Source organism: Pantherophis guttatus, chromosome 3 (genome assembly GCF_059756535.1).
Source record: "Pantherophis guttatus breed Tessera chromosome 3, ASM5975653v1, whole genome shotgun sequence".
NCBI lineage: Eukaryota > Metazoa > Chordata > Lepidosauria > Squamata > Colubridae > Pantherophis > Pantherophis guttatus.
Window position 1 is genome coordinate 4,457,752 of NC_142065.1, and position 72,089 is coordinate 4,529,840.

Below are 72,089 nucleotides of genomic sequence, written 5' to 3' on the forward strand. Positions count from 1 at the left end.
TGCCCCCCCCACACCATTGTACCCCCCCCACACATTATTGGTGCCCCCCACACCAAGCCATGCCCACAGAACCAGTAGTAACAAATTTTACATTTCACTGTATATGTTACTGTATATACCGCTTCACAGTGCTTTCCAGCCCACTCTAAGGAGTTTTACAGAGTCAGCCTATTGCCCCCCCCCCCCCAACAATCTGGGTCCTCATTTTACGGACCTCGGAAAGATGGAAGGCTGAGTCAACCTTGAGCCTGATGAGATTCGATCTGCCAAACTGCTGGCAGCTGGTGATCAGCAGAAATAGCCTGCAGTACTGCACTCTAACCACTGTGCCACCAAGGCTCATGCGACAGGACATTATTATGAAGAGAAAATGCAACAGAAAACACAAATATTCCTGGGAAGGGGCTGCGTATATGACAAGCCTTTCGTTCTGAAGCTCCCCTATTTCAAAACCTTAAGTATATTAAAGAAAGACTATTTAAATCATGATATATTAAGGAGTAATACAATCAAATCTTTTAAAAAAACGACCTGAAAAACAAATGGAAAAGCTGCAAAGTGTAAATCAGCAAATTCTCAGAAGAAAACAAAAGACATTTACTTCTTTCAAGTTCCTGTGTAATGAAGAGCGTGGTGGTTTCGTTGACCAGAGGCTGGGAATCATGCTGGACCTGGCAAAGAAACATGGAGAAGTCCCTGTCTTCAGTGGCCATCATCTCTAGGTTGCTTTTGAGGGAAAAGGTTCCATCGGGATTCAAGATACTCGGTGCAACCGTTCCTTTTCTGCTTGGGGCATCCTTGGGAAACAACTCCATTGTTGCACCATCTGGGTAAAAACTTTCTGCGTTGCAAGTGACCGTCACTGAGGAGTTCAGCTGGATGGGAGAAGGTGGGTTGATCTCAAGATGCACCTTGGGAGGAACTGAGCAAAGAAAGCCAAAGACAATCAATCAAAAGAGCTTCGGACTCCTGGTTCCTCCAAGCAGAATGGGGTGGAAGTCCAAAGTGATTCTGCTCCCCCATTGTGGCATTGGGGAAATCATTCCAGGACAATTACCGTATTTTTCGGAGTATAAGAACCACCTTTTACCCCCCCCCCCCCAAAGAAAGAGGGTGAAAATCTGGGTGCGTCTTATACTCCGAATGTAGCCCTGCCCAGCCTCAGAAACAGAGATTTCAGAGGCGGAAAGAACCCTCTGAAAGAAGCTTCAGAAAAAAAGCCTCCAAACAGTTTCAGAAAAAAAAAAAGCCTCTGAAAGGTTTTTATCTAAAATAATATGGCAAGCAACAAAAGAAGAATCAGTAAAGGTTCTAACCAAACTATGCCAACAAATCTGGAGAATGACACAATAACCAACAGATCGGAAGAGGTTAATTTATATACCAATACCAAAGAAAGGAGATTGAACAGAGTACAGAAAGCCCTTCAGAATAAAAACCTCTGAAAAAAGCTTCAGAAAAAAAGCCTCCAAACAGAGCTTCAGAAAAAAAAGCCTTTTTTTTCTGAAGCTCTGTTTTGTAGGCTTTCAGAGGCAGAAAAAAAAGTTCTTTCTGAAACGGAGTTTCAAAAGTTTCAGAGGCAAAAAAAAACCAAAACAAGGCACAGAACTCATAAGCAATGAATCTGTTGCTAAAATTCACCTCTGAAAACAGCTGATTGGGGTATTCTGGAAGGCCGATCCATCCGCCAATCAGCTTTTTTCTTATTTTCCTCCCCAAAAACTAAGTTGCATCTTATATTCCAAAAAATACGGTAAGTCTCTGGGGAAAGAGCCAGCGATACTGTGTTTTCCCAAAAATAAGACCTGATCTTATTTTATTTTGGGCCTCAAAATAAGCACTAGGTCTTATTTTCAGGGGATGTCTTACCTGTTTACCTTAGGATCACTAAGGTTGGTGCTGCCACGCACGGCATGACCCGCAAGGCTCATCACACCAGTTCGGCGGCTCATGGCAGGAGGCTGCATGGTGTGCTGTGCCATTACGCGCATGAATGGCAACACTGCTGTGATGTGCCAAGCAGGGTTCTGCCGTAAGTGGTGACACTGGTGTGATGCACAATGTGTCATCCAGTCACAAGTGGCTCTGGTTCTCTGAGGAGCTGAGAGAGATGAAGCGTCGGAAAAGACGCCTAGAGAGCATTTGGAGGACTAGTCAATCCGATTCCGACCGGACACAGGTGAGGTCTTATATCAAGACCTACCTAGTGGCGATAAAAGCAGCAAAGTCTAACCACTTTTCCGCTCTTATCGCATCTGCAGAGAACCGCCCAGCCGCCTTGTTTAGGGTGACCCACTCCCTCCTCCGGGGGGGAGTGCGGGAAGATCCCTTGCAGGGTCGTGCTGAGGATTTTGTGCAATTCCTGCACGATAAAGTCGCTCGGATTCGGGATGGCTTGGACTCCGACTGGATGAGTCCACGGGAGGAGACGAGGGCAGGTCTTGAGAATGTTATCTGGGAGGAGTTTGATCCTGTGACTCCCGAGGATGTGGACAGGGTTCTGGGTAAGATTAGTGCCGCCACGTGTTTATTGGACCCGTGTCCCTCCTGGTTGGTGCTGGCCTCCCGGGAGGTTACACGAGGCTGGCTCCAGGGGATTATAGGTGCTTCTCTGAGTGAGGGTGCCTTTCCTGCCGCCTTGAAAGAGGCGGTAGTGAGGCCCCTCCTCAAGAAGCCTTCCCTGGACCCGGCTGAATTAGCCAACTATCGTCCAGTCTCCAACCTTCGTTTTGTGGCGAAGGTTGTTGAGAGCGTGGTGGCACGACAACTTCCCCAGCACCTGGATGAAGCTATCTATCTGGACCCATACCAGTCGGGCTTCAGGCAGCGGTACAGCACAGAAACGGCATTGGTCGCGTTGGTGGATGATCTCTGGAGGGCTCGGGACAGGGGTTGCTCCTCTGTCCTAGTCCTATTAGACCTCTCAGCGGCTTTTGATACCATCGACCATGGTATCATGCTGCAGCGGTTGAGGGGGTTAGGAATAGGGGGCACCGTTCTGCGGTGGTTCTCCTCCTTCCTCTCCGACCGCTCGCAGTTTGTGTTGGCAGGGGGACAGAGGTCGACCTCGAGGCATCTCGCATGGGGAGTGCCGCAAGGGTTGGTCCTCTCGCCTCTCCTGTTCAACATTTATGTGAAGCCGCTGGGTGAGATCATCCGTGGTTTTGGGGTGAAGTGCCATCTGTACGCTGATGATACTCAGCTGTACATCTCCACCCCAGACCACCCCAACGATGTCCTTGATGTGATGTCCCGCTGCCTGGAGGCCATGCGGGCCTGGATGGGGAGGAACAGGCTCAGACTCAACCCCTCCAAGACCGAGTGGCTGTGGCTTCCGGCGCCCCGATATAGTCAGCAGGTGCCATCGCTGACTATTGGGGGTGAATCCTTGCCCCCCACAGAGAGGGCTCGCAATCTGGGTGTCCTCCTGGATGCACGGCTGTCTTTAGAAGAGCACATGACGGCCGTGGCCAGGGGGGCCTTTTATCAGGTTCGCCTGATCCGCCAGTTGCAGCCCTTTCTGGATCGGGACGCCTTGCGCACGGTCACTCACGCCCTTGTCACCTCCCGGTTGGACTATTGCAATGCTCTCTACATGGGGCTCCCCTTGAAGAGCACTCGGAGGCTCCAACTGGTCCAGAATGCGGCCGCGCGGGTGGTTATGGGTGCAACTCGTTGCGCCCATGTGACACCCATCCTGCGCGAGCTGCACTGGCTCCCAGTGGTCTTCCGGGTGCGATTCAAGGTGTTGGTTACCACCTTTAAAGCGCTCCATGGCATAGGACCCGGGTACCTTCGAGACCGACTTCTGCCACCAATAGCCTCCCACCGACCAGTCCGCTCCCACAGAGAGGGTCTCCTCAGGGTGCCATCGGCCAAGTTATGTCGGCTGGCGACACCCAGGGGGAGGGCCTTCTCTGTGGGAGCCCCAGCCCTGTGGAATGAACTGCCCCCCGAAATACGTAAGATCTCCGACCTCCGGGTGTTCCGCTGCGCTCTGAAGACCCTGTTGTTCCGCCAGGCAGGGCTATTAACATAACGTTTTAAATTGGGGTATTTTAAATTTCTGGGATTTTAATTGGAGCCTAATTATTTAATGATTTTAAATTTTAAATTGTTGTTTTGTTTCTGTGTTTTTAAATAGGCTGTACACCGCCCTGAGTCCTTCGGAAGAAGGGCGGTGTAGAAATAAAATTATTTATTTATTTATTTATTTATTTATAAGTGGCCACAGAAGCCAGGCAGCAGCGCAACAGGTGTCAGGACGTGGGAGGCCTGGCTGCGGTGGTCCTAAGGTAAGTGTGTGCAGGGCACGTGGGGCAGCTCCAGTCCCCCACCCCTGCCCTAGCTTTTTTTTTTTTTTAATTTGATTTATATGCCGCCCTTCTCCGGAGACTCAGGGCGGCTTACAATGCGTTAAACAATAGCCTTCATACTTTTGTATATTTATACAAAGTCAGCTTATTGCCCCCACAATCTGGGTACTCAATTTACCTACCTTAGAAAGGAAGGAAGGCTGAGTCAACCTTGAACCTGGTGAGATTCGAACTTACAGTAATTGCAGACAGCTGGTGTTAATCACAATGCTATCAGTCTGCTGAGCCACTAGCTTGATTTTTATGCATACGCCTCACCCCACCTTGTACAACCAGACGGTGGGCGGGACTTAATTAGGGCTTATTTTGGAAGGGGTAGGGCTTATATTAGGTGCAGACGTGAAAATCGGACTAGGGCATGTTTTCAGGGTAGGCCATATTTTGGAGTAGAAGGACATTCTAAAACCTGTTCCCCGGAACCACAGCCCTGTGAGGGAGCTTCAGTTGAGAAAGCATGACTGATCTTGATGGGCTTCCATGGGTCGAGAATTTTATTCTTCCTGGTGGTATTCCTTCTACATGAAGGGCCCTCTACTAGGTTGGGACCTCATGGCCTCATCCCTCTCTGCAACCCAAGGTTCACCTACCGCTTATGACATCACGAAGTGCGAAGGTCTGCTGGAGAGGACTGTCCAACGATCTGTGTTGGATCTGGCAGGTCAGCTGAGATTTCACGTCTCCTTGCTCCAGCGGGATTATCAACCTGCTCTCCGCTTTGTATGACATGCTCTCTGTTCCATCAGAGTCCAGGTTGCTGATCTGGTCAACCTGTTTCTCTTTCCCATCCTTCAACCAGCTGATTGTGATCTCTCGGGGGAAGAATCCATCTGAGGAGCAGTCGAAGGAGGCCAGAGACCCCACCGTGATTCTTCTTGTGGGGCCACGAATCAAGGGCTGGGATGGCTTGGCTGAGGGAGAAAATAGAGAGAGAGAGAGATCAATTGATGTTTCTCAGAGACAATAAAATAGAATTGAATAGAGTAGAGTAGAGTAGAGTAGAGTAGAATAGAATAGAATAGAATAGAATAGAATAGAATAGAATAGAATAGAATAGAATAGAATAGAATAGAATAGAATAGAATACTTTATTGGCCAAGTGTGATTGGACACACAAGGAATTTGTCTTCGGTGCATAAGCTCTCAGTGTACATAAAAAGAGAAGATACATTCGTCAAGAATCGTAAGTACAACACTTAATGATAGTCATAGGATACAAACAAGCAATCAGGAAACAATCAATATCAATATAAACTGTAAGGATACAAGCAACAAAGTTACAGTCATGCTGTCATAAGTGGGAGGAGATGGGTGATAGGAACCATGAGAAGACTAATAGTAATAGTAGTGCACACTTAGTGAATAGTTTGACTCTTTTGACTTGGTCTAGTCCAATTGGCTATGTGCAATAGCGATCCTATGGTAGACCTGTACAAATTGTTGTCGTTGAAGGCTTCAGACTCATCATATATACTTTTCAGAAAGTCTGGTTGCATGGGTGTATCATGATTTTTTCTTTTTGTGAAAGTCAGAACCCTTTATCAGTCTTAGTCACATGGACTCCTAGGTACTTGTCAATTTTACCTAGTGATTTTAAGGAGAAGTGGCTCCCCAATTCAGTGGCAGTCATTGAATTTATCACATTTGTCCTTGTGTTTGCCTATGTACAGAATATCGTCCACATAGACAAGTATGCCCTCAAATAAATCATTTTCTTTTTTTGTAAAAAAACATTTGTCAGCTGAAGTGGCTGTAAAACCCATGGAGCTGAGAGCTTTGGCTAAGCAATCGTACCATCTCTTGCCCGATTGCTTGAGTCCATGCAAACTTTTATTCAGGAGCCAAGTGTTGCTTTCTCCTTCGTTGTATCCTGGAGGTGCTTTAAAGTATATTTACCTTAAAGCCTGATGAGATTCGATCTGCCAAACTGCTGGCAGCCGGTGATCAGCAGAAGTAGGCTGCAGTACTGCACTCTAACCACTGCGCCACCAAGGCTCATATTATGAAGAGAAAATGCAACAGAAAACACAAATATTCCTGGGAAGGGGCTCCGTATATGACAGGCCCTTCCTTCTGAAGGTCCCCTATCTCAAAACCTTAAGTATATTAAAGAAAGACTATTTAAATCATGATATATTAAGGAGTAATACAATCAAATCTTTAAAAAACGACCTGAAAAAAAAAGGGAAAAGCTGCAAACTGTAAATCAGCAAATTTTCAGAAGAAAGCAAAAGACACTTACTTTCTTCAAGTTCCTGTGTAATGAAGAGCGTGGTGGTTTCGTTGACCAGAGGCTGGGAATCATGCTGGACCTGGCAAAGGAACATGGAGGAGTTCTTGTCTTCGGTGACCATCATCTCTAGGTTGCTTTTGAGGGAAAAGGTCCCATCGGGATTCAAGATACTCGGTGCAACCGTTCCTTTTCTGCTTGGGGCATCCTTGGGAAACAACTCCATTGTTGCACCATCTGGGTAAAAACTTTCTGCGTTGCAAGTGACCGTCACTGAGGAGTTCAGCTGGACGGGAGAAGGTGGGTTGATCTCAAGATGCACCTTGGGAGGAACTGAGCAAAGAAAGCCAAAGACGATCAATCAAAAGAGCTTCGGACTCCTGGTTCCTCCAAGCAGAATGGGGTGGAAGTCCAAAGTGATTCTGCTCTCCCATTGTGGCATTGGGGAAATCATTCCAGGACAATTATCGTATTTTTCGGAGTATAAGAACCACCTTCCCCCCCCCCCCCAAAGAAAGAGGGTGAAAATCTGGGTGCGTCTTATACTCCGAATGTAGCCCTGCCCAGCCTCGCAAACAGAGATTTCAGAAGCAGAAAGAAGCCTCTGAAAGAAGCTTCAGAAAAAAAGCCTCCAAACAGAGTTTCAGGGAAAAAAAAGCCTCTGAAAGGTTTTTATCTAAAATAATATGGCAAGCAAACAAAAGAAGAATCAGTAAAGGTTCTAACCAAACTATGCCAACAAATCTGGAGAATGACACAATAACCAACAGATCGGAAGAGGTTAATCTATATACCAATACCAAAGAAAGGAGATTGAACAGAGTACAGATAGCCCTTCAGAATAAAAACCTCTGAAAAAAGCTTCAGAAAAAAAGCCTCCAAACAGAGCTTCAGAAAAAAAGCCTCCAAACAGAGCTTCAGAAAAAAAGCCTCCAAACAGAGCTTCAGAAAAAAAGCCTTTTTTTTTCTGAAGCTCTGTTTTGTAGGCTTTCAGAGGCAGAAAAAAAAGTTCTTTCTGAAACGGAGTTTCAGAAAGTTTCAGAGGCAAAAAAACAAACAAAACAAGGCACAGAACTCATAACCAACGAACCTGTTGCTAAAATTCACCTCTGAAAACAGCTGATTGGGGTATTCTGGAAGGCCGATCCATCCGCCAATCAGCTTTTTTCTTATTTTCCTCCCCAAAAACTAAGGTGCATTTTATACTCCAAAAAATACGGTAAGTCACTGGGGAAAGAGCTAGAGATACCGTGTTTTCCCAAAAATAAGACCTGATCTTATTTTATTTTGGGCCTCAAAATAAGCACCAGGTCTTATTTTCAGGGGATGTCTTACCCGTTTACCTTAGGACCATTAAGGTTGGTGCCGCCACGTATGGCAGGACACCGCATGGCCTGTCATGCCGGTGCCACGGCTCATGGCATGACCCGCAAGGCTCATCACACCAGTTCAGCTGCTCATGGCAGGAGGCTGCATGGTGTGCTGTGCCATTACGCGCATGAACTGGTGTGATGTGCCAAGCAGCGTTCTGCCGTGAGGGGTGACACTGGTGTGATGCACCATGTGACATCCAGTCACAAGTGGCCATAAGTGGCCACAGAAGCCAGGCAGCAGCGCAACAGGTGTCAGGACGTGGGAGGCCTGGCTGCGGTGGTCCTAAGGTAAATGTGTGCAGGGCATGTGGGGCAGCTCCAGTCCCCCACCCCTGCCCTAGCTTGATTTTTATGCATGCACCTCACCCCACCTTGTACAACCAGACGGTGGGAGGGACTTAATTAGGGCTTATTTTGGAAGGAGTATTTATTTATTTATTATTGCGATTTATATCCCGCCTTTCTCCCTGGGGACTCAAGGCGGCTTACAAAATGACAAATTCAATACAAATCACAATGAAATAAAATTAAAAACGGCAACCCTATTAAAACAGTTTAAAATTATGACAGTGTACCCCCAAACGGATCAGTTGAGTTGACGGAAGAGCCACGTCTTCAGCTCATGACGGAAGGAAAGAAGGTTGGGGGCTGTCCTGAGCTCGGTGGGCAATCCATTCCAGAGGGTCGGGGCTCCCACAGAGAACGCTCTTCTCCTGGGGGCCGTCAGCCGACATTGTTTGGCCGACGGCACCCTGAGGAGGCCAACTGTGTGAGAGCGCACATGATGGTGGGAGAGCGGCTGGAGATGGTCCTGCAAGTACCCCGGGCCTAAGCCATGAAGGGCTTTATAGGTTAGCACCAGCACCTTGAAATGTGTAGGGCTTATATTAGGTGCAGACGTGAAAATTAGACTAGGGCTTGTTTTCGGGTTAGGCCATATTTTGGAGGAAACACAGTAGAAGGACATTCTAAAAACCTGTTCCCCAGAACTACAGCCCTGTGAGGGAGCTTCAGTTGAGAAAGCATGACTGGTCTTGCTGGGCTTCCATGGGTCGAGAATTTTATTCTTCCTGGTGGTATTCCTTCTACATGAAGGGCCCTCTACTAGGTTGGGACCTCATGGCCTCATCCCTCTCTGCAACCCAAGATTCACCTACCACTTATGACATCACAAAGTGCGAAGGTCTGCTGGAGAGGACTGTCCAATGATCTGTGTTGGATCTGGCAGGTCAGCTGAGATTTCACGTCTCCTTGCTCCAACGGGATTATCAACCTGCTCTCCGCTTTGTATGACATGCTCTCTGTTCCATCAGAGTCCAGGTTGCTAATCTCGTCAACCTGTTTCTCTTTCCCATCCTTCAACCAGCTGACTGTGATCTCTCGGGGGGAGAATCCATCTGAGGAGCAGTCGAAGGAGGCCAGAGACCCCACCGTGATTCTTCTTGTGGGGCCACGAATCAAGGGCTGGGATGGCTTGGCTGAGGGAGAAAGTAGAGAGAGAGAGATATCAGTTGATGTTTCTCAGAGACAATAAAATAGAATAGAATAGAGTAGAATAGAGTAGAGTAGAGTAGAGTAGAGTAGAGTAGAGTAGAGTAGAGTAGAGTAGAGTAAAATAGAATAGAATAGAATAGAATAGAATAGAATAGAATAGAATAGAATAGAATAGAATAGAATAGAATAGAATAGAATAGAATAGAATAGAATACTTTATTGGCCAAGTGTGATTGGACACACAAGGAATTTGTCTTTGGTGCATATACTCTCAGTGTACATAAAAAGAGAAGATACATTCGTCAAGAATCGTAAGGTACAACACTTAATGATAGTCATAGGTACAAACAAGCAATCAGGAAACAATATCAATATAAATTGTAAGGATACAAGCAACAAACTTACAGACATACAGTCATAAGTGGGAGGAGATGGGTGATAGGAACAGTGAGAAGACTAATAGTAATAGTAGTGCACACTTAGTGAATAGTTTGACAGTGTTGTGGGAATGAGTTGTTTAGCAGAGTGATGGCATTCGGGAAAAAACTGTCCTTGTGTCTAGTTGTTCTGGTGTGCAGTGCTCTATAGAGTCGTTTTGAGGGTAGGAGTTGAAACAATTTATGTCCAGGATGTGAGGGGTCTGTAAATGTTTTCAATACAGGAGTCTCCAAGATTTATCTTGGACAGAGAGACTCAGCTTCCCACGTGTCTCTCTTTTGACTGGGAACATCTCCCTCCATCCCCAGAAATCAAATGGGGGGCCCACCTACCAATCACGGAGACCAGAGTGCCTTTCCCCGAAGCCAGCTCTCTCTCTCGGTTCCCTGCCCTGAACTTCACACAATAGTAGGTCCCGGCATCTTCAGGACGGACATTTTGGATGTTGATGCTGAAGTCCGTGTTGGATCCTGGGATGACCCTGACCCCCCTGTTGGAAGATCCTTGTTTATCACTGTAAATGGGGGTCTTGTTTCTGTCCAGCCCTTTGTGCCACCGCACGCCTCCAGGTATAATTCCTCCAGTCAATGTACACCTTAGAGTGAAGTCCTCTCCAGCTTTCACCGATACGGTTTCCGGAAGTTGGGTTATCTCTACGTTCTGTCCTGTAACAACTGAAACAAAAAAGAGACACTTTTGTAACCGTGTTTCCTCTAGAAAGTGGTTACCACTCTTCTGGGGAGAAAGGACCATTGGTGGCTCCTTCGGACAGAAGAATTATTTGCATTTCCTGAATGCCAACCTTCTGGCTTATGATCTGACCATTCTTGAATGCAGAGGGCTCATTTATACAGTGGGCGAGTTTTGCATTTTATTCGCTTTTATTCAACTTGTATCTTTCTAGTGTGTTTTAGTATAAACTGCCCCAGGAGTTTCTGCTAAGGAGTTCAACTCACCCTACCCACCTGAAAAGAAATCTGTTCCAAATGCAAAACACAAGCAGAGGAGACGAGTTTCAGTTTTACTTTCACAGCAGTAAGCAGCTTTACTACAGAACAGTTGAACTAAGTCATAGCCAGGCTCCTTCCTGTCTCCTTCTTGCTCACACAGCAAATACTGTTTTACTTTCCAAACAGCCCTCTGATGCTAAGGAGTTCTACTCCCCCTTCCCACCTGAAAAGAAATTTGTTCCAAATGCAAAACACAAGCAGAGGAGAGGCGTTTCAGTTTCAGTTTTACTTTCACAGCAACAAGCAGGGGATAGAATAGGGGAGGCTTCTGTGGGGCAAGGTGTTGTGGTCCACCAGCAGCCTGCAGAGCTGGCAGCGGAGTCAGACAGTGGGGAGGCTGGAGAGGACAATGGGCCAGTCCTGGAGGCTGGGGAAGGCCCGGATGAGGGCTCTGTGTTGGAGGCAGAGATGGGGCCAGGGCCATCAGGGAGCGATGTGCGGACTCCGGAGCCTCCAGAGTCAGTCAGCAGAGAGGCAGAGGAACAGGAGGAGCCTGTTCCTAGTGCACGCATGTGCAGAGCTGCCAGAAGGCAAGAACAGCTAAAGCTGCTGGGGGCTGAACTGGGATGATATCAAATTTTCTTGTATCTGCCAGCAGAGGGGAGTTGACCATCGGACCAACCGCCGTGAGAGGGCGGTTTTTGGACCTGAGCCCCGGGTGCTGTGCTGTCTGCATTGGCTCATCGCTGCCATCTCACCACAAGAGGGGGTCGACTGGTTGACCAGACCACCGTGAGAGGGTGGTTGGATCTATCCTCCCCCCTTGGACTGTGGTCGACCTGGAACCTAACTTCGTCCTCTGTTGTGAGGGGACAGTGGACCTGGTCTTGTGAAAATGCTTTTGAGACTCCCATTCCATGTCTCTCCCCTGGACCTTTTATATGGACCCCTAGGATATGGTTGCTCCCATCCTCTGTGGTCAAGATGTATTCCGCAGCGGAGCTTCTTGGTCTGCGAGACTCCCCCCTCTCGCAGGCTTGGCCCTCCACTCTATTGAGGGCCTACCTCGATGACGGGCTTTGGAACCCCGAGAGGTGGCATGCTGCAAAGAGGGGGTTGTGGGGTTTTTTAAAATTGTCTTTTTGTAATCTTTTAAGGGGTTTAGGACGGGGGGTGGGGAGGGAGGGGCATAGGTCAGGCTCGTTACAGGGGCATGGAACGGAAGGCGGGGAGCGGGGTGTGGAGGAGCTCAGTGCTGATAGGGTGGAGGGTGATTCTATCAGGACCGTGGTTGGGAGGGGCAGATATGGTGGGAGTAGGGGACCACATCAGGTTGTGGGGCCACGCACCCACTATCTCCAAGTGGTGGCATGCCTCGGCCCCCATGACTCTTCTCGTTTCCCCGGCTGTCCAGAGTTTCAGAGCCCAGGCCTTAGACTGATGCTGTGCAACGCCAGGTCCGTGGTTAATAAGGCCCCCCTCATTTGTGAGCTAATACAGGAAGGGGGTGCGGACCTGGCAGGTATTACAGAGACCTGGTTGGGCCAAGAGGGGGGGTCCCCCTCGTAGAGATGAAATGAGAAAGGGAGCTGCCGGCATGAGGGAAAGGTGAACGGCAGGTAAAGAAAAAACGGTGAGCCTGCGAGCCATGTGGAAGGGAGTAGGGAAGGCAGGAAAGCGGGCCTGGCCATGGGGACCACTGAGAAGGTTGCAGGGAAGGCAGGCAAGAATGGCTGGCCTGTGGGGGAGGTAGCTGGGGAGAAGTGAAGGAAGACTCAGCAGGCAGAGATCAGCTGGGCGGCGTGGTCGAAGCAAACGAGGGAACCAAAAAGCAGCAGCAGTTATGCTACGGGGGTGACTCTAGGAAGGCGAGGCACGAAAAGGAGTGAATGGGAGAGGTAGGGAGGGGAGGGGCAGGGAGGGGAGGGGCCAGCAGTGGTGGCATTTGCCGGTTCCTCCATCCTAGATCTTGTAAGTTCCAACTGACTGAATCTATTTATAGTGTGCCCAGGGTTTGTTTCAGTAATAATGCTAACCTTTCTCATTGCATACATCTTCATTTTCACATGCCCTTTTTAAAATTAAAAAAAAAAATGCCATTGGGTCATCTATCTTGTTAGTTAGATGGACTGAGCAATATTTGTATGCCAAAATTAACTGTCAAGTTTTGAGGTCGTCTCAAATAAATTGCATTTCAAACAAAGTCTTTGAAGAAAAACTCCTATTTATTAAGCATGACATTCTAAACCTGACTCCATCAAAGCCAACACTGACTTCCAGCCCCAAAACCCTCCCTTTCTGTTCCCCACTCCCCTGCACTCATTGGCCATCTTCCAAGTCATTCTACCCCTAAACTACTCCGGCTCAAAGGAATTTCGCCCCTCCCATCCCATTTCCAAGGGGATATTATCCCAATGATGCCCTTAAAGTGATGTCCCGGTGTCTGGAGGCCGTGCAGATCTGGATGGGGAGGAACAGGCTCAGGCTCAACCCATCCAAGACCGAGTGGCTGTGGTTTCCGACGTCCCGATATAGTCAGTTGACACCATCACTGACTATTGGGGGTGAATCGCTGGCCCCCACGGAGAAGGCTCGCAACTTGGGTGTCCTCCTGGATTCACGGCTGTCTTTAGAAGAGCACTTGACGGCCGTGACCAGGAGGATTTTTCATCAGGTTCGCCTGATCCGCCAGTTGCGTCCCTTTCTGGATCGGGACTCCTTACACACAGTCACTCATGCCCTCGTCACCTCCCGCCTGGACTATTGCAACGCTCTCTACATGGGGCTCCCCTTGAGGTGCACCCGGAGGCTCCAACTGGCGCAGAGTCCGGCTGCGCGGGTGGTTATGGGAGCAACATGGCGCTCCCGTGTGACACCTCTCCTGCGCGAGCTGCACTGGCTCCCGGTGGTCTTCCGTGTGCGCTTCAAGGTTTTGGTTGCCACCTTTAAAGCGCTCCATGGCTTAGGACCTGGTTATTTATGGGACCGCCTACTACCACAAGCAGTCTCCCACCGGCCGTTACGCTCTCATAGAGAGGGGCTCCTCTGGGTGCCGTCAGCCAAGCAGTGTTGACTGGCGGCCCCCAGGGGGAGGGCCTTCTCTGTGGGGGCACCCACTATGTGGAATGAGCTCCCCCTGGAGATACGAAGGATCCCGGATCTGCGCACTTTCCGCCGTGCTCTTAAGACCCTCTTATTCCAGCAAGCCGGCCTGGCCTAATTTTTCTCCCTTTCTTTTAAATTTTAAATTGAAATTTTAATTTGTTTTAAATTTATTGGGATTTTAATTGTCGTGGGCCATATTATTTAATTTGGTTTTAAATTGTTTTTAACTTTTGTATTTATGTATTTTATCCTGTGCCTGTTCACTGCCCTGAGTCCTTCGGGAGTAGGGCGGTATACAAATTTAATAAAATCTAAACCTAAACCAGGGAAAATAAGTAGGTGAAAAGTCAAACGTCCCTTTCCAGATGCCTCCCTTCTCCTTCTTATGTCAGCACTAGTGTAAATGCAGCTTGAAGTGCTGACATTAACCCTTTCTCATTTCTTCCTTTTTTCCGTGCTGTATTCTTCTCATTTCTCATTTCTTAGTTCTCACCAACTTATTTGGAAATTAGTCAAATACAGTGATGCACAGAATCCGGTAATTTTAAAAGGTTATAAAGATAATATAAGATAAAAATAGAAATTTGCCCGTGCATTCTGATCGCTAATGTCAGGTGCAAGAAATCAGGAACCAGGATAACATGCAAAAGTCCTACAAGTTTATTTCATGTTACCTTTATACAAGAATCTGATCTACAAATTGGTGCCAGATATGAGTCAACGGACTTCAAAGGGGATTTAGAGAAAGATAGATAATAAAGGTATTAATCCCTGTCCATTTTGAGTACATAGCAAAAAGAGGAAACCTGAGAATTCACAAGGTTGATGTTTTATGGCACAAAATTGTGACTGAAGCTAGATGTTCTGCTTTGGGTATCACAAAGCCCCCTCCAAGAAGGTAACAAGGAAAACAAATTGTGAAGAGGTTGTGTGGCATGCCAGATAATCATGTGGACCCTGCTCAAGCATCACTTATAATGCTATGCCCTGGATAGAAGGGAGTGAACTGCCAACAATCTGCCAATAAATAAGAATATCAAGAATGATTTTTTAAAAATTGGCTCAATCACTAGATTGGGAAGCAGAAAAAAATGTCTTAGAAATATATAACATATACAGAATAAATTTCCAATATGCCACAACAAGGAATGTTGCAAAGGGATGCATTAGTACACTTTGAAAGAAAAAGAGAACAAGCTTGAGATTGTTACTTTAAATCTTAACTGAAAATTGATAATATGGACATAATCGGAGGCATAGTGATGCCAAACTGATGATGCATTTGACTCCACCTTTAGGGTCAGCTTGGTCAGTTCCTAGGTGTTTTCACTTCACTATCTTAGTTCATTTCTCCATAACTTGTGGTATAAAATTTACTAAATTTTAATTCCATGAGAATCATAAAGCCTGGTGTTGGATTTGTTCTGTACGTTAGTCTAGTCTAGTCTAGTCGAGATACCCTGGTTTAAAAACTATCCATCTATGCTGCACTGTTGCTCCTAGTTAATGGTTACATACAGACAAACAGGACAGATTTAGTAGTATATAGATATATAAGTGTAAATGTTGATAGATGTTGATAGGTGCAGTTGGGAAAGGTACAAAACAACCCATTTCAAAACCAGAACCACAAATTTTAAAAAGGGGGGAGATAGAGTACTCCTGCCATGTGTTAAAAATACAGGTGGAAGCTAAATCAAAGCATGTTGGCTTTAGAGAAAATCATGCATGTTCTAGGCATGTTTTCTTTCCTCTCACAGGGCTAGAAATCAGAGTCACTGTTAAACTTTTGAAAAGAGTCTTATGACGCACTGAAGAATTCAAGGTTGACCAAGTAACTGCCCTAAATTACTAACAAACGAAGGATGAGCAACATCTGTTGATGATCTTGCCTTCCTGTCTGTTCTCCCCTGCCTTGGCCACTGCTCATAATTCTCCTTTGACAAAGTTGTGTGGTCCGGCCTGAAGGATGACTTGGAAAACAATGACTGTGGATCCAATATCTTGAAGTCCCCACCCCAAGGATCAGATCAAACCAGGTGGTCCCAGTTGATCCCAGAACTCTGATATTCTTCCTCACTTGTTCCTCATGTAACCACTTGGGGTGGAACCAATGAAAGAAATCTTCTCCTCCCCCAAATTTAACATATGGGACTGGCCTTTTCAGGGGAATCTGGTCATCGCACTCTTCAGAAGAGCACAGCAAACTTGAAGCAGCCTTCACATTCCTCTTGCACTGGATTCTACTCTAGTTTTAAATCTGAAAATGGAACCTGCCCGATCTCAACTATCAGCACTCACCCAGATCCCGCGGAAGAAGCAATAGTAGCAGCAGCAGCAGCTGAAGAGGACCAGGGATTCTCTTGAAAGACCTCAAGGCAGCCATGCCGATAGCAGCAGGAGAAATATCTGGAATGACTTCACGTCTTGCCCAACAGATCTTTCCTACACCAGAAGGAGCAAAAGAGGAACTCTTATTTCCTCCTTGTAAATTCGGACCATTTCCCAAGTTTGAGTTACTAAGGAAGTGATCAATATCCAGTAAAGGAGATCATAAAAATGCAAAGGAGTTGCATTCTGTGGCTGATTAGTTGACTCCAGTGATTTGAAGGTTTGACCAAATGATAGTTGGACCTGGGTTTGGAATTAGTATTTTTTTCTTTTCTTTTATTAAATTTGTATACCGCCCTACTCCCGAAGGACTCAGGGTGGTGAACAGGCACAAAATAAAACACATAAATACAAAAGTTAAAAAACATAATTAAAACCAAATTAAATAATTTCGCCCGAGACAATTAAAATTCCCAATAATTTAAAAACAAATTAAAATTTCAGTTTAAAAAATTTAAAAGAAGGGGAGAAAATTAGGCCAGGCCGGCCTGCTGGAATAGGAGGGTCTTAAGAGCACGGCGGAAAGTGCGCAGATCCGGGATCCTACATATCTCTGGGGGGAGCTCGTTCCAGATAGTAGGTGCCCCCACAGTATTTAGTGTATGACAATTTATAGAAAGCCAGGAGCCTACTGTGTCGGAGCTGTTTGGCAGCTGATGGGACTCAGAGGGATATCCAGGTTGGTGATGTCACCGTTGCCTGGGAGCACCCAATGGGGGCTCTCGTCTCATCCCCGCATAGGTTCCCACCAAAGTGGTACCTATTTATCTACTTGCATTTTGATATGCTTTTGAACTGCTTGGTGAGCAGGAGCGGGAACAAGTGGTGGGAGCTCACCCCATCACACAGTATTTGGGTCTTGAACTCGGGCTTGTTGATCGTCAAGCCTGGGTTCTAACCATAGAGCCACCGTGCCCCTTTATAGTAATAGCACTAGCCCTTAGACTTATATACCACTTCACAATGCTTTACAGCCCTCTCTAAGCAGTTTACAAAGTCAACCTCTTGCCCCCAACAATCTGGGTCCTCATTTTATCCACCTCGGAAGGATGAAAGGCTGAGTCAACCTTGATCCAGTCAGAATCGAACTGCCAAATTGCAGGCAGCCGGCAGTCAGCAGAAGTAGCCTGCAGTACTGCATTCTAACCACTGGGCCACCACAGAGTGGTAGGAGCTATCTTAATCCTAAAGTTCATTGGTTACAGGAAAAGATCTATAGAACAGACAGACCTACAAGTTTTTTGTTTTGTTTTGTTTTTTTGAAACTGTGATTCTAAAATGGCAAGTGGACAAAAATGATGAAATTGTTCCAGTATAAGGAAAGCCTGCAACCACTTTTTAGATTTTTGAAATTTTGAAATTTAAGCATTTAAATTTCTTTGGAGGATTTTGCTTTTCCCAAAGGTGTTTTTCAACAGGCAACTGGACTTTCTCATTTTTTCTTTGAAAATGTTTCTCTTCCCATCGAAGAAGCTGAAGAAGTTCTTAAAAAAGCACCTTTGGGACTGTTAGGATATGGTTTGAGCCTAACAAGTTGTCCAGGCAATATATGTGTACTGTAACCTTAATCTGTAAATGTATTATGTGACTTTAATGCTGAGTCATGCTGTAATTAGGTAATCACTGGTTGTGAGAGTATTTAAGCAAGGTATTGTAACGTGTTCAGTTGCTGCTATGATACGCTGCCATTGTGTATGAAGATGATGTGATATGCTACCAGAGTATGATATGCTGCCATTGTGAGGAGTTGCTAACATTCTGCTAATCATCGTTGGATGGATCTGTAACCATCGTGGTTTGTGAACCAGAGAGAGTTTGTTATTCTAACCAACTAATGTCTGTTTGGTAAGAAGATATCTGTAACTACTGGACTGATTTAACTGGCAAAGACTTGGAATTTGTTTAGAGACTATGAGACTGTTTTTTCTACTATAAAGTAAGTTTTTGATAAACCAGTTTGCATATCTCTTATTTATTGCTCTCAGCAACGTTTCCTTGTGCATTTACTCTGCTGGTTGGTAACACAACTGTTGCAATATTTTCAGGATCAGACTCAATAAATGAAATAAGAATTATATATTCAAGTAAAGCTCTGTTTATTCACAGAAGGCATTCTATAGTCACTGAATAATCACAGATAGAAGCACAGGGAAAAGGCATACAGCTCCTTATATATACAAGGGGTGGAGCTAGATATGGGAGTGGTTAAATATATATACATTAGGCAGTGAAAATAAATTAACCCCTGGTATACTGTACATATACTATTTACATAATGGAGAATAAGGCATTTACTTGTGACAAATCCCCCTCTAAATGCCGATTCGACATATAACAATAATTACACTCAGATTCAGAACAATATAAAACTTGTAACTTGGAAGTTAAGTATTTGTGTTGTTTAGAAGGCAAAGGTTTTGTTAAAATGTCAGCTATTTGCTCTGATGTTTCGCAATGAATAGCTTTAATGAATCCGTCCTGTGATAATTGCCTCACATGTTTGAATTTTATATCTATATGTCTAGATCTTTGTCCAATAGCATCAGATCTAGATATTTCAATGGCAGCTTTGTTATCTTCGTGTATGATATATGGCAATGAAGGTTTTTTCCAAATATTAGACAGTAAGTCATTGAACCATACGAGGTTATTTGAAGCTTTAGACAGACAAACATATTCTGCCTCAGTAGTTGATGTAGCTACCAAATCTTGCTTACCAGTGTACCAGTAAACTGGACATTCGTTAAGGAAAAATATATAACCAGATGTGCTTTTTCTGCAAGTGACATCACCAGCCCAGTCCGCATCGGCATAACATGTGAGAATGGGTTCTTTTACATTATTAGGTTCTAATAATAAACAAAAATCTAAACTATTTTTTAAATACCTTAATATCCTCTTGACAGCTTCCCAATGATATAATAATGGTTTGCTGACATGCCTGGATAATAAGTTGAGAGGCAAAGCAATATCAGGTCTAGTCCAGTTGGAAATATAGAGAAGGGAACCGATAACAGATCTATACAGTGTATTATCTTTAAACTCTGGGGATGATTCATCAGTGTTTCTTAAAAAATCAGTTTGCATAGGAGTATCACATGGTTTGGCATCGTTTAAGTTACATTTGTTCAAAAGCTCTATAATTTTATCTCTTTGGGAGAGTTTGAATCCCTTTTTTGTTTTGCTAATTTGAACTCCAAGATACTTGTTTACCTTTCCTAATGACTTTAAAGAAAAGTGTTCATTTAGTTTTGTTACAAAAGTTTCTCTCCTTTTTGTATCTTTGCCTATATACAAAATATCATCCACATAAATTAACACAAATTCTAAAGAATCACCTTCCTTTTTTACAAAGAAACAATTGTCAGCAGAAGTGGCATCAAAATTCATAGTTTTGAGTACTTTGACTAAACATTCATACCATCGCTTGCCAGATTGTTTCAATCCGTATAGACTTTTGTTTAGCAACCATATATCATTTTTGTTTGTATATTGACTATGAGGGGCTCTTACATATATATCTTTATCTAACTTTGCATGTAAATATGCAGTCTGTATATCATATTGGAATACCTCGAGATTAAGTGCTGATGCTATAACTAGAGCTGTTTTAACACTCTCAGTTCTTACTGTGGGAGAGTATGTGTCTGTATAATCCTCAGGATATTTTTGAGCATAACCTTGTGCGACTAGTCTAGCCTTATATAAAATATTGCCTCCTTCTAAATTTTTGACTTTATATATCCATCTGGTACCAATAATGGTCTTATCCTTTGGTGCTTGTGTGGGTGTGAATACATTCAATTCTTGTAAGCTATTCATCTCCTTGGTCATTGCTGACTCCCACTTTTCTCTTTCTTTGGGGGGAAGTCTCAGTACTTCCTCATATGTGTTTGGTGTTACTATTTCCCCATCCATACACATCACATAATCTTTGTATTTATTTGGCACCTGATTTCTGTTACTTCTGATCGTTCTCACAGGTATACTATCATTGTCATGTAAATATCTTGCTTCTTTTTTTGTTACTGAATCAGTTTTTATTTTATGTTGACTATTTGTCCATGTTCTAATTTTGTTTTTGTGTGTGCTGTGATTGTTTTCTTCTCCAATATTCTTATCTTGATGTTTGGTGTCTGAATTGATGTTTGGGAATATTTCATTAAGATGTATTTTGGACCAATTGGCCTGTTCATGAAATACTGCTGTCCTTGAAATTATAAATTTGTTATTGTTATCAATAAATCTGTATCCTTTTGTACCTGTCTCGTATCCCATGAACTTAAGTCTTCTGGATACGTTTTCACCTTTACGCCTTAATTGTTTAGGTATATGTACGTCTGCAGTGACTCCAAATATGTGCATGTGTGCTATCTTTGGTTTCCTACCATACATCACTTCATATGGTGTTTTGTTCACAATGCTGGACCAAGTCCTATTTTGGGTGTAATTGGAGTATTGTAAAGCTTCTGACCAGAATTGTTTACCTAAACCAGCATCTTCTAGTGTAGATCTAATCATGGTTTGTAGTGTCGAGTTCTTTCTCTCTACCACCCCGTTCTGAAATGCAGAGAAAGGACTAGATGTGTAATGCAACATCCCTTTGTCTTTTAGCCATCGGGAGAATTCCTTTGACATGAACTCACATCCTCTATCTGTCATAATTTGTTTTATTCTAATGTTGTGTTGTGTCTCTATGCGTTTGTAAAATTCTTTGAATTTCTGAAAGGTTTCATCCTTGTGTTTTAATGTGTAGACAAACCCATAATGACTATAGTCATCCACAATGGTTAGAAAATAGCGTTTTCTATATGTGATTGATGGTGTCAATGGACCAACCAGGTCCATGTGTACCAATTCAAAAATTTGTTTGGTTGATCTGGTTGATTTTCTTGGCCTGGGGCTAGTTTTGAGTTTTGTGGATTTACACACTGAGCATTCTAAATAGTTTTTACAATTTTTTATTTTAACACCTTCAGCATGTTCAATCATTTTCTGTACTACAGGAAAACTGGCATGTCCTAATTTCCTATGTAAGACATGAGCACACTCATCATGAATAGGTTTACCTATATTAGGTTTTTTATCATTGGATGTGTTTTTGTTGTTATGAATTACCTCATGTTCCTCATTATCACTATTGCTATTCTCTTCATTATTTATGTCATTGTTATCTTCCATGTTGGAATCAATGTTGTGTAAACATCTTTCTTTTGTTATTAAGTAAGGCAAGCCTCCTTTGATAATGACAGTACCTATGTTTGTTTCATTTTTCCTTAATGTTGCATTCCCTTTTGAAAAGACAATATTTATGCCAGAATCTCTGCTTAGTTTTATTGCACTAAGTATGTTATGAGGTATTTCAGGTATTAACAATACCCCCTCTATTTTTCCTAGACCAGGTAAGGTTATATTTCCTCTACCTATGACTTGAACCTTTTCTTGATTAGCTACTTTAATTACAAATTTATCTTCTATAAATGAAGATAGTATATTTTTATTATGTGTAGTGTGATTTGTTGCTCCAGAATCGATGAGCCAATCGTTATCCTCTGATCTATGTATGTTGGTGTTATTGTGTTTGTTCAGTCCATTCAGTGAACCAGATTTTCTATCTTTTGAATTATCCCTGCCCCCTCTATGTTCCCTATAGATGGGTGGACTCCTATATCTATGTCTGTCAATGGATGACTGTCTGTTATGATATCTATCTCTATGATCTGTCCTTTGCTTATCTCTGAGGAATTTAGGACAATCTCTTCTATTATGTTCCTTGGATCCACAATTGTGACATTTAATTGGTTCATGATATCTCTCTTGAAATGCTACTTTCTTATATTGCTTATGCTCCATGTGGTTGTTATAACGACTTCTCCTCGAATTATCTTCAGCTATCAATCTATTAGATAGATTTTCTATGGATAAATATCCCAAATTGATTGTATCTAAATGAGATATGTAGTTATCCCAAGATGGGTCTAATGAATTAATGATAACACTCTTCATTGTTTGGTCTGAAATTATCTCTCCTCTTAATTGTAATTCTGCTCTGACTTTGTTTAAATATATTAAATGTTCACTTATGGTAACCCCTGATTTTAACCTGGCTGAGAAGAAATCCTTAGACATTCTTGTTGTGGTGGCTACACTCTCACTATGAAACAATTTAAACATGCATTGAACAATTTCTGATACAGTTAGATTTGACTTAATACTATGATACATGGCAGGAGATATACTGGAGATTAGTAAGAAAAATGCTCTATGATGTAGGCAGTCCAATCTTAAAGTCCAAGGTCTTTTTGGAGGGTTAGTAATAAAAAATAATAAATTTTCTTTCATAAAGACAACCTGGAGCTGTTGGCACCACTCTTGTAAATTAACACCATCTACTCTCAGTTTTGGGAAATCATTGGGTAAATTCCCAATATTGTTAGTCCCATTACTTACAACTGGAGGAAGTCCGTGGTCTTCTAAGTGCTGGTAACCGCAGAACGGCATGGGGATGCTAGCGACGACTTTAAATGGCAGTCTCTGTCTTTCTTGGGCTCCGAAGCTGTCTGCGTAGCTTTGCACATGCGCATTGTCCATTTCGCTCCTGAAGTCGTAGTGAGAGGTTCTCGTCGTTGCAGCTCCCTCGCATCGCTCTTCTTCGGATGACTCGGTCTCTGGTTCGGTCTTGGGAGTCCTGGTGGCGATGGGTGCTCTTTTTCTTTTATTGAGAACGCTGGTCTCTGGGATCGTTTGCGGTGTGGGTTGGTATCTGCAGGGCTCTCTAGGTTCAGGCGCCGGTGCTTTCGCCGTTTGAATAGAAGCGGGTGAATTTTGGGAAGTTAGTTTGCTTGTTATTTTTTTCTTTATCTTTTTACTGCAGTCTTTCGTTGATTCTTTAGTGATTCTTAATTTTGATCCAAATGTCGCAAAAAGCGTTTTCATTGCAGACTCTACTTGAGTTTCTATTGAGTCTTCTTCAATTTCTGTGTCCGATTCTTCTGATGTGTAGATTTTTTCTCTTTTATTTTTTGCATCAAGTAAGTCTTTTCGCGCCAGATATTTTGAATCCTGCCTTCTGATTGGCTCTTCTTCGCTCACTTTAGGGGTCTGTTGAAACCAAGATGGCTGCCATTCAAAATTTTGCGCGGGACCGTTGTTCCTCTCCTTCATTGCATTTTTATCTACAGGCAAATCGCTCACCGTTTTTGAATCTTTATTTTCATCTGTAACGATGTGCTTTTCTCTCGCTGCTCCGTTGTTTCTCAATAAGTCTTGGAGGTTCGCGATGAGGTTTTCATCATTCTTTTGGCTTTTTAAAAGTTTTAGTATTTCTGACCTGAGTTCGTTATTTTCTATTTCGTTTTCTTTTTGATCATCATTCTCATCTATTATTTCTTCGTTGTCTGTAGTACAGTCTTCAGATTCTCTCGATATTTCAGTTGCGTATTCATCAATTATTTCTTGATCTGCTTCCATTTCTTTACTATATGCCCTGTGTTGGGTCTTACTTTTTTGCTTCTCGATTTTTCTCTCTCAGACATTGTTGAATCTTTTATTGAGTCAATTAACCATCCTCTGCTACCAGATTGTTGCAATATTTTCAGGATCAGACTCAATAAATGAAATAAGAATTATATATTCAAGTAAAGCTCTGTTTATTCACAGAAGGCATTCTATAGTCACTGAATAATCACAGATAGAAGCACAGGGAAAAGGCATACAGCTCCTTATATATACAAGGGGTGGAGCTAGATATGGGAGTGGTTAAATATATATACATTAGGCAGTGAAAATAAATTAACCCCTGGTATACTGTACATATACTATTTACATAATGGAGAATAAGGCATTTACTTGTGACAACAACAACAATATCCTTAACAGGGACAACCATGACCTGGATGGCTGAGAAGGTCCATAGACATTTGACTTTGCTTTGTTCTCTGCTCTTTTTGAATAAGACTTTTATAAGTGGTTATTTCAGGAAGTTTATTGTGCGTGGAAAAAAAACCTTCCAATTTTAACTGAAGTTGTTTAATGAGGAATCAACATCAATCTTAAAACTTCCTGACTGTGTTGGGATATTTTGCTGTTTAATCAAAAGAGGGAGTCAAAGACCAGAATATTGCCTGTAAGCCATTCACTTAATAGCATAAAGGTCAGTGGTGAAATCTAAAATTTGTTACTATTGGTTCTGTGGACATGGCTTGGTGGTGGGGGTAATGTGACTGGGTGGGTGAGGCCAATTTTTTTTTCTTTTAAAACTATTTTTTCTACAACCTCTTTGGCAAAGTCGTTGTAAAAAAATGCATTCAAAAGCTCTGACGATTCCAGCTGAGTTGCCTGATCGGCAGAGGCTTTTTTTCTTTTAAAAGCCTCTGCCAATCAGGCAACTCAGCTTGGATCCTCAGAGGCATTTAAAAGAAAAAAAAGCCTCTGCTGATTAGGCAACTCAGCTTGGATCGTCAAAGGAATTTAAAAGAAAAAAAAGCCTCTGCCAATCAGGCAACTCAGCTGGAATCATTAGCTGATGATCCCTTTGACAATCCCAGCTGAGCCACACGATCATCAGAGGCTTTTTTTTAAAATTATTTTTAAAAGCATTTTTTCGGCCGAAGATGTTGTAGAAAAAAAAAAAAAAATTAAAAAAAAGCCTCTGATGATTGCGCGGCTCAGCTGGGCAATGGGGGGGCACAGGGATTTTTGCTGCCGGTTCTCCGAACCACCCACCTCCATCGCTACCGGATCGGTCGATCCAGTCCAAACCGGGAGCATTTCACTCCTGATAAATGGTGCTATTTGAACACAAGGTGGAGACAATAAGCAAAACATTGCTTGTAAGACGCTAATTTAGCAGAATAAACCTCACCATTCATAGTTTCATGACAAGTTGGTTACTAGAAAAAAAAGTAGGAAAGGGGAATCTGAACCCCTAGAAAGTATTTTGCAGGAATAATCAAATGAAACTCTTCAAGTGATTCAGGGAAGGAAGGAAAAACCGAAGAAAAGATTAATTGGTTCTTAAAAGTATCTTCATGAGAGCCGAGGTGGCGCAGTGGTTAGAGTGCAGTACTGCAGCTACTTCAGCTGACTGCTAGCTCAGCAGATCAGCGGATCAAATCTCACCGGCTCAAGGTTGACTCAGCCTTCCATCCTTCCGAGGTGGGTAAAATGAGGACCCAGATTGTTGGGGGGCAATATGCTATTTAGTATACTGTCTTTGGTGTAAGCCGCCCAGAGTCCTCGGGAAGTGGGCGGCATAGAAATATGACTAATAAATAAATAAATAAATTAGGAGATTCATCAACTTAATGGAGAAGTAAAACAGATACAGTAAATATAGAGTGGATTTTTTTATTTTTTTATTTATTTTTTTGCAGTACATGATAGAGAAGAAAGATTTTGGTATGAAGCTAACCTGGACAATAGGTCCCACTTAGAACTATAGAATAAGGAACTCCAAACATCGTCCCGAATTCTTCCTAAGGAGTCTGGAGAAGATATTATAATCTTTATTTGCCTTTTTTTTCTGTGAGCAAACTGGCACACATTAAAAATGAAATTCTGTTGCCTGCTCTAAAAAGTATACATATACATAACATACGTACTGTGATAATTTCAATAAAAATTATACAGATAATTTTTTTTTAAAAAAGTGAAATGTTGGCAACAGGGTCTTCTGAGCCCAATTCTTAGTTATTTCTGTTCATTTTTTGCAGACATATAGAAACCAATATGAGATAGACAATTAAATCAAGTAAGTACAGCAAAATATTTGAAAGCGACACCACATCTTTCTTTGTACCCATTATGTAAATTATAGAATGACATAATTCTTGGAAAATGATCTCTGTACAAATAATATACAGACACAAGGATTGAACGTAGAGATTTAACATTTTATATCACTTCATCCTTCCAAAGCATGTCTACACTCCTGAATTATATGTTTTTTTTATAGTTGCTCTTTTATAACTTCTGCAAGCAAATAAGTAACTGTGTGTTATATTATTTTATTAGTTTTTACTAAATTTTATAAATTAATATTCATGCAAAAATACCCCTGTAGTGATGCTATTTAACCATAAGAAGGAGCCAAGGCAAAGGTTGGGATTCATCCGGTTCGCACCGGTTCAGAAGAACCGTTTGTTAACTTTCTGAGCAGTTCAGCAAACCAGTTGTTGGACGAAATCTCCTTCCAACAGCCTTTTTTTCCCCCACTTTACAGAGCTAATCCTGTCAGGAAGTCAGGAAAGGAAACATTCTGGTGTGCCTCTGTGTTGTTTCTAGCCTAATCCTTATTTTTATTGCCCTGCTTAAGTGTTTTCAGAAACCGCCTATTAATGGTTCTTGGCAGTATGCCCAGATTCTCTGGAGGTTGGTTTTTTTTTTGCTAGGGGCTTGACTTTTTACACTGCTTGGGGGGTACTTTTGGAGGGTACTTCCAAGAGGCAGGATGCAAGCTTGGCACTCTGTCTGATTTTTTTACTGCCATTTTGGGAGCATGTGATCTTTCCTTAAATCTGGATGATTTCCTTAGGATATCTTGTGAGGTGAGGGTTGTGGCTGCCAGTGGCCAACAGAGCTGGCAGCAGAGATGGACAGTGAGGAGTTTGGGGAGGAACTTGGGTCAGTCCTGGGGGTTGGGGAAAACTCGGACGAGGGCTCTGTATCGGAGGCAGAGCGGGGGCCAATGCCATCTAGTTGTTCTTTGCTGCCTCCGGAGTTTTATATTGTTGTATATAAACAAGTATCTTCTATAAATGAATCTTGCTGAATTATTTACTTGTGTGCTGGATGGATTGCTGCAAACTCTAACAAGTTTTCATTTCAATGCATGTCCAAAAGAACAATTTCTTCAGTTTTCTTTCTTTCTTTCTTTCTTTCTTTCTTTCTTTCTTTCTTTCTTTCTTTCTTTCTTTCTTTCTTTCTTTCTTTCTTTCTTTCCTTCCTTCCTTCCTTCCTTCTAATAAAGAATCAGCATTTACATTTTAAGGAAGATTCGATTAAAGTCCCAGACATGGCAGAAAAGTAAGGTTATTTTTCTTTTCTTTTTTTTTTTATTGAAAAAGTTTTACAAATACCAATTTTTCCCCATTTCCACCCCCCATCCCTCCCTAACCCCCCCAACCCTCCCCTCCTCCAATGACTTCCCCAAGGTGAAATCCGTCCACATTGTATTATAACATACTTTACCACCCTTCTATTCTCCCCCCTGTGCACTATACATTTCTACATAACAATAAACTATATTGCCCGTTATTTTTCTTTTTAATCTCCGTATAACTTTATACCTTTGGGAGAGTGAAGCACTCATGATACAAGCATTTTAATAATATTATTACTGATTCCCTAATCGGATCCTTTCTCATCCTGAAAATCTGTGGGGAACAGGAGTCCCTAATTTGAAAGTCCAGATGGTTTCACTTCCTGGAATGTTCCAGAATGAGGTTTTGTCCTCTTGCGTCCACACACTTTTACTAGGAAGAGGCAAGACACGAAAAGAAGGATGGCTGCTTTGCTCAGGAAAAGCGCGGTGCAGAGAACAAGGAGGGATTGTTGCTGTGAGCCTGTGGAGAAAAGACAGTGGATTAACAAAACAGAATAACAGAGTTGGAAGGGACCTTGGAGGTCTTCTAGTCCAACCCCCTGCTCAAGCAGGAGACCCTATTCCCGTGATGATGAACCTATGGCATGTATGGGACATGCCAGTTCTCGCCCCAGCCCAGCTCCACCGTGTATGTGTGCATGCCTCCCGCTGGCCAGCTGATCTTCAGGTCTCTGCTGCACATGTGCAGAGGGGAAGGGTGCATGCACAGGGGGTGCAGGGATGGGGCTCTCTACATGGGGCTACCCTTGAAGAGCACCCGGAGGCTCCAACTGGTCCAGAATGTGGCCACATGGGTAATTACGGGAGCTGCATGGCGCTCCCACATAACACCGCTCCTGCGCGAGCTGCACTGGCTCCCAGTGGTCTTCCGGGTGCGCTTCAAGCAGGGATGAAATACTCCCGGTTCGGACCGGCTCGGGCGAGTAAGTAGCGATGGCGGCGGGCAGTTCGGAGAACCGGTAGCAAAAATCCCTGCCCCCGCCCCCCATGCCCAGCTGAGCCCCGCGATCATCAGAGCCTTTTTTTCCTTTTAAATGGCTCTGAGCAGCCAAGCTCTGACATCCCAGCTGAGTTGCCTGCTAATCAGGCAACTCAGCTGGGATCGCCAGAGCCATGTAAAAGAAAAAAAGTTTCTTTTTTTCTCCCCCTCCCCTTCTCCCAGCCTCCAGCTTGCTTACCTTAGCTGCTGATCGCATGTCGATCGCAATCCATGCATCAGCAATCAACTGAATATCCCTGACTGCAATCAAGCTCATCGGTGAGCAGCTCTTTCTGACTGCCTGCCTTGATTTATGGACTTCAACTCCCAGCAAAGCTGGCTGAGGAATTATGGGAGTTGAAGTCCACAAGTCTTAAAGTTGCCAAGATTGGAGACCCCTGTTCTATTGGGTAAGGTTTTCCCCCCTTTGGGAGCTTTAAAAAAAATAGTTAATTGGGGTTTTTTTTAGTTGTTCTTTTTTTAGACTTAGACATTTAAAGTTTAGGAAGTTTTAAATTTAGCTGCTTTTATATAAAAATAAAAATAAATAAAAATAAAATAATATTTGTGCAGCTTTCTGAGATTTAGTGTGTTTCTGTAGTGTTTCACTCTAACTACACAAACACACAAAATCTCACAAAGCTGTATGTGGAATTTTGTGTGTGTAAAGTGTGAAAGTTGTTTTTTTGGGCTTTTAGTGGCTGTGTGAGGTTCCTGCTTGTTGCGGGGGCCATTTTGGGTCTAGCACAGCTGCTTTTACATTGTGGGTGAGCCAGTTGTGTTGTGTTGTGTTTTGTAGGTTAAAAAAGGGCAAAGAAGTGACATTGACTTGGCCACACACACACCCAGTCACCTTACACCAAGCCCCGCCCACTAATTAAGCCCCACCCACAGAACCGGTAGCAAAAAAATTTAGATTTCATCCCTGTATTTATCTATCTATCTATCTATCTATCTATCTATCTATCTATCTATCTATCTATCATCCATCATCCATCATCCATCATCCATCATCCATCATCCATCATCCATCATCTATCTGTCATATCTATCTATCTATCTATCTATCTATCTATCTATCTATCTATCATCCATCATCCGTCCATCCGTCCATCCGTCCATCCGTCCATCCGTCCATCCGTCCATCCGTCCATTCATCCATCTCTCTCTCTCTCTTCTCTCTCTCTCTCTCTCTCTCTCTCTCTCTCTCTCTCTCTCTCTCTCTCTCTCTATCTATCTATCTATCTATCTATCACCCATCTACCTACTGTTGGAAGAAATATCCAGTTCCAGTTCCAAGCCGGGAGAAAGGCACTGGAGACAAAATGGAGGCTGGAGGCTTGTTATAGAGATGGTTTAATGATGAAGCAGAACCACATGGATTCTGGGTATCTGACCACATGTAGTTGAGAGTGGCGGGGGGGTACCTTCTCTTGGGCTTTGCACTTGAGCTTCCTGTTCCTGTGCAAGAACATGTATTCTATTGGCTGTTGTCAGACAGGGGTCATGTGTGCCTGAGCTAAGTTTAGTTGAAATTTGCTGGGGGTGATGCAACTGAGATGGTCTACTGAAGGAGCTTATGTTCTGAAAGGGTGTGGGGCAAATCCTATTATGGGTTTGTCCTGGTTTGGATCTTGAATGAGGGTTAATCCCACCTTTGTTCGGCAGGGAATTTTTGCCTATGAATATAGAGCCACCTAGATACTTGCTTCTTTCAATAAGCTCTTTATCTCTTAAGTGCTGACATCCACTCAGGGCTATTAAGAAAGGTGGGGGTTGCTTTCTCTCTCTAAAAAAATGTGTTTCTCAGTTTTCCATCCAGGGAAATATAATATTCTGCCTTTTTTAATATTTCTCAAACTATTTCACTCTTCTAGCAGAGGGGTGGGTGCTAACTTTCTACACTACCTACATTGCTATCATCTATTTATGTACTTTTATTATCTATTTATGTAAAAGATGTATCATCTTTTATGTAAACTGAGAGCATTTGCTCCAAGACAAATTCCTTGTGTGTCAAATCACACTTGGCCAATAAAAAATTCTATTCTATTCTATTCTATTCTATTCTATTCTATTCTATTCTATTCTATTCTATTCTATTCTATTCTATTCTATTCTATTCTATTCCCTCTACCATCTTCTATCTCTATCTATCTATCATCTATCTATCATCTATCATCTGTCATCTATCTATCTATCTATCTATCTATCTATCTATCTATCTATTATCTATCTATCTATCTTTCTATCTATCTATCTATCTATCTATCTATCTATCTATCTATCTATTCATCTAAAAAGTCACTTCCTACAACCTTGCAATCCCTTAATTTGGGGTAGAGTCAGGACCACTAATTGGAGCTGAGCATTTACTGGTTGGATGCCCTTCCTGACACCTGTGCAGAGTTCGCAGCAGATATTGTTTCTTTGCGCCCTAGGAGAGAAGTATCTGCCGCTGCCTAGGATTGAACCGTCAACCTTCCAAGTCAGAGGCGAGAGTGTAGTGTCTGGCGGATTTTATATGATCATATTTGATGCTAAAGAGAAAAAAAATTAGTGTGGAAAGGATCACAAACTTACTTTCACTATGACTGCCCACACTTCTGTTGTCTTCAAGTTGCATCCTGATCAAGAGCCTAGCGGTTTCGTTGACCAGAGGCTGGGAATCATGCTGGACCTGGCAAAGGAACATGGAGGAGTTCTTGTCTTCGTTGGCCATCATCTCTAAGTTGCTCTTGAGGGAAAAAGTCCCGTCTGGATTCGAGGTCTTCACACCAAGCTTTCCTTTTCTGGCCTGGGCATCCTTGGAAAACAACTCCACTTTTGCGTCCTCTGGATAAAAGCTTTCTGCATTGCAAGTGACCGTCACTGAGGAGTTCAGCTGGACGGGAGAAGGTGGGTTGATCTCAAGACGGACCTTGGGAGGAACTGAGCAAAGAAAGCCAAAGAGGTCAGTCAGAAGATCTTCAGACTCCTGGTTCCTGCATGCAGAAGATGGTAGAAGTCCAACTAATTCTTCTCTCCGATTGTGACGTTGAGGAAACAAGTTCTCTGAACACAGCTCTGGTGTGTAAAATTCAGAACTTGACTTGCAAGAAACCCAAGTATACAAAACCTTTGCCAGACCTATCCTGGATTATTGCTCACCTGCCTGGAAACCTCACTGTATTTCAGACATCAATACATTAGAGAGGGTTCAGAGATATTTTACTGGAAGAGTACCACTTTTCTTACACGCCTTCTTTCTATGACATCTAAAGGATTTTCTGACAGATAGGCCACAGTCAGTAAGGATGGGATCTCACCATTCCTCTACTCTGATAGTAAGCACAGGAGCCCCCCAGAGTTGTGTGCTAAGCCCTTCCCTTTATTCCTTATACACACATGCCTGCACCGTATTGTATAACACCAATGCAATTATTAAATTTGCAGATGACACAACAGTGGTGGGGCTCATTAATAAGAACAACGAGTCTGCTTACAGAAAGGAAGTACAAGGGCTGACATTGTGATGTAAAGAAAATAATCTCACACTTAACACCAAAAAAACCGAAGAACTTATAATTGACTTCAGGAGGAAGAGAGATGTACATTTACCATTGTACATAAATGGTGAGGAGGTGGAGAGAGTTGGTAGTTTTAAATTGCTGGGCATTTATATCTCAGAGGACCTCTCATGGACTATGAATGTTAACATGCTTGTGAAGAAGCATGACCTAAGTCTTTTCCCTTTTTAAATGGAAATTTTAAATTTGGTTTTAAATTATTGGGGTTTTAAATTTGTTCAGCCAAATTATTTAATTCGTTTTATTCTATTTTAAATTTTGTATTTATATGTTTTATTCTATGGCTGTTCACCGCCCTGAGTCCTTCGGGAGTAGGGCGGTATACAAATTCAATAAAATAAATAAATAAATAAGAAGGCACAGAAGAGGCTGCACTTCCTGAGAATGCTCAGGGAGATAAATCTATCTCACCATCTACTGTCCTATTGCAGCATCATTGAGAGTGTCCTGACATACGGTATTCTTGTATCGTATGGGAGCAGCTCTGTAGCGGGAAAAAAAAGCTCTACAGAGAATCATTAAAACTGCCCAGAATATCATCGGGCTCCAGCTACCAGCCCTGGACGACATCTTCGAATCTCGCTGTTTGGGAAAGTTGCATAACATTCTCAGAGACTCTTCCCAGCCTGCTTATCATCTTTGTGGACTGTTGCCTTCTGGCAGAAGATACAGAACAATTAAAACTCGGACCACACGTTTTCTGAATAGTTTTTATCCCAGAGGTATAATGGCACTCAACAATGAACTAAAGGGCCACCATCAGTGAGCTGTTGGACAGCATTACTTGGTCTGTTGTGTGGATGTTTGGGTGGTTTAGGGGTGAGGAATTGTGGTGGGTGGGAATGTGTTTGGGGATTGTTATGTGTGTTGGACCCGGTCTTTGGGTGTTAAGTGAATTTTGTTGTATGTGTATACAATTGAGTTCAAAGTTTCCCTGGCTAAGCAAGACATTGTTAAATGAGTTTTGCCCCATTTTACAAATGTTCTTGCCGCATTCGTTAAGCAATACACCGCATTTGTTAAACTAGTAACACGGTTGTTAAGTGAATCTGGCTTCTCCCTTGACTTTGCAGGTTACAAAAGGGGGATCACATGACCTTGGGATGCAGCAACTGTCCTAAATACATGCCAGTTGCCAAATGTCTGGATTTTGGTGACCTTGGGGATGCTGCCAGGATCATAAGTAGGGAAAATGGTCGCAATTCACTTTTTTTCACTGTCCAAAGTTCCGTTGTAACTTTGGACAGTCACTGAATGAATGGTTGTAAGTTGAGGACTGCCTGTATTTGGCCACCCAACTCAAATAATTGGACTCTGGGCAGCGGGCAAAGTCACTGAGCAAAAATACAAAGGAAAAAAAAACAAAAACAGAGCACACCACTAAAGCAAAGTGAAACAATTCTGGACTAATCAGGTTTAAAAGATATCTTGCCCACTCAACTTGACCCAAGTCCCTGTGGAAAGAGCCAGAGGTGGAAGGTCTTTCTAAAGACCTGCTCCCCATATAACCACAGCCCTGTGAGGTAGGATGGGTTGAGAAAGTGGGGTTGGTCTCAGTGGACTTCCACGGGACAAGAAACTGGGTCTTTCTGGTGCCATTCCCACTGCCATGGAGGTGCCTTTTACCAGGTCTAGACTCCTTTGCCTCGTCCCTCTCTGCAACCCAAGGTTCACCTACCTCTTAGGACATCCCCAAGTGCGAAGGTCTGCTGGAGAGGACCCTTCAACGATCTGTGTTGGATCTGGCAGGTCAGCTGAGACTCCACGTCTCCTCGCTCCAGCAGGATTTCCACCGTGCACTCCGCTCGGTATGAGATGCTCTGCTTTTCATCAGAATTCACGATGCTGGACTGGCCACACGGTATTTTTTCCCCATCTTTCAACCAGCTGACCGTGATCTCTTGGGGGGAGAATCCCCCTGTGGAGCAGTTGAAGGAGGCCCGAGACCCCGCCGTGATTCTTCTTGTGGGGCCAAGAACCACGGGCTGGGATGGCATGGCTGAGGGAGAAAATAGAGAGAGACATCAGTTGACGTTCTTCAGAGACAATACAGGAGGCCCCAAAATGGTTTGTGGTTGGAAAGGCTCAACTTTGTGTCAGAGTTTGCAGCAGCAATCACATCCAGGAAGCACACACAGGTAACTGATTCAGCAGGATTCATTAACTTCTCTTCATATACATAATAACACATAAGTCATATATACAATACCAAAAGCAGGTTTTCCAACATGGTAAAGAGGAGAGATTGTAAGTAGGTACAAACACAGGCCAGGACAGCAGAGAACAGTTTCCGTTCCAATTCAGAGTTCAGAGCCAGAGCTAAGCCACACCCAGGCTCCTTGCTGTTTCAGCTTCCATTGGCTGACCTTGTTACTAAGCCTCATTCATTAGCTGACCTTGTTACCATGTCTCTGCCAGTCATGAAATACACTGACCCTTTGAACATTGGATTTACTCCCACGTGTCTCATGGTTGACTGGGAACATCTCCCTCCATCCCCAGAAATCAAATGTAGAGGGCCACCTACCGATCACGGAGACCAGAGTGCCTTTCCCCGAAGCCAGCTCTCTCTCTGGGTTCCCTGCCCTGAACAGCACACAATAGTAGGTCCCGGCATCTTCAGGACGGACGTTTTGGATCTTGATCCTGAAGTCCAGGAAGGATCCTGGGCTGACCCTGACCCCCCTGTTGGAAGATCCTTGTTTATCACTGTAAATGGGGGTCTGGTTTCTGTCCAGCCCTTTGTACCACCGCACGCTTTCAGGCATATTTCCTCCAGTGGATGCACACCATAGAGTGAACTCCTCCCCAGCTTTCACCGATACGGTTTCCGGAAATTGGGTTACCTTTATGTTCTGTCCTGTAACAACTGAAACAAAAAAGAGACACTTTTGTAACCGGGTTTCCTCTAGAACAGCGGTTCTCAACCTGGGGGTCGCGACCCCTTTGGGGGTCGAACGGCCATTTCACAGGGGTCGCCAAAGCCCTCTCTTGCCCCCCCCCCACGCCTTCACTCACCCTCACTCTCTGCTCTGTTGGATCGCCGGCCGTTCGCTTACCCCGCCCACTCCCAATCTATTGCTGCTTCCTGAGTCCCAGCTGATGGCTAGAGGAAAAAAAAACTGTTTAAATTCTTGCCGCGGGGCTTCAAAGGGCTGCTCTATAGCCAGTGGTGCAGCCGAACCGTTTGTTAAATTGCTGGCTTGCCCCGCCCCTCCGCACCACTATTTATTGCCAATAAATAGTGGTGGGCAAGGGGCGGGGTGTTACTTATTTGTTTTTTCTGGTTAGGCCCAATTAAGAGACTTGAGGCTTCTGTATTATAAAGGTATTTATTGGTTTCTTATCCTTCACAGGATTACATTTGGACAGCAATAATAAGATCTGACAGGAACATTGACTTATATATAGAGGAGGCGGAGCTAAAAGGTAAGGAGGGACCAATGGGGAAAGACATAACGATGTCAAGCATTTGAAATATGTACAGATATATACAAGCAGACAATATGGTTAGGTATTTTCAATCGTAACAAATCCCCCTCTAAAATACCTAACTTATAATACATAGTTTTATTTCATTTCATTTCATTTCATTTTATTAAATTTGTATACCGCCCTACTCCCGAAGGACTCAGGGCGGTGAACAGCCATAAAGTAAAACATATAAAATACAAAATTTAAAAAAGAGATAAAACAGATTAAATAAATTTGGCTGACCATATTAAAACCCCAAATAATTTAAAACCGAATTTAAAATACCCATTTAAAAGAGGAGAAAGTTTAGGTCAGGCCAGCTTGTTGGAATAGGAACGTCTTAAGCATGCGACGGAAGGTACGCAGATCCGGAATCCTCCGTATCTCGGGGGGGAGCTCGTTCCAGATTGTAGGTGCCCCCACAGAGAAGGCTCTCCCCCTGGGGGCCGCCAGTCGACATTGTTTGGCCGACGGCACCCGGAGGAGCCCCTCTCTATGGGAGCGTACTGGTCGGTGGGAGGCTATTGGTGGTAGCAGGCGGTCTCGCAAATAGCCAGGTCCTAAGCCATGGAGCGCTCTAAAGGTGATAACCAAAACCTTGAAGCGCACTCGGAAGACCACCGGGAGCCAGTGCAGCTCGCGCAGGAGAGGTGTCACATGGGAGCGCCACGTTGCTCCCATCACCACCCGCGCGGCCGCACTCTGCGCCAGTTGGAGCCTCCGAGTGCTCCTCAAGGGGAGCCCCATGTAGAGAGTGTTACAATAGTCCAGACGGGAGGTGACGAGGGCATGAGGGTTTTAAATATGTACATTGAATTTGGAAGTCAGATAAGTATGTTGTTTAGTAGCCAAAGGCTTAGTGAGAATGTTGGCAATTTGTTCGCTTGTATCGCAGTATATAGCCTTAATAAAACCCATACTTGATAATTGTCTCACATGTTTATATTTGATGTCGATATGTCGAGATCTTTGGCCTATTGCCTCGGAGGTTGAAATATCAATTGCTGCTCTGTTGTCTTCATGGATATGAATGGGGTGAATGGGTTCAGCCCATATATTGGACAACAAATCATCAATCCAGGTCAGGTTATTTGCTGCCTTAGATAGGCAGATATACTCGGCTTCAGCAGTTGATGTGGCAATTAAATTTTGTTTGCCAGTATACCAATGTACCGCGCAACCGTTTAAGAGGAAGACATAACCGGAGGTACTCTTACGACTTTTTGGATCCCCAGCCCAATCTGCATCTGCGTAACAGGATAAAATGGGTTTTTCTGAAATAAATGGTTCTAAATATAAACAGAAATCAGCACTAAACTTCAGATATCTTAGAATTCTTTTGATTCCTTCCCAGTGGTATAAATTTGGACTGCTTACATGTCTTGATAATAAATTAACCGCAAGAGTGATGTCTGGTCTAGTCCAATTAGATATATACAATAATGATCCAATAATAGATCTATATAAAGTGTTTTCTTTAAAAGGTTCGAATTCGTTGTGCATGTTTCTGGTGAAGTCAGTAGACATGGGGGTCTCGCAATTCTTTGAATTAATCATGTTACACTTTTGAACGAGTTCAATAATTTTTTCTTTTTGGGATAATTTGAATCCTTTGTCCGTTTTATCAATTTGGACTCCTAAATATTTATTTACCTTACCCAATATTTTTAAGTTGAAGTGTTCACCCAATTTTTCAGCAAATTCGTCACATTTGATTTTATCTTGTCCAAAGTACAATATGTCATCAACGTATATTAAGACAAATTCAACAGGTTTATCATTTCTTTTAGTGAAAAAACATAGATCTGATGACGTGGCTATAAAACCCATATTTTTAAGAGTATTAGACAGACATTCGTACCAACTTTTACTGGATTGTTTTAATCCATATAGGCTCTTATTTAGCAACCATGTTTCTCCTTTTTTGGTATCTTTTCCTGGGGGTGCTTTTACATATATTTCCTTATCTAGATTGGCATGTAAGTATGCGGTTTGCACATCAAACTGATACACGTCCAAATTCTGAATGGAAGCTATTACTAAAGCAGTCTTTATGCTTTCTGCTCTAACAGTTGGTGAATATGTGTCTTCGTAATCGTCAGGGAATCTTTGGGCAAATCCTTGAGCTACTAACCTAGCTTTATACAGGAATTTGTTATTTTCTAGTTCTTTTATTTTAAATATCCATTTAGTACCAATGGGAGACTTATCTGAGGGGGGATCTGCTGGTGTGTATACGTTCAGTTCCTTCAAACTATCCATTTCCTTTTTCATGGCTTCCTCCCACTTTGTTTTCTCTTTTAGAGGTAATTTAAGTATATCATCATATGTATTGGGCATCAGATTTTTTGCATGGAGAGATAGTATGTAGTCATCAAATCTTTTTGGAATTGTACCCCTATTTGATCTAATGGGTCTATCAGGAGGTTGTTCATTGCTATGCATATACTTAGCTTCCCTTTCAGTTAGTGGTTCTACTTTCAATATAAGATGTCCTTTCTTCCATTCATCATTAATTATTTTTGGATATTTGGGTTTGTTTGTTGTTACAATATTGGGTTTGGTATCTGGTGAATAATGTTTTCTGTGTGTGTGTGTAGTGTTTTCTGATTCTGGATATAGCTCGTTGAGGTGTATTTTGGTCCAATTTGCATGTTCATGGAACACGGCAGAATGAAATGGTTATTTTTATCAATGAAGCGATATCCCTTGGTTCCTGATTCGTACCCCATGAATATTAGTCTTTTGGATACTTTCTCTCCTTTGTGTCTCAATTGTCTAGGTACATATACATCAGCAGTTACGCCAAATATGTGTAGATGCCCAATTTTTGGTTTTTTGCCATACATGAGTTCATATGGAGTTTTGTTGATTGCACTTGACCATAAGCGGTTTAGAGTATAATTAGAATAAGTAAGGGCTTCAGCCCAGAAGGATTGGTTTAAACCAGCATCGTCTAGCACACATCTAACCATGGTTTGTAGCAAACCATTCTTTCTCTCTGAGACTCCATTTTGAAAGGGTGAGAAGGGACAAGATTTAAAGTGTAATATTCCCTGTAACTTTAGCCAATTGGAAAATTTGTTAGATAAAAATTCTGACCCTCTGTCGGTCATTATTTGTTTGATTTTAATATTATGTTGGGTTTCTACCATTTTAAAGAATTCCTTGAATTTTTTGAAAACTTCACTTTTATGGTTAAGGGTATATACGAACCCAAACCTGCTGTAATCATCGACTATAGTTAGAAAGTACCTTTTTCTATATTTGATTGATGGCTTCATTGGGCCTACAACATCCATATGAACTAACTGAAAAATCGATTGTGTGGTGCGAGTGGCTTTTTTGGGCTTAGGTTTGTTTTTGAGCTTGGATGATTTGCATACGGAACATTCCAGATAGTTTTTACAATTCTTTATTTTGATATCTTCACAACATCCCAACATTTTCTGTATAACAGGGAAACTGGCATGTCCTAGCTTTCTATGAAGTAAATGTGTGCAGCTGTCGTGTATTGGTTTACCATTGTGTAAATTTTTTGATATAATGGTTTCATTACTTGACATAGTTTCATTCTCTTTATGGTTATCAGTTTTGGCTTCGTTTTCTAAATGGGAGTGCTAAATTGTTAAATTGTTATCTTGTGGCATTAGATACGTTAGTCCCTCTTTAGTGAATATTTTTTCTATGTTCCTATTGTCTTTTGTCATGAATACCTTTCCATGTTTGAAAGTAGTCTCTACTCCATTTTCAATGTTTAGTTTTAGAGTTGCCAATATATTATGTGGAATTTCGGGTATATATAACACCCCCTCTATTTTCCCTATACCTTTGATATGAGTGTTACCTATTCCTTTTACCAGAACATTATTTTGATTAGCTACCTTTATGGGGTATTCCTTTTTTATGAAGTTGTTGAGAATTTTTCTATTGTGGGTTATGTGGTTTGTGGCTCCAGAGTCAATGAGCCAAGTCTTGGTTGATTTTGGTGTTGATGCGTTATTGTCTTTTATTCCGTATAGTGACCCATGTATGTTTTCCCTAGAGTTTTCTCTATATCTTCTTTTGTCTTTTGAATAGGGAGATTCCCTACGTTTATGTCTGTAGTCAGAGGAGGTCCTATCTGAGAAATGAATTCTTCTATCAGATCTATCTCTTTGATAGTAATTATCCCTATATCCTGTGTTCTTAGGGCAGTCTCTCTTTTGGTGTTTGCCTTCCCTTTGATATGTAGATCGTTCCCTTCTAAATTTGTCTTCTGTTATAAGTTTATTAGTGAGTTTTTCTAATGTAAGATGTTCTAAGCTTAAGCTGTCGAGTAAAGTTATATAATTATCCCAGCTGGCGTCTAATGAATTGATTATAATGCTTTTCATAGTGCTATCAGATATATTCTCCCCCCTTTGGATGAGTTCTGTTCTGTTTGCATTCAGGTTTATAATATGTTTGCTCATGGGGATATCATGTCTTAACCTGGCAGAGTAGAATTCCCTTGAAATTCTGGTGGTAGATGCTACACTATCGCTATAAAATAAATTAAATAATTTTTGGTACATTTCTGACACAGTTAGGTTATGTTCAAGACTAGGAAAAATACTTGGGGATATAGATGCAATGAGTATATAATAAGCCTTATGGTGGAGGCAGTCAATTTCATAAGTCCAAGGTTTGTTTGGGGGATCAGTAATGAAGGACAAAATGTTTTCTCTCGAATATATGACTTGGAGCTGCTGGCTCCATTCCTTCAAATTATCTCCATTTAATCTTAATTTTATAAAGTCAGTTGGTAGTGTCCCAGAGTGGTGTGGGTAGTTACTTACATTCTGTTGCTGTCCATGGTTAAAAACCTTAGCATACTCACAATAAGGCAGAGGTATACTGGGAGCATGTCTGTATTGATTTGTCTCTATGTTTGCTGTGGTTCTGTGTAGATTTGTATTTATGTCCTCATCCTTTTTTCTTGCAGGTTCGTTCTGAGCATGCTCAGATCTCATTCTCTCCCGGCAGTCGACGAGTGAAGACTCTGTGTCTGTGGCTCTCTGGACGAGGCCCCAATCGGCCTGCTGGTCTTCGGCTCTGGACTCAGAAGGGATCTTTCGGCTGACATCGGCTCTGGATGCAGTCCATCTTGTCGGAAAGTCTCTGGAACTGCAGCGGTCGTCGAAAACGTCATCGGAGGTCTGGTGTTCGTGCTCTGCGACAGGTAAGTATGGTATTTTAAATTTTGGGTTTTGGTCTTTTCTCGTGAGCGTCGGGTAGTGTTCTTCACTGTAAGGTTGCCATCGTGCTTTTTCTAGGCTGGCTGGTTCTTCTTCTGGGTAGTGAAATTCTTTTTGATTTTTGATAGTTGTTATTTTATTTATTTCAGGATTTGGGTAGTCAGTTTGTTCGTAAGTTCTGTTTCCCGCCTGGTAGTTTAAAGTTCGGAAGTCCCTTGTTGATTGGTCGGCCATTTTAGAAGTATTAGATGGGCAAGATGGCCGCCATGAAAAAGGCAGGAAACTATTGTCAGTTTCTTTGTTAGTTTTATAGTTAGGGGTTGACATTCTTACCGTGGCTTTTTTATTATGTTCGATCTCTTTATCTGACGCTGCTCCGTGATTGTTTATTAGGCTGTGGAGTTTCGCGATCAGACTTGAGTCACCTGGAATAATTTCTATTAATTCTAGTATTTTTCTTTTTATGTCACCTTCCCTGTTTGAGGCTGAGGGAGCGACTTCTGTTTCATCTATTGATTGTTTGTAGTTTGTCAGGAATTCTTTTTCTTGGAATTGTGTATATTTCTTCATTTCTTTGTTTGGTGTATTTTTTTCAGGTGTCAGCTGGGCTGCAATTCTTTTCATTAGATATCTAGTGACAGGTCTTCTTTTTTCTTTTTGTGATTCTTGCATTTCTGGGTTGGTTGGGCCTACCAAACCATCCTCTTGCTACCAATTTGTTACTTATTTGTTTTTTCTGGTTAGGCCCAATTAAGAGACTTGAGGCTTCTGTATTATAAAGGTATTTATTGGTTTCTTATCCTTCACAGGATTACATTTGGACAGCAATAATAAGATCTGACAGGAACATTGACTTATATATAGAGGAGGCGGAGCTAAAAGGTAAGGAGGGACCAATGGGGAAAGACATAACGATGTCAAGCATTTGAAATATGTACAGATATATACAAGCAGACAATATGGTTAGGTATTTTCAATCGTAACACGGGGGAGCCAGCAATTTAACAAATGGTTCGGTGTTTTTTTGTAATTTTATTGGCCCGCGGAGCTTCAGCATAGGCTAATTAGCCCTTGATTAGATCGGCTCCCGACTCTCAGCTGATTTGCTCTCAGCTGATTTGCTCAGGGCTCTGCTGCTTGCTCGAGCAGATTTTTTTCCCCTAGCTATGCTGAAAAACAAAACTGAAAGTAAAGCAGGCTGTTGGATTTGCTGTTGCTGCAAGTTGGAAAATTAGGCAGGCAGATTTCTTTTCTTTTTCCTCACCAAAAAAGGTAGGTGCAAACAATGGGAAATTTAGGGAAAAAGAGGAGAGTCAAGATTTTAAAACACAAAAGAAAAAAAGCTCTATTTAACTAGGGAATTGTAATAATTGAGATACTATTAATTGTATATTGTGTTGAAAGCAGAAATGGTTAAGTTGTGGTTTGGAGGAATATATGGGGGAAATTATTTGGTTTATTATTATTGGTAAATATAATTAATTGATTTGTAAGAAATTGGATTGCATGGAAATAATTGGAATATTCATGTTCATATTGATTAATATACAAAAAAGGTAGTTATATAACTAATTGATTTATATTAAAATTTTGAATTTATATTAAACAACTAATATTACATAATTAACCAATGTGAGGATGGATATAAAAATAGATGACAATGGGAAGGGGTATAATATAGAATAGAAGGGAAAAATTGAATTTGATTAAGATTAGAGATGAGGATGAAGGGTAATATTGGTTTTTTACAAAAATAGATGAGGAATAAATATGGCAAAAAGGAAATATAGAAATTGTAAATTTAATTGAAATAACTTGTTAGGTTCAGCTTGTAGCTTACTCCTAAGTTGTTGGTCAGGCAATATATCTGTTTCTTTAAAAAACAACTGAGCCACGTAATCAGGGTTTGCTGAACCCTGTAATTAGGCTACAGTGCATAAATAAGCAGCACAGAGAAGCGTCCTCTGTTCCTGATTGATCCTGTTCCTGTTGCTTCCTGCGTCTTTCTGCTGATTGGTGTTAGACTGGATTGTTATGTGGTACTGTATACCGAGAGTTACTAAAGTCTGTTTGCTTTGGTAAGGGAAGATACTTACTGGACTGATATTACTGTTTATGACCTTGGACTGTTTTACTTACACCGAGACTGCTTATTATCTTGTATATAAAGTATTTTTCTCACACGAGCTGCACGTTTATCTCCTTCCCTGTGTGTTTCTACTCTGCTCGTTGCACAAGCAACAAATACTTTTTACACACACCCTAACATTGGTTATGGGCCCAGAATGTTCCAGGGCTCTTTAATTTGTTTTTGCGGAAATGAGAAGTGCAGGCAGTGGGTGTAGTAGTCAAGATGATGGCTTTTGAGCAAGGTACAAGTTATTCTACCATAACCCGGTTGGATGGTACAAACTATGTTACCTGGTCCACAAAATGCCGTCTACTTTTGCAAAAAGAAGGACTGTGGGACATGGTTAATAATCCACCGGACATAACTGCATTGAATGCTGCTGACAAAGAAGATGCCAAAAAGATAGCGAAGCTTCACAGGGACAACGAGCGTGCTTTATGCATCATTGGCCTGACACTGGGAGACCAGCAACTTGTCCATTTCCGGGGCGAAGAGTCTGCTGCGAGGTGTTGGACAAAGCTAAAGAAGCTCTACGTTCGTGACTCTGTGGGTGTCCATATCTACCTGACACGGAAATTATTTCGCTTACATCTTCAGAAAGGAGGAGACATGATGGCTCACCTGGACTCCATGACAGGGCTTTTCCAGGAGCTACATGAGAAAGACCTTGTGTTTACTGAACTGCAGCAAGTTTATATTATTCTTTCATCGTTGGATGACAGTTATGACTCTTTTGTTTCATCATTAGAAGTATTGTCTAGAGATGAACTAACATTGGCCAGTATAACTGGTAGGTTACTGGATGAGGCCAGTAACCAATACACATCCAAAACATACATTGTACAGTGGTATCAGTTACATTTCAGATTCTTAATCCAAATCTTTCACAACAATTGGTGTGTTTAATGGCACATTGCGCTTTGGTAAAGTTATCGGCAATATTGTCCTCTGATGCGCAATATTCCAATGTAATCATGTTATCCTTAACACATTGCCGAACATTCAGATAACGTATATCAGTGTATTTAGTCCTTGTCTTTACAGCAAGATTTGTTGCCATTGTAATGGCTGCCTGGTTATCTTCATAAACCGTAATAGGATAGTCCATTTTGAATCCAATATCTTCCATCTACTGTTTATAATAAATCAGTTCAGTACATGTAAGTGATAGACAAGAAAACTCCGCTTCCATGGTAGACAAACTGATGTGTTTCTGGCGAATTGATCTCCATCCAATCAGGCAGTTATCCAACATGATTGCTATTCCAGATGTAGATTTTCTGGCAAAACTGGCATCAGCATATGCCTTTAACACCATATTGGCATTTGGTTCTAAATACATAGCAAAATGTAACGTTCTTTTAAGATATCTAAGAATACGTTTTGCAGCTTGCCAATGCCTATCAGTAGGCTCTGAACTATATTGTGCTAGTTGATTAACACTAAAAGCTATATCAGGCCGTGTCCAGTTGCTCAAATACGACAAACTGCCTATTAATGATTGATACAGTTCTTTACTGAACTGTGGACTCTGCAAACTATCCTGCTGGAATTCTTGTGTCATAGGAGTCTTGGCAGGTTTACATAATTCCATCCCGTATTTTTTCAACAATTTGCAGATTTTATTAGATTGTGAAATTTTAAATCCTCTAGATGTTTTCAGGATATCCAGCCCTAGATAATGCCGTATATGTCCTAGATTTCTAAGTTTAAATTTTGTTTGCAACTGACCGATAATCTCTCTGGCCTCAGCGTCAGTTCTGGTAATTATGGCAATGTCGTCTGTAAAGAGTAACAAGAATGAAACACATCCATCCTGTTCTTTTTTAAACAGACATTTATCTGCTACGCCCTCATAGAACCCAATGTTATGTAATTCCTGCACTATACATTGGTTCCACTCGTAATCTGATTGCCTTAAACCATATAGGCTTTTTTGTAGCCTCCAACACTCAGTGCTATCCTGTGTATCATAACCAGGAGGTTTCTTCATATATATTGTAAGCCTCAACGGAGCATTCAAGTAAGCTGTTTCGACATCTATATGAGTAATAGAGCATTTATTTCTAGCTGCCCAAACCAGCATCGTTCTCAAAGTGCTCGCTCGTAAACTTGGAGCAAAAACCTCATCATAGTCTCTATCTGTCTGTGAGAACCCTTGTGCAACAAGCCGAGCTTTATGGGTTACTACCCCATCTACACTTTTCTTTACCTTGTAGACCCACCTACAGCCTATAAGTTTCTCATTTGGTGGTATTCTTACAACTTCATAGACACCAAGCCTCTTCAATGAATCAATTTCTCTATCCATTGCCTCTTGCCAGGCTTTTTGCTCCTTTTCTGGATATAATTTTATATCATGATAATTGGATGGTTCGATATCTACTTGGCAAACCACTGTGGCTTTATAGCGATCTGGTGGATGCCGGTCCCTGGAAGATCGTCTAGGCATAACAGGACTAACATCAGGTATATTGGGTTCATCCTCCCCTAACCCTGATTCCTGTTCCTGTTCTTCAACCTTAATAGATGATTTATCATCCATCTCAGATGAACTATCATCAGGAATATGGTCTATCTTAACATCTACATCTGTAAAACCATAGTCTGCTTTTTCTAACCTGTCCCAGCCTTCATGTTCTAGGAATTTAGCACTAGCGCTACACAAAACTTTTGTTGTTCCTTTTTCCCAGAACCTATAGGACCTATGGTTAGCCTCATAGCCAACAAAAATCATTTTCTTTGCTCTCTGTTGGTCCTTCCTTCTCTGACTAACCGGTATATGCACCCAGGCTGGTGCACCAAAAGTATGTATATAACTTAAATCAGGCTTCCTCCCGTGCCATAAAGTAAAAGGTATTTTTCCTGTAGAGGAGTGCACCATATTATTTAAAATATGATTGGCACATAGTATTACTTCTCCCCACAATTTATCAGGTAAACAAGCATCAGCCAGCATAGTCCTAGTCATAGCTTGTAGGGTCTGGCTTCTTCGTTCTATATATGCATTATGTTCCGGCCGAAAAGGGGCAGAACGTTTATGCTGTATCCCAGCATCCTTCAAAAACTTAGCCAACTGATGGTTAGTAAACTCAGTTCCATTGTCAGTAACAATGCATTTCACCTTAAACCTCTGCTTCCTTTCTACAAAATGAAGCCAGTTTGTGATACATTGGAACGTATCACTTTTGGACTTCATAAGGTAGCAAAAACCATATCTGGTAAAGTGATCAACTATACTCAAAATATAGCATGCTCCCCCTAAACTGGGTTTCTTTGGCCCTATTAAGTCTAAAAAGACTACCTCCAAAGGTTTAGTTGTTTTAAACCCATTGCAGCGGTTTGCAGGTGTAACTTTACTTTTATGCTGGTTACAAGCATTACAGTTCAGGTATTTGCTGCAAGCCCTTAACTTAATGCCTTTAGACTGCAACAACCTGAAATTCAGATGACCAAGCCTTCTATGTAGTAAATGTACGCATTCATCATGCGGCTTTACATTTCCAAATTTAGCTTTTGACTGAACTAACAGTAATGACTTATCCCTAATGACAAATAAGTCGTTTTCTAATTCTGCAGTAACTACAGTGCCTTCACATTCCAGCAAACATTTGTTATTTTTAAAAGCTACTGTAAACCCAGAATGTAGTAATGACTTTACAGATAAAAGGTTATATTTCAAACTAGGGATATAAAGCATGGGTAAAGGGTGCTAACTAATAGAACATTGAACAAGTCCCTCCCCAGCTACAGTCACATTCCAGCCATTAGCTAATTTGACCTTTTTAGTACTTTTCTTCATGTTTAGAAACAGTTCTCTGTTTTTTGTTATTGGATGTGTATTTTTGTTTCTGTATCTATTGTGTATATTGTCCTGCCCAATGGGGAGAATGTTAGGTTCAGCTTGTAGCTTACTCCTAACTTGTTGGTCAGGCAATATATCTGTTTCTTTAAGAAACAACTGAGCCACGTAATCAGGGTTTGCTGAACCCTGTAATTAGGCTACAGTGCATAAATAAGCAGCGCAGAGAAGCGTCCTCTGTTCCTGATTGATCCTGTTCCTGTTGCTTCCTGCGTCTTTCTGCTGATTGGTGTTAGACTGGATTGTTATATGGTACTGTATACCGAGAGTTACTAAAGTCTGTTTGCTTTGGTAAGGGAAGATACTTACTGGACTGATATTACTGTTTATGACCTTGGACTGTTTTACTTACACCGAGACTGCTTATTATCTTGTATATAAAGTATTTTTCTCACACGAGCTGCACGTTTATCTCCTTCCCTGTGTGTTTCTACTCTGCTCGTTGCACAAGCAACAAATACTTTTTACACACACCCTAACATGACTAAACACTGTTTAAATTTGTGAACTGGCCAAATACTCTGTTCAAAGTGTTGGAAGAAATCTCCTTCTAGGTTCTGCTCCAAGTGGGGAAAAAGATACTGGAAACATGGAGACTGCTTGGAAAGATGGTTTAATGGTGGACAGGATCACATGGCTTGAGTTCCTGAACAGAAAAGGGCAGATACAGTAAATCCTTGGGTTTTTATGCTCTCTCTGGCTCTGCATTTCTTGGGGCCCCGAAAGAGTATCCTGATTGGTTGTCAGACTCCCAGGGAGTGGGGGTCTTAGCTAGCCTTGCTGGCTGATGGTCACATGTGCTTCCCAGGTCACGTGTGGTGAGTTTCTGCTGCTATTGTGTAGAGGGCTAATCCTATCTTTATTGGATCTTGGACAATTCCTACTATGGCTCTGCCTGAAGGAGGCAGATCTTTGTTATGTAGAATAGACTGGCCCAGGCCTTAATGGCCCACTGACAAAGGGTGGGGGCAGGAAGATGGGAGTTGCTTCAAAACATGCTTATCCCAGGGAAATATAATATTCTGCCTTTTTCATATTTCCTAAAATATTTCACTCTTCCAGGAAAGGGGTGGGTGCTAACTTCCTACAAAAGAAAATACATTGTATGTTTGTATGTGTGTTTCTAATTATTGTTATTTATTCATATTTATTCTCTTTGTTAGATATAAATGCCTTATTCTCCAATGTGTAAATAGTATGTATATAGAGCATCAAGGGTTAACTTATTCCTTATTTCTTAATGTATTCATGACTCACCACTCCTACTTATAGCTCCACCCATTGTATATATAAGGAGCCACCTACCCCTATTTCCCTGCTTCTATCTGTGAATATTAAGTGAATATAGAATGCCTATTGTAAATAAAAGGATATATATTTAAGCCTTTAACATTTAATGATATTATTGAGTCTGATCCTAAATATTGCAACAATCTGGTAGCAGAGGATGGTTAATTGACTCAATAAAAGAAAAAGAATTAAAAATGTCCAAGAAAGATAGACCCAACACCAGGGCCTACAGCAAAGAAATGGAAACAGAACAAGAAATAATCAACGAATCGACAAATGCAATCTCAAGAGAAACCGAAGAATACACTACTGAAGATGAAGAAGTAATAGATGAGAATGATGACCAGGAGGAAACCGAAATAGAGAATAACGAACTCAGGTCAGAAATATTAAAACTATTAAAAAGCCAAAAGAATGATGAAAACCTCATCGCGAAACTCCAAGAAATGCTGAAGAACAGCGGAGCAGCGAGAGAAAAAAACATCACTGATGAGAAGTCTAAAGAACCAAAAATAGTGAGTAATATGACTACAGAAGAGATCGTTAAAAAGAAGAAGAAATGTGATCCCGCGCAAAATTTTGAATGGCAGCCATCTTGGTTTCAACAGGCCTCCAAAGTGAGCGAAGCAGAACCAATCAAAATGCTCAGTTCAAAATTTCTGGCGCGAAACACGTTAACAGACAATGAAAATGAGAAGGAGGACTCAAAATCCTCAGAAAAATCAGAATCGGAGAGTGAAGATGATTCAACAAATTCCCAAATAAAGTCTGCAATGAAAACGCTTTTTGCTGCATTTGGACCAAAACTAAAAATCATCAAAGAATCACCAAAGAAGCAAACGAACAAACCGATGCTTCGAGACCTGCATGCTTCCACCCTAACTTCGAGAACGACGACACCAGAACCCAGAGAGCCTTGCCGATTCCGCCCTACACCTAAGACCGAAGCAAGTGACAGCGCTCACAAAAGAAGGAGAAGAGCAGCCACCGTCACCAGGACTCCAAAGACCGAGCCAGAGACCGACTCGTCTGAAGAGGAGCGGAGCGAGCGAACCAGCCAGGAGAGAACCTTCCACGACGACGCCAAAGAAGAAATGGACAACGCGCATGCGCGAAGTCTTGCTGATGATCCGGGAAGATTTGAATTGACGAGAGAACCGCGCAGACTCGTTGCAGACATCCCCACGCCGTTTTGCAATTTTCTACACTTACGAGACCACGGACTGCCTCAGGTTGTAAGTAACGGACAAAATAATGTGGGGAACTTACCCAGTGACTTCCCAAAGCTAAGGGTTGACGGTATTAATTTGCAAGAATGGTACCAGCAGCTCCAGGTCGTTTTTATGAAAGAGAATCTGTTATTCTTTATCACTAGTCCCCCAAGAAGACCTTGGACTTTGAAAATAGATTGCTTACACCATAGAGCTTTTTTCTTAATAATAGCTAGTGTATCTCCTGCAATGTATTATAGCATCAAATCAAACCTGACTGTTTCAGAAATTATTCAATGCATGTTTAATTTGTTTCACAGTGACAGTGTAGCTACTACCACAAGAATGTCTAAAGATTTCTTTTCATCTAGAGTGAAACCAGGGGTTTCTATAAGTGAGCATTTAATATCTTTAAACAAAATAAGGGCTGAACTGCATATGAGGGGGGAAGTGATTTCAGATCAAACAATGAAAAGTGTTATTATTAACTCACTTGATTCATCATGGGACAATTTTATGTCACACTTAGACACTATTAACCTAGGATATTTATCCATAGAAAGCCTATCCAACAAATTGATAGCAGAAGACAATTCAAGAAAAAATCGTTCTAGCAATCACGTAGAACACAAACCTTTTAGGAAAGTAGCTTTCCAAGAAAAATATAATGAGACATATAAATGTTATAATTGTGGATCCAAGGAACACAATAGAAGAGATTGCCCCAGATTCTCAAAAGAAAAACATAGATCAGAATACATGAACAGACACAATTATAGACACTCTTCCATAGACAGACATAGACATAGAAGCCCACCAAATTATAGAGAAAATAGAGGGGGCAGAGAAAATTCAAAAGATAGAAAATCAGGATCACTTAATGGTCTAAATAAACAAGACAGCACAAAAATACAACAAAATGAGAACAATAATTGGCTTATTGATTCTGGAGCAACAAATCACACCACTAATAACAAAAATATATTGTCTTCTTTTGCAGAAGACAAATTTGTGATAAAGGTAGCTAACCAAAATAAGGTTCAAGTATTAGGCAGAGGGAACGTAACTTTGCCTGGCCTAGGAAAAATAGAGGGGGTATTGTTAATACCTGAAATACCTCATAACATTTTAAGTGCCATAAAACTAAGTAGAGACTCTGACATTAATATAACTTTCTCAAAAGGAAAAGCAACTTTGCAGAAAAATAAAAGCAATATAGGTACTGTAATGATTAAAGGAGGTCTACCTTACCTAATTACAAAAGAAGAATGGTTACACAATATTGATTCAAATGTAGAAGACTGTGTAGAAGTAGATGATGAAAATGTTAGCAACAGTGACAATGATGAATGTAAAATATCTAGTGATCATACTAATACACACAATATAGAAAAACCAAAAATAGGTAAGCCAATCCATGATGAGTGTGCTCATATCTTACATAGGAAGTTAGGACATGCCAGCTTTCCTGTAGTACAAAAAATGATTGAACACGCAGAAGGTGTCAAAATAAAAAATTGTGAAAATTATTTGGAATGTTCAGTATGTAAATCTACAAAACTGAAAACTAGTCCCAGACCAAGAAAATCTACTAGATCAACTAACAAAATTTTTGATTTAGTACACATGGACCTAGTAGGCCCACTAACTCCATCAATTAATTATAGGAAACGTTACTTTCTGACAATAGTGGATGATTATAGTCGTTATGGATTTGTTTATACACTGAAACACAAAGATGAAACTTTTCAAAAATTTAAGGAATTTTATAAACGCATAGAAACGCAACATAATATCAGGATAAAACAAATTATGACAGATAGGGGATGTGAATTCATGTCCAAAGAATTCTCCCAATGGTTGAAAGATAGGGGAATGCTACATTACACGTCCAGTCCATTTTCTGCGTTCCAAAATGGAATTGCAGAGAGAAAGAATTCCACGTTACAAACCATGATTAGATGCACATTAGAGGATGCTGGCCTAAGCAAACAATTTTGGTCAGAAGCCTTACATTATTCAAATTACACACAAAATAGAACCTGGTCCAGTGTTATAAATAAAACACCATACGAAGTAATGTATAATAGAAAACCAAAATTAGCACATATGCACATCTTTGGAGTCACTGCAGACGTACATATACCTAAACAGTTGAGAAGAAAGGGAGAAAATGTATCCAGGAGACTTAGATTCATGGGATACGAAACTGGTACTAAAGGATATAAATTCATTGATAGCAACAACAAATTTATAGTCTCCAGAACGGCCGTGTTCCATGAACAGGCCAACTGGTCCAAACTACATCTTAATGAGATATTCCCAAATAAACATAAAGAAACAAGATATCATGAGGAAAGAACTGTAGATAAACAAAATATCAACAAACAAACAAACAAAACAAAAACATGGACAAATAGTCAACACAAAATAAAGACTGATACACTAACAAAAAAGGAAGCAAGATATATGCATGATAACAATAGCAAACCTGAAAGAATTATTAGAAGCAACAGGAATAAGATGCCAAATAAATATAAAGACTACGTAATGCATATGGATGGTGAACCCATAACACCTAATACATACGAAGAAGTACTTAAACTTCCTCGTGAAGAAAAAGAAAAATGGGAACTGGCCATGGAAAAAGAAATGAAAAGTTTGCGAGAATTAAATGTATTTACACCTACAACTGCACCTAAGGATAAAACCATTATTGGTACCAGGTGGATATATAAAATTAAAAACTTGGAAGAAGGTAATACCCTGTACAAAGCTAGGTTAGTTGCCCAAGGTTATGCACAAAAGTATCCAGAGGACTACACTGACACATATTCCCCCACTGTAAGAACAGAGAGTGTCAAAACAGCTCTAGTGGTAGCATCAGCACTCAATCTTGATGTATTCCAATATGACATACAGACTGCGTACTTACACGCAAAGCTAGACAAGGAAATATATGTGAGGGCCCCCCACAGTCAATACACCAACAAAAATGAAATTTGGTTATTAAACAAAAGTCTATATGGATTAAAACAATCCGGTAAAAGATGGTATGATTGTCTAGTAGAAGTACTTAAAACCATGGATTTCAATGCTACATCTGCTGATAATTGTTTTTTTGTCAAAAGGAGTAATGATTATATTGAATTTGTACTGATTTATGTTGATGACATTTTGTATATTGGAAAGCATAAAGAAAGAAGAGAAACTTTTGTAAACAAATTAAATGAACATTTCTCACTGAAATCATTAGGGAAAGTGAACAAATATCTTGGTGTACAAATTAACAAAACCAGAAAAGGATTCAAACTTAATCAAAAAGATAAAATTATAGAACTTTTGAACAAATGTAACTTAACTAATGCTAAACCCTGTGATACTCCTATGCAAACTGATTTTCTCAGAAATACTGATGAATCATCTCCTGAATTTAAGGACAATACGTTTTATAGGTCAATCATAGGTTCACTTCTTTATATATCAAATTGGACTAGACCAGATATAGCCTTACCACTCAATTTATTGTCCAGATATGTCAGCAAGCCAACTATGTATCACTGGGAAGCTGTCAAAAGAATTCTAAGATATCTGAAAAACACATTAGATTTTTGTCTAATATTAGAACCTAATGATGACAATGAACCAAAACTTGTATGCTATGCTGATGCGGATTGGGCCGGAGACACATCCTGTAGAAAAAGTACATCAGGTTATATTTTCTTTTTAAATAACTGTCCAGTTTATTGGTATACCGGCAAACAAGAACTAGTAGCCACTTCAACAACAGAAGCAGAATATGTTTGCTTATCCAAAGCTGCGAATAACCTTGTGTGGTTTAATGATTTGATTTCAGATGTTTGGAAAAAGCCTTCTTTACCTTTTGTTATGAATGAAGACAACAAAGCAGCTATTGAAATATCTAGATCAGATGCCATTGGACAAAGGTCCAGACACATAGATATAAAGTTTAAACATGTAAGACAATTGTCTCAAGACGGATTTATAAAAGCGATACACTGTGATACCTCAGAACAAGTGGCTGACATATTGACAAAGCCTTTGCCTTCTAAACAACATAAATATTTAACATCCAAGTTAAATGTATTGTATTGTCCCGAATCTGAATGTAATTGGTGTTGTATAACTAATCGGCATTTAGAGGGGGATTTGTTAGATATAAATGCCTTATTCTCCAATGTGTAAATAGTATGTATATAGAGCATCAAGGGTTAACTTATTCCTTATTTCTTAATGTATTCATGACTCACCACTCCTACTTATAGCTCCACCCATTGTATATATAAGGAGCCACCTACCCCTATTTCCCTGCTTCTATCTGTGAATATTCAGTGAATATAGAATGCCTATTGTAAATAAAAGGATATATATTTAAGCCTTTAACATTTAATGATATTATTGAGTCTGATCCTAAATATTGCAACACTCTTTTATTCTTTAAAGTTTAACAATTCATTATTTATCTTAATATCTTTATATTTGTTTGGGGTTGGCTTTCTTCCCTTTCATCTTTTTTATTGTACAGCAATCTTTCTCCTCAAACCTACCACCTCTCTCTTTTCTTTCCTTCTTACTTTCTCTTCCTCCCCCTCTTCTTCTCCTCCCTAATTCCTCTTCCTTTCTCCTTCTCCTCCTCTCTTCCTCCCTCTCTTAGATGCACTCCTACTCTAATTTCCCTTCCCTTCCTTCATCCCTCTCTATTGCTGTATCCTTTTGTGCATATGGACTACTCAGAGGGCTGAAAAAGTTATTTTTGACTGGTCCTCGCACTTTTGACCAGTTCTTGAACTTACAACTGTCCTCACATTTTACGTTTTTGCCCTATCTTGTCACCATGGTGAAGAGAAGCAGTTGTGAAATGAGTGACACGGTTGTTAAGAATGCTACAATGGGCATAAATGATGACCAGTCATAAGTGCGAAGACCGGTCAAAAGTGCGAGGACCTGTCAGAAATCACTTTTTCAGCCCTCTGGGTAGTCCTTTTGTGCACATGGACTACTCAGAGGGCTGAAAAAGTTATTTTTGACTGGTCCTTGCACTTTTGACCAGATCTCGAATTTACGACTATCCTCACATTTTATGTTTTTTGCCCTATCTTGTCACCATGGTGAAAAGAAGCAGTTGAGTGACAAATGAGTGACATGGTTGTTAAGAAAGCTGCACGGCATAAATGTAAGGATGGTCAAAAGTGCGAGGACCTGTCAGAAATGACTTTTTTCAGCCCTCTGAGTAGTCCCTATACACATAGCCATGGCCACCCGGTCACATGACCAGCTAGCTACGCCCACCCAGTCACATGACCTCCAAGCCACGCCCACAGAACTGGTAGTAAAAAAAAATTAGAACCCACCCCTGGTTGGGGGTCACCACAACATGAGGAACTGTATTAAAGGGTCGCGGCATTAGGAAGGTTGAGAACCACTGCTCTAGAAAGTGGTCACCATTAAGGATCATTGGTGGTCTCCTTCGGACAGGAGAATTATTTGGATTTCCTGAATGCCAACCTTCTGGCTTATGATCTGACCATCTCTGAATGACCGCCGTGCAGAGGGCTAATTTATAAGGTGGGCGAGTTTTGCACTTTATTTGCTTTTATTCAACTTGTATCTTTCTAGGGTGTTTTGATTTTAATTTGATGTGAATTTTAAACCTGTCATCCACATATTCACCCATTGTTCAAGCATTACATTATATCCAAGGGTCCTTGCCCACTGATTTTGGAGTACATTTTTATCCATCTCAGATTATATTGCTTTCCAGTTTTTCTTTGTTTATACTTAAGGGCAGGCCCGCAGGGTGCTTAAATCCAGTCTGCGGGGCCGGCCTGGAAATATCAAAGCACCGGTCCGCTGGTGTCTCTGGCGGCTAAAATAGGCCACGTGCAGCCCAGCCGGACCTCATTTTCACCCTCCATGGCCTCCTGCAGCACTCTGCTGGCCGAAAACGGGCTGAAAATAGGCCAAAATTGGGCCAAAGATGGGCGACAAATGGGTGAAAAACAAGCCAAAAAATGACCCAAAAATGGGCTCGAAAAACAGTTAAAAATGAGCCTAAAACAGGTGGAAAATGGGTGGATAATGGGTCCAAAAATGGGCGGAAAATGGGCTCAAAAATGGGTCCGAAAAATGGGTGAAAAATGGGCCCAAAACTGATGGAAAATGGCCCTGAAACAGGTAGAAAATGGCCCCCAAAAAGAGCCCAAAAATGGGCCACGCGGCCCATTTTTGATTGGCAGAGTGTTGCAAGAGGCCATAAAGGATGAAAACAAGGTGCAGGGGGGTTGTGTGTGGGCCCCCTGCACCCCATTTTGGCCAGCAGGGTGCTGCAGGAGGCATCCATCCTGGCCCCCCTGCTGGTCCCCCCCATGCGAGCCTTCCCCGCAGAGGAAAACTACAATGCTGATCCCGCCCTCGAAGAAATCCCTGCTTAAGGGCATTAAGCCGTAAGTAATAGCTGATTGCGAATGAAGGCAATTATATGTGTCCCAGGATAATGTTGCAGTAGACAATCTGGGTCAGTCGTCAACCAGCCATCAACACACTCCAACCAACATCTAAAAAAGCCACATACATTATAAATATCACGCACAGAACAGCACACACTGCTAGATAGAAGTTCCCTGAGGAGCAGGAGTGGGTTCTAAACATTTTTACTACCGGTTCTGTGGGCGTGGCTTATTTTGTGGGCGTGGCTTGATGGTCATATGACAATTCTTTAGGATTTAGCTGAGGTACTGGTCTACCAGGCTTTTAACTGCTTGCAGAGCTGTACCGGTCTACCCATTTGTTTTTGCAGGTACTGGTCTACTCATTTGTTTTTGGAGGCACCGGTCTACTCATTTGTTTTTGGAGGCACCGGTCTACTCATTTGTTTTTGGAGGCAGCGGTCTACTCATTTATTTTCTTTTAACACTGATCAGGTGTAGGGTGGCCCTTTGAAGCCCCACGGCAAGAGTTTAAACAGTTTTTTCCCCTCTAGCCATCAGCTGGGACTCAGGAGGCAGCAAAAGATTGGGGGTGGGGCCAAAGAAAAGGTAAGAATAACACGGGGAGGGGGGGCAGGGGGATGGGGGGCAGAACCGGTTCGGTGACATCATATCATCACCGCTACCGGCTCGGCAAAACCGGGCCGAACCTGGAGGAACCCACCACTGCTGAGGATGGGTTCCAGCATGAGTCCGAAAACTCAGAAGACAAAGCCTCTGATCCCGGTGATCGACCCAGATCGGATCCTGCAATAATTGATTATCTTAGAGCCGTGATGGCAAACCTATGGCACGCGTGCCAGAGGTGGCATGCAGCGCCCTCTTTGTGGGCACATGCCTCGTCTCCTCCTTTTTATGACAGCATCAGAATGCTGACAATCTTCTCAGGGTGGGCATGGCCAGCTCCTTCATCACTTGTGTCGGGGGCGCCTGTGGGGGCTGAGTGCTTTGCCAGCGAAAACGGGCTCCCGAGCTCTGTTTTCAGGTGAAACGGCCTCCTGCAACCCTCTGCCAGTGAAAACGGAGCTTGGGTGGGCCCCCGTGGCCCTTGCAAGCTCTAGTTGTGGCTGTGATGGCCTCCTGCAACTCTCTGCCAATGAAAACGGAGCTTTCCCACCCACAAGATTAGCTAAAATTAGCAAAAACCTTTTACCGATGTGTTGGAAATATAAGGCAATGCCGGGGACTTTTTATCATATGTGGTGGGAATGCCCGAAAGCCAGAGATTTTTGTCACCAGATAAAACAATGGCTGGAAGAGATGTTAATGCAAAACATAGAGTTATATTTGCCAGAACTTTTTTTACTGGGTATTACAAAAGACAAATATAACAAGGGAACAATATATCTAATGTTACATATTCTAACAGCAGCAAGATTGGCCTTCATGCAAAATTGGAAAAATAAAGAGACCCCCCCTCTCAGAAGAAGAGGTATTAAATATGATATTGATTTGTGCTGAAATGGACAGGTTGACTCTGGAACCCAAAGATAAAGAGTGAAATGGAGTATTATGAAATATGGAATAAAATGTATCATTGGTTGGAGAGGAGGAGGAAGGTTGGGATAAAGGATTATTGATAAGTTGAAAGTTTAGAAATTTCTATGCTAGTATTCTGTGACAAATAGGAATGGAATTGGTATTGATGTAATCTTCACAGATGAAAGAACTTATGTGTTTGAATTGTGATAGATTGTACATACTTACATAGCAAAAAGGAACTGTATTTGTTGTAAGGTAAAATTTGATGGAAATGTTCAAACCGGAAAAGTCACACCATGTCCAATGTTTTTAATTGTATCATTAATAAATAAAATACAATTGTAATATTAATAATCATAAAATCATAAATAAAATAACATTGTAAATTTATTTATTTATAAATACAAGCAATTGTATTTACAAATACAATTGCTACCAACCTGCCTTCCATTGAGGACCTGTATACTGCACGAGTCAAAAAGAGGGCTGTGAAAATATCTACAGACCCCTCGCATCCTGGACATAAACTGTTTCAACTCCTACTCTCAAAAAGATGCTATAGAGCACTGCACACCAGAACAAGGAGACACAAGAACAGTTTTTTCCCGAACGCCATCACTCTGCTAAACGAATAATTCCCTCAACACTGTGAAAATATTCATTAAGTCTGCATTAGTATTAATCTTCTCATCGTTCTCACCACCCATCTCCTCCCACTTATGACTGTATGGCTGTAACCTTGTTGCTGGTATCCTTATGATTTATATTGATATTGTTTCCAGATTGCTTATTTGTACCCTATGATGATCATTAAGTATTGTACCTTATGATTCTTTACGAATGTATCTTCTCTTTTTATGTACACTGAGAGCGTATGCACCAAGACAAATTCCTTGTGTGTCCAATCACACTTAGCCAGTAAAGAATTCTATTCTATTCTATTCTATTCTATTCTATTCTATTCTATTCTATTCTATTCTATTCCATTCCATTCCATTCCATTCCATTCCATTCCATTCCAAATTTTCTATTCTATTCTATTCTATTCTATTCTATTCTATTCTATTCTATTCTATTCTATTCTATTCTATTCTATTCTATTCTATTCTATTCTGTACCCTATGACTATCATTAAGTGTTGTACCTTATGATTCTTGATGAACATATCTTTTATTTTATGTACACTGAGAGCATATGCACCAAAGACAAATTCCTTGTGTGTCCAATATTGGCCACTTGGCCAATAAAAAAAAATTATATTCTATTCTATTCTAAAATTATTTTATTAATAAAAATTATTAATAAAATTAAAAAAAAGAAAACGGAGCTCGGGAGGGCCACACACAGCGCTCCCAAGCTCCATTTTCACTGGCTGAGGCACTGCAAGCCGGTTCTTCGCTGTTTCCAGGGCAGCTCCATGGGCCAGATCTAAGCACCCCGCAGGCTGGATCTGAGTTTGACACCCGTGACTTATAAAGAAGAATCTGATCTACTGGTAGTCAAGACGAATTGGTGCCAGATATGAGTCAACAGACTTCAAAGAGGGCTGGACTTAGATAAAGATAGATAGATAAGATTGTCACATTTTACTGTGAGCACACTGGTGCACATTAAAAATGAAATTCTGTCGCCTGCTCTCAAAAGAAAGAATATATCTACCCATACACATACATAACAAACATATACACATGCTTGGTTCCTCCCTTCATAAATTGTTCCATAAAATTTACCAAATTTTAACTCCATGAGAGTTGCAGGTCCCGGATTCTGGTTTCATTCTGTAAATTAGTCTAGTCTAGATACCCTGGTTTTAAAACTATCCATCTATGGTGCACTGTTGCTCCCAGTTAATGGTTACACACAGACAAACAGGACAGATTTAGTAATATATAGATATATAGATGTAGATGTGGATAGGTGCAGTTGGGAAAGGTGCAAAACAGCCCACTTCAAAACCAGAATCCCAAATTTTAAAGGAGCCTTGGTAGTACAGGGGTTTAAGGCACCCTGTTATTAAGCTGGTTATTAAGATTAAGACCAGCTGCCTGCAATTACTGCAGGGTTCGAATCTCACCAAGGCTCAAGGTTGACTCAGCCTTCCATCCATTCTAAGGTAGGTGAAATGAGGACCCAGTTTGTGGGGGCAATAAGCTGACTTTGTATAAAATATACAAAACGATGAAGGCTATTGCTGAGCACATTGTAAGCCGCCCTGAGTCTTCGGAGAAGGGCGGCATATAAATCTAATTAAAAAAAAAAAAAAAAAAAGGAGGGGGATGGTGCAAGGGTGAAATCCTACTGGTTCGGACCGGTTCGGGTGAACCAGTAGTGATGATTGGCATCGGTTCACCAAACTGGTAGAAATCATCCCTGGTGGCCCTGGCCCCACCCACCTGGTCACCCACTCAACAGGCAAGCCCGGGGCTGCCTTGCTCGCCTTGCCAGCCGCTTCCGTGCACTGTGCTTGGAAGGGGCTGCTGCTGCCCCCACTCTCAGTACCCTCCTTCCCTGCCTGGCTGCAGATATCCACCTGCCCTCCTGGAGCACCGCGGCGGTGGCGCTGTTTACTTTCTTCCTTCTCCCGCCGCAAAATGAAAGCAAACAGCAGTGGAGATGCTTCAGGAGGGCAGGCAGATGTATTCATTATAGTTGTCAGCTGCAGACGTCCACCTGCCCTCCCAAAGCACCACTGTGGCAAAGAAATTGCACTGTGCCTCCTCCTGCAGCCAAGGACGCCCAGCCGTGCGTGTCCTTTCTGAAAATGGGCTGTGCATGGGGCGCTTGGAGAGAGAGAGAGAGCAAGGGAGCTCTCCAACCTGTTTGTGTGTATGTGTGTGTGAGAGAGAGAGTGAGGGATGGAGTGATCTGAAGCCGAGGCTCTCAGACTTCTGGCAGTGGCGGGGGCGTCTTCTGAGCAGCCCTGAGTCAGCCAGCTCCACCTGACCTACTCCCTGAGTCTTGCCGTTTTCCTCGCCTCCCCCCGCCCTCACTCAAGCAGCAGCAGGCTCTGTGGGACAACAGGGCCTCTCATTTTTCCCACAGCGTGGCATACGCTTGCTACCTCTGCTTGTCTGCTTGCAAGCGGCAATCTTCTCTGCTTCTCTCAGGACACTGGTGCAGGCACCAAGGATGCATCGCATGTTAGGGCTGAGCAGGGAAGCCGCTTTCACACCACTCCCCCTCACTTCCCTGAGCACAGACCCAAGGCTGTGCACTTCCTCGCTGGTCATCTGGTCATCAGAAGAGCACACCAGGTTTGAAGCAGCCTTCACATTCCTCTTTCACTGGATTCTACTCTAGCTGTAAATCTAAAAATGGAACCTGCCCGATCTCAACTATCAACACTCACCCAGATCCCATGGAAGAAGCAACAATAGCAGCAGCAGCAGCTGAAAAGGACCAGGGATTCTCCTGAAGGACCTCAAGTCAGCCATGCAGATAGCAGCAGGAGAAATATCTCAGGTGACTTTGCGTCTTGCCCAACAGATCTTTCCTACCGCAGAAGGAGCAAAAGAGGAACTCTTATTTCCTCCTTGTAAATTCAGACCATTTCCCTAGTTTGAGTTATTAAGGAAGTGACCAATATCCGCCCAAGGAGGTCCTAGACAATCACAGGAGTCCCATTGTCTGATTGATTGGTTGACTCCAGTGACTTGAAGGTTCGACCAAATGATGGTTGGACCTGGGTTTGGAATTAGTATTTAGTGGATGATGATTTATAGAAAGCCAGGAGTCTATTGTGTCGGAGGCAGTAGATGTTTGGCAGCTGATGGGACTTGGAGGTGGCCACCAAGGTATGTCCAAATTGGTGATGTCACCATTGCCTGGGAATACTCAATGGGGGCTCCCCTCTCAGCCCTGCATGGGTTCTCACCAAAGTGGTACCTATTTATCTACTTGCATTTTGATATGCTTTTGAACTTCTAGGTGAGCAGGAGCAGGAGCGAGTGGTGGGAGCTCGTCCCATCATGGAGTTTCTGGGTCTCGAACGTGGGCTTGCTGATCGTCAAGTCAAACCATAGAGCCACCATGCCCTTTTATAGTAATAGCTATAGACTTATATACCACTTCACAGCGCTTCATAGCCCTCTCTAAGCCGTTTAGAGAGTCAGCATATTACCCCCAATATGGGGACAATCTGGGTCCTCATTTTACAGACGTCAAAAAGATAAAAGGCTGAGTCTAACCTTGAGCTGGTTGGAATCGAACTGCTGACAGTCGGCAGAATCAGCCTGCAATACTTCATTTTAGCCATTGCGCCACCACAGCTCGGAAGGAAGAAAGGGAGAAAGGGAGAAAGGGAGAAAGGGAGAAAGGGAGAAAGGAATAGCAATAGCACTTAGACTTATATACTGCTTCCAAGTGCTTCATAGCCCTCTCTAAGCGGTTTACAGAGTCAGTCTGAAGGATGGGAGGCTGAGTCAACCTTGAGCCAGTGAGGATCGAACTGCTGGCAGTCGGCAGAATTAGCCTGCAATACTTCATTTTAGCCACTGCACCACCACAGCTCGGAAGGAAGAAAGGGAGAAAGGGAGAAAGGGAGAAAGGGAGAAAGGGAGAAAGGGAGAAAGGGAGAAAAGGAGAAAGGAATAGCAATAGCACTTAGACTTATATACCGCTTCCAAGTGCTTCATAGCCCTCTCTAAGCAGTTTACAGAGTCAGCATATTTCCCCCCAACAATCTGGGTCCTCATTTTACTGACCTCGGAAGGCTGAGTCAACCTTGAGCCAGTGAGGATCGAACTGCTGGCAGTCGGCAGAATTAGCCTGCAATACTTCATTTTAGCCACTGCGCCACCACAGCTTGGAAGGAAGAAAGGAAGAAAGGAAGAAAGGAAGAAAGGAAGAAAGGAAGAAAGGAAGAAAGGAAGAAAGGAAGAAAGGAAGAAAGGAAGAAAGGAAGAAAGGAAGAAAGGAATAGCAATAGCACTTAGACTTATATACCGCTTCCAAGTGCTTCACAGCCCTCTCTGAGCAGTTTACAGAGTCAGCATGTTGACCCCAACAATACAGGTCCTCACTTTACTGACCTTGGAAGGCTGAGTCAACCTTGAGCCTGGTGCGATTTGAACTGCCAAATTGTAGGCAGCCAGCAGTCAGGAGAAGTACTGCCTTCTAACCACTGCACCACTGGGAGTGGTAGGAGCTATCTTAGTCCTAAAGTTCATTGGTTGCAGGAAAAGATCTGTAGATAGACAGATTTTCCCACAAGTTTCCTGTTGTTTTTTGGGGTTTTTTCTTTTTTAAACTGACGGCTTCGTGATTCTAAAATGGCAAGGGGGGGGTAGGGAAATGATGAAATGGAGCCAGTATAAGGAAAGCCTGATACTACCTTTTAGATTTTTGAAATTTTGAACTTTAAGCATTTAAATTTCTTTGGAGGACTTTGACTTTGCTTTTCCCAAAGGTGCTTTTTCAAGAGGCAACTGAACTTTCTGGGTTTTTTTGGGGGGGGGGGGGAGATGTTTTGTTTCTCCTCCAAGATGCTTCTTCAGCTGAAATCTTCTTGCATAAGAAGCAAAAGCTTCCTGGATGAGAAACGAAATGTCTTCGAAGAAAAGCAAGGACGTCGAGTTGCCTCTTAAAAAAGCACCTTTGTGTTGTGGCTCCGTTACCTGAGCCTGTGTCATCGGCAGGAGAGGACTCCGAGAGTGAAGGGGAGGAGTTGGCAAGGCCTCCCTCTCCAGGACCCTCCTCTCTGGCAATGCCTTCGGTGTCCCCCGAAGGGCAAGAGATAGGGCCGGGGCCAAGCACGTCCACGCAGCCACAGATGGACAGTGATGAGGGTAATGAGTCTTGGCTGGATCCACGCCAGCGTCGCAGAGATAAGCGCGCATAACAGAAGAAAAGGCGTGCCCGAGATTAGGCTGAGTCACTGGACCACACCCCACAGGATATAAAAGGGAGCGTGGTGGCCAGTCAAACCTTGTGACGAACAAAGCTGAAAGCTTCCACGCCATTCTGCATTGCCGGACTTTTGCTGGATTATCTTTGGACTTGATTGACTCCGTAATTATTGAGCTGTTTCTTTTGATGTACCAGGAGTGGGGAGAAGTTATCTCTCCTCTTCGTAAATAATAAACTCAGGCCTGGGTCCAGCACAGAAACAGCATTGGTCGCACTGGTGGATGATCTCTGGAGGGCTAGGGACAGAAGATACTCCTCTGCCCTGGTCCTGTTAGATCTCTCGGCAGCTTTTGATACCATCGATCATGGTATCTTGCTGCGGCGCCTCAAGGGGTTGGAAGTGGGAGGCACTGTTTTACAGTGGTTCTCCTCCTACCTCTCGGGATGCTCGCAAGCGGTGTCGGCAGGGGGGCAGAGGTCGACCCTGAGGCCCCTCACACATGGGGTTCCTCAGGGGTCGGTCCTCTCTCCCCTGCTGTTTAACATCTATATGAAGCCGCTGGGGGAGATCATCCGTGGTTTTGGGGTGGGGTATCATCAGAATGCTGATGATACCCAACTTTTTATATCCACCCCGAATCAGCCCAGTGATGCCCTCAATGTGATGTCCTGATGCCTGGAGGCAGTGCGGCTCTGGATGAGGAGGAACAGGCTCTGACTCAGCTCTGCCAAGATGGAGTGGCTGTGGGTACCGGCGTCTCAGTTCCAAGGGAATATTCCATCTTTGGCCATAGGGGGAGAGGTGTTGCCCCCTGTGGCTAGGGCGCGCAACTTAGGTGTCCTCCTGGATGCACGGTTAGTTTAGTTTAGTTTAGTTTCTTTGATTTGTATACCGCCCTACTCCCGAAGGACTCAGGGCGGTGAACAGCCAACAATAAAATACATAAATACACAAAATTTAAAAACCCGATAAAATCAAATTAAATTATTTGGCCCAGACAAATTAAAACACCCCAATAATTTAAAAACAGATTAAAATTTACATATTTAAAAAGGGAAGAGATTAGGCCAAGCCCGCCTGATGGAATAAAAAGGTCTTCACAGCACGGCGGAAGGAGCGCAGATCCGGGATCCTCCGTATCTCCGGGGGGAGCTCATTCCAGATGGTAGGTGCCCCCACAGAGAAGGCTCTCCCCCTAGGGGCCGCCAGTCGACACTGTTTGGCTGACGGCACCCGGAGGAGTCCCTCTCTATGAGAGCGTACTGGCCGGTGGGAGGCTATTGGTGGTAGTAGGCGGTCCCGTAAATAACCAGGCCCTAAGCCATGGAGCGCTTTAAAGGTGGTAACCAAAACCTTGAAGCGCACCCGGAAGACCACCGGGAGCCAGTGCAGCTCGCGCAGGAGAGGTGTTACATGGGAGCGCCATGTCGCTCCCATTACCACCCGCGCGGCCGCACTCTGCGCCAGTTGGAGCCTCCGGGTGCTCCTCAAGGGGAGCCCCATGTAGAGAGCATTACAATAGTCCAGGCGGGAGGTGACGAGGGCATGAGTGACCGTGCGTAACGAGTCCCGATCCAGAAAGGGACGCAACTGGCGAATCAGGCGAACCTGATAAAAAATCCTCCCGGTCACGGCCGTCAAGTGCTCTTCTAAAGACAGCCGTGAATCCAGGAGGACGCCCAAGTTGCGAGCCCTCTCCGTGGGGGCCAATGATTCGCCCCCAATAGTCAGTGATGGCGTCAACTGACTATATCGGGACGTCGGAAACCACAGCCACTCGGTCTTGGATGGGTTGAGCCTGAGCCTGTTCCTCCCCATCCAGATCCATACGGCCTCCAGGCACCGGGACATCACTTCAAGGGCATCGTTGGGTTGACTTTAGAAGACCATGTCATGACCATGACCAGGAGGGCATTTGCCCAGATTTGTCTGGTGCGCCAGTTGCACCCCTACCTGGACCGAGATGCCCTACGCACGGTCACCCATGCACTTGTCACCTCCCGGATCAACTATTGCAACGCTCTCTACATGGGGCTGCCCTTGAAAACCACTCGGAGGCTTCAGCTGGTGCAGAATGCAGCTGCGTGGGTAGTGACGGGAGTGTCCCAATGCTCCCATGTCACACACCCCCTGCGTGACCTGCATTGGCTACCGATTCCCCACCGGGTGAGGTTCAAGGTGCTGGTGATTACCTATAAAGCCCTACATGGCTTAGGCCCAGGATATTTGGTGGACCACCTGCAGCCAGCAACAGCTCCCCATCGCCCCGTGCGCTCACATAGAGAGGGCCTACTTGAGGTCCCATCGGCCAAACAATGTCGGCTGGCGGCCCCTAGGGTGCGAGCCTTCTCTGTGGGCGCACCTTCCCTCCCCTTGGAGCTCCGGGTAGCCCCCGACCTTCGCTCTTTCCGTCGTGACCTTAAAACATGGCTGTTTCGCCAAGCTGGCCTGGACTGAATGGGGTTTTAATGGGAATTTTAGTTTTTATTGTTGAATTTTAACTTGCGGTTGTTTATTGCTGATAGCCGCCCTGAGTCCTTGTGGAGAAAGGGCGGCATGTAAGCCCGATAATAAATAAATAAATAAATAAATAAATAAATAAATAAATAAATAAATAAACAAACAAACATAAATTGCAGACTACAGGAACCAGATGCACTACTCAGGTGACCCTGAGGACACAGATAAATCTCCAGGTGGCCTCAACTTCTCTCTCTCTCTCTCTTTTTTTTTTAAATGAAATTTTATTGAATTAAGAATATATTACAATTCAAACTATACTTTTTCAAGAGGCGACTGGACTTTCTGGTTTTTCTTTGAAGATCTTTCGTTTCTCTTCCAAGAAGCTTCTTCATCTCTGACTGGGTGGTGGGGAATGGAAGGATTTATATTCCTTGCAGACAGCTGGACATTTGCATCCTTTGAGAGAGAAGTTGACGGCAGAGGATCACTAGTATTGACAGTACAGATTGTATTTGAGGCAGTAGATGGTGTACTGTCCCATGATCTATCCATAATTGTAAAATATGCTCCCTTTCTTTGTCTATTTTAATTTGGTCTCTGACCGCAATAAAAGCTTACTACTTACTACTAATTACTACTACACAACAGCGCCATTACCTCGCTCCAGCCGGTGAGGGCTGCGCTACTCCTTGCACCATTTCTTGTACCAATCCTCTATGGTGGAGATTTCTAGCCACACCCGGAGCGAGTCTCCCTCTCCTGCCATCGCCCTTACCTTCTCAGGCCAGGCGAGGAGTGACTGGGAGAGGACAGTCAAGCGGCAGGGCCAGCCAGTGGTGGGATCTGCCGGTTCGCTGAACTGCACAAAAAGTTAACAAACGGTTCACCTGAACCGGTGTGAACCGGTTGAATCCCACCACTGCTTATAAGTGGTTATTTCAGAAAGTTTATTGTGGGATTTTTTAAAAAAAACCTTCCAATTTTAACTGAAGTTGTTTAATCAGGTATCAACATTTATTTATTTATTTATTTTATTTGTTCGTATTTCTATACCGCCCTTCTCCAAATAGGACATCAGTCTTAAAACTTCCTGACTATGTGGGGATATTTTGATGTTTAACCACAAGAGGGAGTCAAAAACCAGAATATTGCTTGTAATAGAATAAAAGTGTAGTGAGGCTATTTAAACACAAGAGAAAGAAAAAGACCAAGCTACTAATTTAGCAGAATAAGCCTCACAAACAATTCATAGTTTCATGACCCTTCTGTAAGCAAACCGCTTTTTATTTTTCTTTCTTTCCTAATCATTTCAATGCATGTCCAAAAGAACAATTTCTTCAGTTCTTTCTTTCTTTCTTTCTTTCTTTCTTTCTTTCTTTCTTTCTTTCTTTCTTTCTTTCTTTCTTTCTTTCTTTCTTTCTCTTTCTTTCTTTCTTTCTTTCTTTCTTTCTTTCTTTCTTTCTTTCTTTCTTTCTTTCTTTCTTTCTTTCTTTCTTATAAAGAATGAGCATTTACATTTCAAGAAAAATTCGATTAAGTCCCAGACATGGCAAAACAAAGAAAGGTTATTTTTATTTTTAATCTCCGTATTGATTTCACAGGCTTCACATTTGGGAGAGTAAAGCACTCATGATACAAGCACTTTAATAATATTATTATTGATTCCCTAATCGGATCCTTTCTCATCCTGAAAATCTGTGCGGAACAGGAGTCCCTAACTTGAAGTTCCAGACTGTCTCACTTCCTGGGATGTAATTGAACGAGATTTTGTCCTCTTGCGTCCAAACACTTTGGTTAGGAAAAGGCAAGAGATGAAAAGAAGGATGGCTACTCGGCTCAGGAAAAGCGCGATGCAGAGAAAAATGATGGATTGTTCCTGGGAGTCTGTGGAGAAAAGACAGAGGATTAACAAAATAGAATAACAGAGTTGGAAGGGGCCTTGGAGGTCATCTAGTCCAACCCACTGCTCAAGCAGGAGAGCCTATGCCATTGTGGACAAATAGTTGGTCAGTCTCTTCTTAAAAACCTCCAGTGATGGAGCACCCACAACTTCTGGTGGCAAGCTGTTCCACTGGTTAATTGTCCTCACTGTTAGGAAGGTTCTCCTTAATTCTTCTTGTCTTGCCTTCTGGTGCTTTGGAAAGGACCCCTCTTCTTTGTGGCAGCCCCTCAATATTGGAACACTGCGATCGTGTCACCCTTAGTCCTTCTATTCCAGGGGTGTCAAACTCGATTTCATTGAGGGCCGCATTAGGGTTGTGTTTGACCTCGGGGGCCCGGCGTGGGCGTGGCAAGGTGGGCATGGCCAGCTCGACCTCACTCGTGTTGGGGGCACCTGTGGAGGCCCGAGCACTCTGCCAGTGAAAACAGGCTCCCGAGCTCCATTTTCAGCTGAGACAGCCTCCTGCAACCCTCTGCCAGCAAAAATGGAGCCCAGGAAGGCAGCACGCAGTCCTCCTCCTGGCCCCCTTGGGCCAGATCTAAGCACCCTACAGAGCAGATGGGGCCCACGGGCCCTGAGTTTGATACCCCTGTTCAGAGGTGGTATTCAGCAGGTTCTGACCAGTTCTGGAGAGCCGGTAGCGGAAATTTTGAATAGTTTGGAGAACTAGTAGATACCACCTCTGACTGGCCCCGCCCCCATCTATCTTCTGCCTCCCGAGTCCCAGCTGATCGAGAGGAAATGGGGATTTTGCAGTAACCTTCCCTTGGAGTGGGGTGGGAATGGAGATTTCACACTATCCTTCCCCTGCAACGCCCACCAAGCCATGCCATGCCCACCAAGCTACACCCACAGAACTGGTAGTAAAAAAAATTTGAATCCTACCACTGGTCCTGTTCTAGTCACTAGACTTACCCAATTCCTGCATATATATATATATATACACATATACATATACATATACATATACATATACATATACATATACATATACATATACATATACATATACATATATATTTGTTTTCTGAGGTTTTTGCAGGTGTTTGTATGTAGGTCTTTGGTTATTCAGGTTTTCTCCCGCGTAAAATTGGAAGTATCTTGGCGATGTTTTGATGAAGTCTCATTCGTCATGTGACGAAGTCTCATTCATCATCTTCAGGCTGGTGTTTTCGGCTTCGTGCTTCTAGGAGCAATTTGTACCAGCCTGAAGATGACGAATGAGACTTCGTCAAAATGTCGCCAAGACATTTCCAATTTTACGCGGGAGAAAACCCAAATAACCAAATATATATACATATATATATATATATATTTGTTTATGTAAGTTTTTTTTTATGGGATTCTGTCGAAACGTCGCTTCTACCCTTTTAGGGATATATCCACAATTACACGGGAAGAAACCTGAAATATTAACTACACACACACACACACACACACACACACACATATATGTTATCGTAGGTTTTTGTATGTATTTTTCTTCAACTGGGTATTTTCCTACGTAAACCAAGTTTCTCAAATTGCAGCCATAGCTCAGTGAAATCACATCCACATAGGCAGCAAAACGCATGCTTGCTGTCTGAAGAAGCCTAGGATAGTGGATGTGATTTCACTACTCCATTCTCTCTTCCCCTTCTCTCTCTTTCTTTAGTTTTACTTTTATTTTATACTTTGATAATTTCAATAAAAATTATACAGATTTTTTTTAAAAAAATGAAAAGATGGCAGCAGGACCACTGGTCCCAGTTCTTAGTTATGTAGAAAGCTAGCACCCCACCCCTTCTAGAAGAATGAAATATTTTGAGACATATTTAAAAATATTATATTCCCCCTAAAAGAGAAATGGAAAGCTTAAGGAAGACATAAACTCAGTCCCAGCTCCCTGCCCCCTAACAGATATTTGGTGCCCATTAAGAAGGTGCTGCTCAGAACTACCAGTTTACCTGAACTGGTCTAAACCGGCAGCAGCCCACCTCTGGGTACAACAATTCACTTAGCAACTGTGGCAAGAAAGGTCGTCAAAATGAAGCAACACTCACTTAACACATGTTTCGCTTAACAACAGAAAATATGGGCTCAATGTTGGTCGTAAATCGAGGATGACCTATCCTGATGCCTAATTTCATATAGTGTAAAACAAATTTTATATTGTGTAAAACAAATCTGGAAAAAAAAAAACAGACAACCCTGCAGGTTATAAGTTAATAAAACCACTGAAGGAAAGTTTAGAAAGTCCACACTTACTTTCTGATATTTTAAGTGGCCTCATAATGAAGAGGCTGGTGGTTTCAATGAGCAGAGGCTGGGAATCGCGATGGACCTGGCAATGGAACAGGGAGGAGTTCCTGCCTTTGGTGGCCAACACCTCCAGGTAGCTCTTGATGGAAAAGGTCCCATCACGATTTGAAATTCTTGAGGAAACCATTCCTGTTCTACTTGAGGCATTCTTGGCAAACAACTCCACTTTGGCATCATTTGGATAAAAGCTTTCTGCGTGGCAAGCGACCATCACTCTGGCGTTCAGCTGGATGGGGGAAGGTGGAATGGTCGCAAGACGCATTTTGGGAGGAACTGAGCAAAGAAAGCAAAAAATAATCAGTCAGAAGAGCTTCAGATTCATGGGTCCTGCATGCAGAAGATGGTAGAAGACCAACTGATTCTTCTCTCCAATTGAGGCATTGAGGAAACCAGTAAATTCTTGGAACACAACCTGATTGCATAAAATCCTGAGCTTGGTGGCAGGAAACCCAAGATCGGAACTGAACTCTATTAAAAAGGAAAGGAATAAGGAACCCCATCCAAAGTTCAGCAAATCTCTGCCCCCATTTATTTATGTCAGATGGGCTTACTTACTTACTTACTTTATTTGATTTATATACCGCCCTACTCCCGAAGGACTCAGGGGGGTGAACAGCCAAACAGTAAAAATACATAGATACAAAATTTAAAAACAAAGTAAAATCGAATTAAACAACTTGGCCCAGACAGATTAAAACACCCCAATCTTTAAAAAACCGATTAAAATTTGCATAATTAAAAAGAAGGAAAAGATTTGGCCAGGCCCGCCTGGTGGAATAAAAAGGTCTTAAGAGCGCGGCGGAAGGTGCGCAGATCCGGGATCCTCCGTATCTCCGGGGGGGAGCTCGTTCTAGATAGTAGGTGCCCCCACAGAGAAGGCCCTCCCCCTAGGGGCCGCCAGTCGACATTGTTTGGCCGACGGCACCCGGAGGAGCCCCTCTCTATGAGAGCGTACCGACCGGTGGGAGGCTATTGGTGGTAGTAGGCGGTCCCGTAGATAGATTAGCTTGTTAGATTCCTATCCTGCCATTCCTATTGTTGGAAGAAATCTCCATCTGGTTCAGTTCCAGGCCGGGAGAAAGACACTGGAAACATGGAGGCTGATTGGAAAGATGGTTTAATGATGAAGCAGAAGCACATGGGTGCTTCTGATGCAGCTGACCACATGGAGTTGAGAGTGGGGGGGTATTTATAGCTTCTCTTGCACTTTGCACTTGAGCTTCCTGTTCCTGTGCAACAACATGTGTTCTATTGGCTGTTGTAGCTAACTTTGTGGGTTGTCTGAGTCCCAGGTTTGGTTGAAGTTTGGATTGCTGATGCAATGTCCTTAGGAGATTGTGCAATGTGATGAGCTCTGTGGCTAAATGGGTTAATCCTATTATGTCCTGTGGGGGTCATGTCTTAATCTCATCACCCTGAAGCTGGAGGTCTTTTGTCTTGTAAATAGGCTGGCCCAGTCTTTCTTAAAGGGCACCAAATATCGGGGGGGGGCAGGTAGCTGCTTTCTGTTTTTAAAACACGTTTCTTCTTTTATCATCCAGGGAAATATAATATTCTGCCTTTTTAACATTTCTCAAAACATTTCATTCTTCTAGGAAAGGGGTGGGTGCTAACTTTCTACACTTGGATGTCAGCTTCTCACCTGCCTTCTTTCGATGACATATATTTGGCCACCCAACTCAAATCATGTGACTCTGGGCAGCGTGCAAAATCACTGAGCAAAAAAATACAAAGGAAAAAACAGAGCACATCACTAAAGCAACATGAAACAATTCTTGGACAATCAGGATTATATACAGTCATGGCCGTAAATGTTGGCACCCCTGAATTTTTTCCAGAAAATGAAGTATTTCTCACAGAAAAGTATTGCAGTAACACATGTTTTGCTATACACATGTTTATTCCCTTTGTGCGTATTGGAACAAAACCAAAAACGGGAGGAAAAAAGGCAAATTGGACAAAATGTCACACAAAACTCCAAAAATGGGCTGGACAAAATCATTGGCACCCTTTACTTAATATTTGGTTGCACACCCTTTGGAATAAATAACTGAAATCAGTCGCTTCCGATAACCATCAATAAGCTTCTTACACCTCTCACCCGGAATTTTGGACCACTCTTCCTTTGCAAACTGCTCTAGATCTCTCTTATTTGAAGGGCGTCTCTTCCCAACAGCAATTTTAAGATCTCTCCACAGGTGTTCAATGAGATTGAGATCTGGACTCATTGCTGGCCACTTCAGAACTCTCCAGCGCTTTGTTGCCATCCATTTCTGGGTGCTTTTTGATGTATGTTTGGGGTCATTGTCCTGCTGGAAGACCCAAGATCTCCGACGCAAACCCAGCTTTCTGAC

General features: G+C 42.4%; 3 protein-coding genes across 3 annotated transcripts in view; all 3 read right to left on the reverse strand.

Annotated features, from left to right (window-relative positions):
• Nucleotides 1-518: 518 nt before the first annotated feature.
• LOC132709973 (signal-regulatory protein beta-1-like) lies at nt 519-16,349 on the reverse strand. Its single transcript, XM_087888866.1, has 6 exons — nt 16,265-16,349; nt 10,241-10,582; nt 9,134-9,454; nt 6,616-6,936; nt 4,964-5,284; nt 519-922 (listed from the first exon to the last, which is right to left on the reverse strand). The coding sequence occupies exons 1-6, from the start codon at nt 16,347-16,349 to the stop codon at nt 519-521; spliced, it is 1,794 nt and encodes a 597-aa protein (XP_087744992.1).
• An 11,399-nt stretch (nt 16,350-27,748) lies between these two features.
• LOC117660374 (signal-regulatory protein beta-1-like) lies at nt 27,749-60,684 on the reverse strand. The gene is made up of 5 exons (XM_060685121.2): nt 60,531-60,684; nt 34,534-34,875; nt 33,685-34,005; nt 31,021-31,368; nt 27,749-27,918 (listed from the first exon to the last, which is right to left on the reverse strand). The coding sequence occupies exons 1-5, from the start codon at nt 60,613-60,615 to the stop codon at nt 27,749-27,751; spliced, it is 1,266 nt and encodes a 421-aa protein (XP_060541104.2). The 5' UTR covers nt 60,616-60,684.
• A 6,438-nt stretch (nt 60,685-67,122) lies between these two features.
• LOC117658356 (tyrosine-protein phosphatase non-receptor type substrate 1-like) overlaps nt 67,123-72,089 on the reverse strand; it is an 8,834-nt gene continuing 3,867 nt past the window's right edge. The window contains exons 3-4 of the mRNA XM_087888867.1: nt 69,682-70,008; nt 67,123-67,376 (exon numbers count right to left, since the gene is read on the reverse strand). Of these exons, the coding sequence (XP_087744993.1) occupies nt 67,207-67,376; nt 69,682-70,008 (497 nt within the window). The 3' untranslated portion in view covers nt 67,123-67,206. The remainder of the gene's footprint in view (nt 67,377-69,681; nt 70,009-72,089) is intronic.

Coding starts and splice junctions, on each gene's coding strand:
- LOC132709973 (XM_087888866.1), bottom strand. CDS start 16,349: ATGGCTGCCTTGAGGTCTTTCAAGAGAATCCCTGGTCCTCTTCAGCTG. Junction 9,455..10,240: donor CACTCTGGTCTCCGTGATTG/GTAGGTGGGCCC, acceptor TTTCTCCCTCAG/CCAAGCCATCCCAGCCCTTG. Junction 923..4,963: donor ACTTCGTGATGTCATAAGCG/GTAGGTGAACCT, acceptor TTCTTTGCTCAG/TTCCTCCCAAGGTGCATCTT.
- LOC117660374 (XM_060685121.2), bottom strand. CDS start 60,615: ATGGCTGACTTGAGGTCCTTCAGGAGAATCCCTGGTCCTTTTCAGCTG. Junction 34,006..34,533: donor CACTCTGGTCTCCGTGATCG/GTAGGTGGCCCT, acceptor TTTCTCCCTCAG/CCATGCCATCCCAGCCCGTG. Junction 27,919..31,020: donor TGTGGGCAGTCATAGTGAAA/GTAAGTTTGTGA, acceptor TTTTCTCCACAG/GCTCACAGCAACAATCCCTC.